General features: G+C 35.1%; 2 protein-coding genes across 6 annotated transcripts; one reads left to right on the top strand and one right to left on the bottom strand.

Annotated features, from left to right (window-relative positions):
- Positions 1-16,653: 16,653 nt before the first annotated feature.
- Positions 16,654-19,703, bottom strand: LOC110817270 (aspartyl/glutamyl-tRNA (Asn/Gln) amidotransferase subunit B). Of its 3 annotated transcripts, XM_088213494.1 has the most exons (3): positions 19,136-19,702; positions 18,006-18,100; positions 16,654-17,102 (listed from the first exon to the last, which is right to left on the bottom strand). In XM_088213494.1, the coding sequence occupies exon 3, from the start codon at positions 17,088-17,090 to the stop codon at positions 16,857-16,859; it is 234 nt and encodes a 77-aa protein (XP_088069620.1). In that variant the 5' UTR covers positions 17,091-17,102; positions 18,006-18,100; positions 19,136-19,702; the 3' UTR covers positions 16,654-16,856. The 3 variants fall into 3 exon arrangements, with proteins under 3 accessions (XP_088069620.1, XP_088069618.1, XP_088069619.1); XM_088213492.1 differs by lacking the exon at positions 18,006-18,100 and having other exon boundaries at positions 16,654-17,110; positions 19,136-19,703; XM_088213493.1 differs by lacking the exon at positions 18,006-18,100 and having other exon boundaries at positions 19,136-19,700.
- Positions 19,704-40,495: 20,792 nt separating this feature from the next.
- Positions 40,496-70,211, top strand: HIRA (histone chaperone HIRA-like protein). 3 transcript variants are annotated; one of them, XM_088213489.1, is made up of 12 exons: positions 40,496-40,807; positions 40,894-40,987; positions 43,389-43,622; positions 52,048-52,323; positions 52,611-52,862; positions 52,947-53,344; positions 53,508-54,513; positions 60,550-60,760; positions 60,908-61,148; positions 61,568-61,690; positions 61,804-61,921; positions 69,513-70,211. In XM_088213489.1, the coding sequence occupies exons 3-12, from the start codon at positions 43,515-43,517 to the stop codon at positions 69,903-69,905; spliced, it is 3,126 nt and encodes a 1,041-aa protein (XP_088069615.1). In that variant the 5' UTR covers positions 40,496-40,807; positions 40,894-40,987; positions 43,389-43,514; the 3' UTR covers positions 69,906-70,211. The 3 variants fall into 3 exon arrangements, with proteins under 3 accessions (XP_088069615.1, XP_088069616.1, XP_088069617.1); XM_088213490.1 differs by adding an exon at positions 47,202-47,233 and having other exon boundaries at positions 40,497-40,987; XM_088213491.1 differs by lacking the exons at positions 40,496-40,807; positions 40,894-40,987; positions 43,389-43,622 and having other exon boundaries at positions 52,182-52,323; positions 52,608-52,862.
- Positions 70,212-72,089: the final 1,878 nt, after the last annotated feature.

Raw genomic sequence — 72,089 nt, 5'->3', positions numbered from 1 at the left:
GATAAATCGTTACTCAACTCTTCTGTGTGAAATATAGGTGCAAAGAAATGAGGAGAGGAAGACCCCCACTAAACCGAGCAGCCAGGGATGATTCGCTTCAGGAAGATGTGGACAGAATATTTGAGATGCTGGGAAGGATCATGGCCGCCTAGCAAGGTCGAGAGGAGAGAAGGGAGTTACCTGAACCTCCCCCATTACCACGGGTTGAGCCACCGCTACAGCAAGCGGATCCCGAGCCACCCCAGTACGAGCCTGCTCCACCATAGTACCACCCGGCACCACCGCCGCAGTATGAACTGGTGCTCTAGCCACTGTACTGCCCGGCACCGCCACAGTACAATCCGGTGCCCCCACCATTTCAGCAGGTGCCACCACAAGGCCCCCCAGTCTATCCCCAGCCGGGCCCAGTCCCTCTTCCACGGGACTCAGCTCCTTCTTTGATCGACCCAAGCTACATAGAGAGGTATAGGAGGCTGAACCCTTCCACTTTTGCAGGGGGATCCTCTTTCGAAGATGCCCAGTACTGGTTGGCGGAGACTGAGAGAGCCTTCAAGACCTTGGGAGTGGTTCCTGAGCAGAGAGCTGTCATTGCTTCCTACATGCTGATAGGGGAAGCAGGTCGTTGGTGGGAGCTCAAGCAGGCCACCCTGCTTACACCAGCCACTTGGGAGAAGTTCTTAACGGCTTTCCATACGGAGTATCTCAATGAGCACATCCGATACCTGAAGGAGATGGAGTTTGTTCAGCTGGTCCAGGGAAACATGACGGTATCGAAATATGCTCATAAGTTCCTAGAGCTGGGTTGATACTCCCCGGAGACATTGATGGATGAGGGCAGGAAGGCTAGGAGATTCCAGTAGGGCATTCGCCCAAAGATCAAGCAACACTTATTGGTACTGGAGCTCAAGACATACTCAGTCATTCTAGCAAAGGCACAGATTGTGGAGAGGAGTTTCAACACCCGTCCTCAGTCAGCAAGGAGTCACCGACCCTCGGCTCCATCCCGCAGAGCAGCACCTACTGCGCCGGTTCAACCAAATAAGAGGCTCATACCAGTGATCCAGGCCCTTCCTCAGGCTCTAGGGGCAGCACATGGAAAGATCTGCCAGCACTGTGGCAGGGATCAGGGGGACCGACTATGCTACCGCCTCAACAACACCTGTCGCATATGTGGTAGTGCCTAGCATTATGCGAGAGAGTGCCCAAGGAACCAGAACCAAGGAAGACCTCCTTTTCAGGGCAGGGTTTACAACCTCACCCAGCAGGATGCCGATGTCGACTCGGATGTTGTACAGGGTATGTACACTATCTGTGACCATATTACTCATGTTTTATTTGACATTGGTGCATCGCATTCATTTGTTTCACATGTTTTTGCTTCCAAACTTAATGTATCACCTGATAAACTTGATTCATTGTTGTTTGTGTCTACCGCTGGGGGTGAAACACTATTAGAAGAAGTTATCTACAGGGCTTGTGCTGTGGAGATAGCAAGTAGAAAACTGAGTGTAGACTTGATAGGGTTAGACACGGGGGATTTTGATGTAATCTTAGGAATGGATTGGTTAGCAGCGCATCACGCTACCATAGATTGCTTTAACAAGAAGGTTGTATTTAATCCTCCTAATGAGGAGCCATTTGTAAATTAATAAAATCATTTAGTACTTATTCCTTGATGGTAAGTTTTCTTAATTTTTTAGTACCTTAATCTTACTATTTTCTCTAACTAGGTAAGCCCAAGAAGGAAATTTGTATCCAAGAGATTCCGGTAGTCCGAGACTTTTCAGATGTGTTTCCGGATGAACTACTGGGACTGCCAGTGGACAGGGAAGTCGAGTTCACTATAGACTTACAGCCAGACACCCAGCCCATTTCGGTTGCTCCTTACCGCATGAGCCGCATTGAGATGGAAGAGCTGAGGAAACAGATCACTGAATTGCAAGACAGTGGTTTTATTAGACACAGTATGTCCCCTTAGGGTGCCGGAGTCACTTTTGCAAGGAATGGAGATGGAACATTGAGACTGTGTATTGATTACAGATGATTGAACATGGTTACGATCAAGAACAAATATCCCCTTCCCAGAATTGATGACATCTTCGATCAGCTGCAGGGTGCACAGGTCTTCTCTAAAATAGACCTGCGATCAGGTTACCATCAGGTAAAGATAAGAACAGAAGACATCCCCAAGACGGCCTTTTGAACCAAGTACAGACACTATGAGTTCCTAGTCATGCCATTTGGGCTAACCAACGCCCCGGCAATCTTTATGGATCTGATGAACAGGGTCTTCAGAGAGTTCTTGGATCAATTTGTTATCGTGTTCATCGATGACATCTTAGTCTACTCAAAAAGCAGAGAAGAACATGTTCACTATCTTGCCCAAGTTTTGCAGGTCCTCAGAAATAAGAAGTTATATGTAAAGTTGAGTAAGTGTGGATTCTGGCTTTAGCAAATCGCCTTTCTAGGACACATCATATCGAAGGAAGGAGTATCAGTGAATCCCAAAAAGGTTAAAGCGATACTTGGCTGGGAGAAGTTAACATCAGTTAAGGAAATCCAGAGTTTCCTGGGGATGGCAGATTATTACCGCAGGTTTGTTGAAGAATTCTCCAGCCTAGCATCTCCTCTTACCCGACTCATAAAGAAGAATGCCAAATTTGAGTGGAATGAGGACTACGAAAGAAGTTTTTTAAAATTGAAGAAGTAGCTGACTACTACACCCGTACTGGCTTTACCGAGTGGATCAGGAGGATATACAGTTTATAGTGATGCCCCCTATCTAGGCCTGGTTGTGTCCTGATGCAACATGGAAAGGTCATAGCATATGGGTCCAAGCAGTTAAAGAATCATGAGAAGAATTATCCCACCCATGACTTGGAGCTTGCCGCAATCATACACACCTTGAAAACCTAGCGCCACTACTTATACGGAGAGACTTTTCAGATCTATACCGATCATAAGAGTTTGAAACACATATTCACTCAGAATGATCTCAACATGCGTCAGAGAAGGTAGATGGAACTCCTTAAAGACTATGATTGTGATATCTTATACCATCCGGGTAAGGGCAACGTGGTAGCAGATGCTCTCAGCAGGAAAAGTGCAGGTATCTTAGCCCATTTGATGGTTTTAAAATGCAGGCAAATTAGGGCCACGCAACAAATTCGACTTCAGGACTTGAGGAGAGTCACATGTTTGGGTCGTCTGATAGTCCAGCCCGAGTTAATCCAGAGAATAAGGGAAGCCCAGTCAGTCGACCCCGCCCTGGTAGCCCGCAAGAAGGATGCAGAACAGGGAGTGAGCTCAGAATTCCGAATCTCTGTCGATGGATTACTCCGTTTCCAAGACAGGGTGTGTGTCCCATATGACAGTGAGTTAAAGAGAGACATCATGACAGAGTCCCATAGCTTAAAGTTTGCCATGCATCTAGGAATCACCAAAATGTACCAAGCCATGCGACCCCAGTTTTGGTGGAATGGGATGAAGAGAGACATAGCCGACTTTGTATCCAAGTGCTTGGTATGTCACCAGGTCAAGGCAGAGCATCAACATCCAGGTGGGCTACTTCAGCCGTTACCGATTCCGGAGTGGAAGTGGGAACACATCACCATGGACTTCGTAACGGGATTACCCAAGGCACGTTTAGGACATGACTCCATCTGGGTAATCATTGACCGGCTTACCAAATCTTTCCACTTCTTGGCCATCAAAATGACCGACCCCTTGGACAAGTTGGCAAGAATGTATATCCGGAAAATAGTCAGATTGCACGGAGTTCCAGTGACAGTGGTATCCGACAGGGACTCTAGGTTCACTTCTCGGTTTCGGAGTAGCTTTCAGCAAGCCATAGGAACAAAGCTGTCTCTCAGTATTGCTTTCCATCCTCAGACTGATGGACAATCAGAAAGGACAATTCGTACACTTGAGGATATGCTTCGAGCATGTGTCCTTGACTCCGGGGGTCATTGGAACGACCATCTACCCCTGATAGAGTTTGCCTACAACAACAGCTACCGAGCAAGCATCGGCATGGCTCCATATGATGCGTTATATGGGCACCCGTGCAGATCACCAATTTTTTGGGAAGAAGTGAGCGATAGAAGATTTTTCGGCCCGGAGTTGGTAGAGGAGACCACATCTAAAATAGTTAAAATCAGAAAGAACATTCAGACGGCTCAGAGCAGGCAAAAGAGTTATGCGGACACCCGAATGAGAGATCTAGCATTTGAGAAAGGCGACCGGGTGTTCCTTAAGGTCACTCCTTTCAAAGGAATTAGTAGGTTCGGCAGGAGGAGAAAATTGAACCCCCGATTTATTGGACTTTTTAAAATCTTAGACAGGATTGGTACTGCTGCCTACAGACTAGCACTGCCTCCAGAGCTCTCTAAGGTACACAATGTGTTCACGTATCCACGCTACGTAAGTACAACCCGAACCCCTCTCATGTCTTGGCTCATGAACCGCTTCCACTCCAACAGGACTTATCTTATGAAGAAGTACCAATCGGTATCACGGACCGAAAGAGCAGGATACTCCGCAACTGAGAAATATCATTTGTAAAGGTCGTGTGGCAGAACCACACGTCAAGGGAGGCTACCGGGAGCTAGAATCAGATTTTAGAGCCCAGTATCCCCATTTGTTCGACCAAGAGTAAGAGGTAAATTTGGGGAACTAAATTTCTTTAAGGGATGAGAGTTGTAACACCCAAATTTTTATTATTTTTATTTTTTAATTTATTTTAATTTATATTAGAATTTTAGTTTAATTTTCTAATATTTAATTTATAAGGTTTTAATTTAATTTAATAAAACTAAAAATAATAATAATAATAAAATAAGGTAAAATTATTTTTGAAATTTAATTGAAATTGATTTTACGAAAAATGGGTGAAAATTTGAATTCTGGGGTTGTTTTTTAAAAGAAAATCGGAAACCGATGGTCAAAATGCAATTTAAGAAAGTTGTGCCACGTTGGCAGCCCAGTCAGCAGTCCCGACCAACCAGAACACGCCGTGTGGCAAGGAAGCTAATATGGGAGGCCACGCGGGATGGAGCCACATGGGCGATCCGCATGCACGCGATCGAACGGTCCAGATCTCACGCGTGCGGACGGCCCAGATCGCATCGCGATGGACGGTCCAGATTTATTCCTATTTTAATCGCGATCGGACGGCCCAGATTAAATCGTAATGGATGCCTGAGATTAAAAGGGGAAGGTTATAAATAACCTCACCCACACCCGACCCCAAACCTAGCCGCCAGTACCCTCGCCGGAGAAGAAGAACCAGTCACTGGAGGAGCCGGCCGCCGCCGCCCGCCGCCACACCGGAGGGTTTTTCGACTGCCAAACGAGGTAAATTTTCTCTCCTTGGCTCGTTTTTCGATGCTGAATCCGCCTATGGCTAAATCGGAGCCAAACCACCGGCCAATCAGCCGAAAAATACCGCCGAAGTCCAGCGGCACTGCCGCGGCTTCCCTCAGTTTTTGCCTCAAATGAGGTCCTTTTCGGTTCCCGTTCGATGCAATTTTTACACCACTGTGATCACCGTCCTTTTCTCTACAGGTTGACTAGAGTAAAACATCAAATTGCGACTCGCGCCGGAGAAGCCGCCGCACCCGAGAGCTCCGCCGCTGGTAAGTCTCAGTTTTTCATGATTTTTTGGCCCACCGAGGGCCTTAGGGTTGTTTTATCGCAAGAACCAATGCAAATTTGGCCGAATTCGGCCAAAAACGGCCAACTCGAAGTGGATCGCTGCCGCGGGTGGCGGTGCTATCGCTGGAGCATGGCGGAGCCACCATACCGGAATTCTGATATAAGCCGAAAAGGGGCCTTGGGTCTGATTTGAGATTTTTTGGGACACGCACAGGTACTGGTAGTGCGTTTCAGTTTCTCAGAGAAAATTCAGGGAATTTAGGGACAGCCCGTAGGCGCATTGTAGAGCCGATTTCAAATCCCAAAACAAGTAAGGATTTCTCACCCTATTTCCTATCACGGTATTAAAGCTCAATAAATAATAAAACGGCATTTAGTAAATTAATAGATATGTATAATTAATTAAGGTTGCTAATGGAGCCCGAGTCTGATATATTTTCGGTCAGTTGTTGTTTCAGTTATTTTATAGTTTTAAATGCATTATGGTATCTGATCTATTTATTTTATGATTTTGAATGCATAAATCACTGTTTACTTCATTATGGCTTGATTTTGTGAATCCGATGATATGTCTGCCATGTTGGATGCTCGTTACTGGTTTAAATATTCATGATTATGTGAGAAACAGAAAACTAAAAAAAAAATAGAAAATGTGTGTAAATTGATAAATGGATAACGTGGACAGCCTGACTAGATATCTTGGGAGATGGTGGACGGATTAGATCCGTAGGGAATCCTACCGGAAACGTGGTCTCTTATATCGGACGGGGTATGGAGACCTTATGTATTTTGGCGCCCATACCGGACGGGGTATGGGGATGGTCCGTTTCACCCTCATACCGAACCGGGTATTGAGGTTTGTGGTTTTGGTGCCCATACCGGATGGGGTATGGGGATGGCCCTGGAATCAGATTATTAATGTTAATGGTTCACGTGTAGCGGGGACCCCTTATGGATCCCCATAGATACAGTAGGCTGGTAAAAGAGGAAATTTGTTGTTTGATTATTGAAGCGCAAAAGTATAACATGTGTTATGTTACAAAGTGTATATGATTTTATGATGTTATAATGTTATTGTTTTTATATGTTATTTTCACGAGTCTCACCGAGATAAGTGGACAGTAAAGGTTTTTATCATTAATAAATGAGTTTGTTATAAATTATGCTCTACTGGTCGTTTTTGTTTTCTACCAACCTTTTCTTCTGTGACAGTGAAATAGTGTGATGTCTTTACTGGGCTAGTGTAACTCATTCCTTACTTAACCATTTCATATCAGGAAGACGTGGTTCCCAAGCCCGTTCCGCAGGAAGACGGCGAGTTAGACGCCTAAAGATTTTATAGTTCTATTTATAGTTTTTATTTCGAGTATTTATTTTAATTAGCTTATTCTTTCATACGTTAAATACGTTTATGGTTATTGTGTAAGGGATGTTAATCAACATTTTTATTTCGCTTCCGCATTTAAAATTTTTAATACATACATCTTCATTTAAATTTTTGGGAATGTTACATATATACACATGCATTAGGTGGATATTGTGTACTTCAGCATATGTGTGCGGTGAAGCATGCAGGGTGATTGAGGAGAGGTCGTATACAATGCGTCAAACGCTTGATGGAGGGAGTGTACTGGGCATTGAAGCTTACAAGAAGATGATACATGATCAACCGAATCAACTTCATGTAGACAGAGGTACCCACCAACAAATAACTCTAGCCATGAAAGACTTAGGCATGCGAAGGTACTTACTACTACTTATTAACAAAAATAAACATGTACGTATATATATATATATATATATATATATACACGTGTGTGTGTGTGTGTAAAAAGAATTGGGCCTAGCAGAGATTGTGAAATAAAGATGGAATTTGCTGGCATTTTAATTGAAGTAGTTGAAGGTGTAATGAATTGAAGGGTAATGTGGTCACATTTGAATTAATGGATCCTCTTATATATATAGACCATAACGTAAGTATCTCCCTATGCCACACTTTCCTAATCTTATTAATTAATTTAATACTTGTAAGTGTGTGTTTTAAAACATGAAAGTTTATAAACTACTCGTGGCTTTTTAAAACATGGTATATATAACTTATTGATATTCCTAAAATAGATAACTACTTGTTTAAAGAACTAAACATGCATAATTTGTTCGAAAGATAAACTAATAAAGAAAATGATATAATTATATCGTTCAATTATTTAATATTATGCAAATAATTAGTCTTTAGTTGTACGGTGAATACTTCTCTTTTTATGAAGTTATAGGTTCAAATTATGGGCTTTTAAGTCATCTGTGGCATTATTAGAAAATTATGTTACAAACCGTCTTAGTTATATGATTTTGTTATCATTAATGTGTAAATTTTTAGTTAAAAATAAATAAATATATTTATAGTAATAGTAATAATATTAAAATAATTATAAGGCAAATAAATATGGATAGCCCAATATGTATGCATTTACAAAGACAATAGGGGAGATGATGATAAAGCACACGAAAGAAGACGTGTCACTGGTTATTACATGTCTTAACTATTGTCACTAGTACTCATAAAGGACCATTTCCTAGATGGACCGAAGGAGTAAGGCCAAATTAATCCTTTTGTTAATTAAATTTTTCTTAATTAATTACTTAATTATTTCAATCACACAATTTATTCTAATATAATATATATATATATATACACACACATACATACACATGCAAAACCAATTCATAGTCTAATTTTTGCTTATGGCAAAGGACATTTAACTTGTTTCCTTGGAGATGTCAGAACAATTATTGATGTGGTAAGTTTATCTTTGTTATATTTATATTACTTAAATAAGAATTAGGAAATATTTTTTTCAAATAAGGTATTAACGTAATAAAAAGTACGTATATTTACTGCATAAGTAATATGTATAAGTTAAGATATTTCTTATATATATTCTTTTAATAATATATTTATATAAATAAAAGTTGGCTAAAATAAAATTTAACCAACAATTGCATGCTGATTCCAACTTACATGGTGGCAAATGCAATAATAGTAGGTATGGTAGGTCATGCAAAAAAGATATGTAAAGATAATGAAGATGAAAATAAAGTTATATACCAAGTGGGTTCTTCTTCAACAAATCCAGTGAAATATACAAATCTTCAATAATATGCCTTCTGGTACTTCACTAATAAGCCATGGATTAACAAAGATGGAAAGTCTGTCAAGGTTCGAAAGATGTAAGTCATGAGCACCATGGATACCTTCCCCACTTACATGACTATTTGTTATCTCCTCCTCTTGAAGGTCATTCTTCTTTCATTATTACCTAGTTCATTTTTTGTCTTCTTCCAGAATAAATATTTTTTGTTTACAGTAACTTTTAGTTGTTTGTTGAAAATATTTTATCTGTTAGTGATTTTTATGGTTAATGTTTTAATTGTTCATAGTTTTAGCATTAAAGTTTGTTAGTGGGATTATTGCTTTCTGTTTTATAGGAATTACGGTTTAGTTGGTTACTGATTTTGATGCTTATTTATAGGCTAATTTGCTATCAATTCATATATATTTTTTAAGTTCAGCTTTTATCTTCTTCTGATTGCTCTATCAGTCTCATTTCTACAATTCTTAAAGTTCAATTAATAGTGGTATTAGAGCTACAAGTTTATGGTTCGTACAAGAAAGTAGCTTTTGTTGCTGAATTTATTATTGTCAATGGAATCTGACAACTTTGTTCAACCTGCAATTCCTCACTCTAGTGGTCACTATGATCATTGGAGCATGTTGATAGAAAACTTTCTTATATCAAAGGAGTATTGATATGTTGTTTCGGGAGAGGTACTAGAACCAACATTTACAACAGCTATATCTAATATGAAGAGAGTAGAAATTGAAGGATTGAAGTTGAAGGACCTCAAAACAAAGAATTACTTATTGCATGCTACTGATCGTTCAACCTTGGAGACCATCTTATGTAAAGATACTTCCAAGCAAATTTGGATTCAATAAAAAAAAATCAAAGCTCAGCGAGAGTCAAGTGTGCACAACTTCAAGCTTGCAGACGGAATTTCGAGACTCTATAAATGAAGGATGGAGACTTTATTGCCAGTTATTTTACAAAAATCATGGAGATAAACAATAAAATGTTGTTTCATAGCAAGAAAATGGAAGATTTCACTATTGTAGAGAAGGTCTTGTATTTTTTAACACTAAAGTTCAATTACATTGTTTGCTTAATTAAAGAATCTAAAGATATAGATGCACTCTCTCTTGCTGAATTACAAAGCTCCTTACTAAGGTAATTCATCTACAAAGGAGAAAATTTTAAAGGCTTCCACTTTCAATCATTCCTCAAATTCTAGAGGAATGGGTAAGGGAATAGGAAGAAGGAATGGAGATCGAGGCAACAAAAATTGTAGCAAGAATTCTAAAGCTGATGACGATGATCAACCTCAACGTAAAGGAAGATGGCGAGATCAACACTTTGACAAATCCAAAATTGAGTGCTACAAATATCATAAGTTCGGTCATTATCCTTTCAAATGTCATATCAAGCTTCTGAATGACAAAGAGAAGGGGAGAAATCAAATTTCGCAAAGAACCATGATGTTGAAACTCTATTAATGATTGTTCAAACCAATAGGAATCTACCTCTGAAGTTTAGTATATGGATACGAGTTGCAGTAATCACATGTGTGGTAGTAGGTGTCTTTTCTATCATTTAGATGAAAGTTTCACTCAATTGTGAGTTTTGGTGATTGTTCAAAAGTAGATGTAATAGAAAAAGATGATATTAATATTAGAAGCAAGAATAGTTTTATGGAGACTTTCTAATTTATTTTATGTTTATAACTTGAAAAGTAATTTGCTAAGTGTTGGTTAATTGTATCAAAAGAGCTATATTATAACTATTCAAAAGGAAACTTGTGAAATATATGATCATACAAAGAGAGCTATTGTTATTATTCAAAGTGAGTGCAAATAAGTTGTTCCAGTTGAAAATACATGCTACCCAATTTTGTTTGATGGCTAGAGTGAAGAATTCTTCATGGCTTTGGCATTTTCAATATAGCCACTTGAATTTTTGGTTGATTAGAAACTCTCCAAAAAAAAAATATGGTAACATGTCTTCCTCTACTTGTCATTCCTTCTCAAGTTTTTGAAGAATGTGTTGTTTGAAAAAAACACAGTAATCTATTTCCATAAAGAAAGTGATGGAGAGCAAGGAGTACTTTAGAACTAGTTCACTTTAATATTAGTGGACACCTCAATCCAACATCTAATGGTGATAAACCTTATTTTATAAAGTCATTCATGATTATACTTGAAAATTTGAGTGTATTTTTTGCACACAAAAAAAGTTACAGCTTTTAAAGCTTTTCAAAGCTTTAAAACACTTGTTGAGAAAAATGTTGGCAGCCTTATAAAAGTTCTTTATTTAGATCGTGGGGGAGAATATAACTCACATGAATTTGTAAATTTTTGTGAGCTTCATGGAATAAAGAGACAACTTACAGCACGCTAATTCACCCTAGCAAAATGGAGTTTGTGAGAGGAAAAAATCGCACTATCACGAACATGGTGCAAAGTAATAGACAGGTAATGAAATTTCAAAAAAAAAAATATGTCCTAAAGAAGTCAATTGGAGTATTCACATTTTGAACAAAAATCCACATTCACAGTTTTTACATGACTCCATATGAAGCACGGAGTGGACAATGGCCTATTGTAGATCACTTCAAAATTTTGGGTATGTTGCATATGCCCATCTTCCATATCAAAAAATACTAGATTATGAGGGAGAAAAATTTATTTTTCTTAGTATTAGTGATCAATTAAAGCTTATAAGCTTTATAATCCTAATACTAAGCAAATTTTCATCAGTTAAGACGTTGTTTTTTATGAAAATCAATTTTGATTATGGGACAAAATTGTTTTTGGAGAACAAATCCCAACAAGCTTTGATGGAAAAAATGGTGTAGAAGCAAATCAACCCCAACAGCAGCATGTTCTAATAAATGTTGCCTCTGAAAATGCCCAAAATGAATGAACTATGGATGAGCAAAATGCAATAGTAGCTAGTTCACATCCTCATTGATTTTGAAGAAAGCCAGCATGGATGTCAAATTACAAGGTAACTAAAATTGATCAATCTGAAGATCTACTCAGCCATTTTTCATTATTTGCATATTGTGATCCCTTTATATTTAAAAGTTATTAAAGATTCAAACTGGCAAAATTCTACAGATGAGGAGATCAAATCCATAAAAAAGAAATACATCAAAATCGGTAGATCTTTAGAATGGGCAAAAATATATTGGAGTTAAATGGATTTATAAAACAAAGCTAAACAATGATGGTAAGCATAGACAACTACAAGGCACGACTTGTTATGAAGGGATACAGATAAGAATTTGGAGTTGACTATAAGGAAGTATTTTTTCCAGTTACAAGGTTAGATATAATTCCATTGGTGTTTTCCATAATTGTCCAAAATTCTTGGTCTATCTATCAATATATGTTGACCAGCCCCCTTGTGTAACACCCTGCCACCTTCCTACTAAATTTGTATATGTAAATCTCTATTTATCCGGGTCCTAAGTCTACTTGAACTTATTTAAATTTTATCTTATAAATTTATGCCTTATTTTGTAATTTAATTCGTTATTTTAATTTTATTCTAATTTTTTTATTTTTTTCAAATTTATTTTATTATTTGTTATTTTTATTAAAATAACCTTTTTAGGAGAAAAGAAGGAAAAATGGGCAAAATCCCGCGGAAAAACGCCCGTGGGAAAGACTCGTCCGCGCGAGCATCGCACGTCATGTGCATGTGCGTGAACACGTGGCTAGCACAGGACGTGCACACTGTGCACACGTCCCATCTACGTAGGGCACGAGGTTGGTCTACGTGTACGCAGACAAGACAGTCCACGTGCGTAACATCTCGTGCGGATAGGGCCAGGTATCATGCGTCATGTGCGCACGTCGTCTACAAATGAGGCCTACGCGCATGGGCCTGCGTGCATGGGCCTATTATGCATAATAGGCCTACGCGGTAGGCTTGCGCGCATGGGTCTACGCGCAATAAGCCTACGTGGTAGGCCTGCGCACATGGGCTTGCATGCAATAGGCCTACACGCAACTCCCTGCGCACTGTAGGCCCTGTGCATGGTAGGATAGGTTGGCGTGCCTACAGGCTAGGCTTGCAGCTAGCGACCGACTTAGGGAGGTGTGTTGCTGCCTCGGGCAGTGCGTCATCGTCCCTTGGGTGTTGTGTACCGCCTTTGACGGTGTGCCGTCGCTACCTTGGGTGGTGAGCCGCCGTCGGTTGAGAGGTTCTTCCTCTATTTTTCGCACCGCCATTGCGTCGTGTCGAATCACTTTTTTTTCACTCAACTTTCTCTCTCTTCACTAGATTTTGCCACTTAATACAAATCTAATAATCCCCATTTTCTATAAATAGGGACCCATTGCTTCCATTTTTCCCCATCACTTTTATTTCATTCTTCCATCCTCCAAGAGCTTAGAGAGAGAGGACGTGATCTGGAAAGAGAATGAGAGAAGAAGAAGAAAAAAGGTGTAAGAAAACTTCAAGATTTCGGTAAGAAACTTAGTATTTCTTCTACATCTTAAGGAGCATTTCTAGAAGCTTGAAATATCATATCCATAATATCATAATCATAACAATTAAATCAATCATACTGATAATAGAGAAAATCAAATAAACCATGAAATGCTCAAATTTTCGTATTATACTTCGCAAAGTCGTTCCAACTTCTATCTACTGAGAGTAGATACGGATTTTTGACTATTCAAGTAGATCAGATATATAACGACAATTTGCTCACGACACATTTTTGACTTACCAAATTATAACACAATCTATGACTACGGTCATGCCAACCACAGTGGTCCTATTAGATATTCTATAGCCACGATAGTATTTAGCCAAATATGACCCCTAACAGATATTTGTGTCACCACTCTCGTCAGAAAGTATGCCGTCATCCATAAAGGGGTCCTCTCATGTCTTTACAGACCAAATGAGGAAGGAAGAAATAAAAATTCCTCAGAGATAAAAATCATACTGAGACACTTGATGCATTATGCATGTAAATATATATACATGTTTTTTGTACCATTTCATGCTTATTCTCCTTTTTCGTACTTCAAAAAATTGTTACCAAGATCTTGTTATTTAGATCACATGCAAATCACCAAGTGCCTATAAAATCTAACATGCTTTATCAAATAAACTTCACTTCATTTGAACAAATTAATAAATAAATTATTTTAATAAAGTAAAAAATGACATTTACGTGACCCTTGATGGTAAGTGTTGATAACATAATTATTTACTTTTAAAATCTTATGATGTTATTTAAATATTATTTTTGTTACTGAGTATATGGAACTCACTCATTTCCACGTTCTTCCCCCCATATGAGGAAGATAGTGAGGAACCGATTACTGACCTACTCCTTAAAGTATGAAGATTCCATTGATCTATAAACGTTGAGTGCATGACTTGTCTCGCACTCTAATGAGTCCATTCACAGTAAGAAGTGGTCATTTTTGTATTTGGATATTTTATATTTTATATTTTATTGTTACTTTTGTCCTCAGTTATATATGTATAATTGGAATTCATATATTTTGGTAAAAGATTTGTAATAATTTACTCCGCTGCATATAATTATATATCACGCACTCGTAATTTATTTATGTATCTGGCACCCTTATGCCTTAATTATTATTTGGAATGTTACACCTTGGATATATGAAGAAAGATAGTGAGAAAAAGGTCTACAAATTAAGAAAGATTTTTTAAAGACTAAAGCAAGCTCCAAGAGCATAGTGGGATAGATGCCTAGTTTGCTAAAAAAGGTCTTTAAAATGTCCTCATAAATATATTCTTTATACAAAACTTGGTAATAATGGTTGAATGTTTGTTATATATTTATATGTTGATGACTTGATATATATTAGAAATGCTAAAGTCATGATTGACGCATTTAAAAAGAATATGATGAATGAATTTAATATGAGTCTTTTGGGAGTGATGGATTATTTTCTCAGTCTTAAAGTTATGCAATCACTAGCTGGTATTTTTGTTTCATAAAAGAATTATATTTTTGAGATTTTGGACAGGTTCAGAATGAATGATAATAATGCAATTTGTACTCCAACTAATGAAAGATAAAGGAGGGAAGAAGATAAATGCCACCTTATACAAAATTGTTGGAAGTTTGGTGTATCTAACTTCAAAACCGACATCATATATGGTCTTAATTTAATTAGTCGATACATGAAGAATTCAACTGAGAATCATCTCTTTGCTGCAAAAAGAATTTTTCATTACTTCAAAAGACATTATTAATTTTAAAATTCTTTGTGCAGCTAAAACCTCCACAAAAAAAAAAATTGATTTGATGCTCCTATAGTGATTTTACAGGTGACTTGAATAGTACATCTAAATTTTTTTTTTCTGATTGGTTTTAGAGCTATATCATTATCATCGAGAAACAACTTACTATTACTTTATCCAATATGGAGCCAAAGTTCATTGCAACAACAATATATTCATGTCCAGCTATTTGGTTAAGAAGATTGCTTGAAACACTCTATATCCAGCAGCAAGGTTAAACAACAATCTTTTATGGGAATGTTTCAATAATCAAACTTTCCAAAAATCCAACTTAACATGAAAGAAACAAGCATATTGATGTTAGGTTCCATTTTCTTTGTGATCTTTGCAACAATAAAACAATTGATTTGAAGTTTTGTAGAAGTTAAGATCAAGTAGCAAATATTGTGACTAAACCGCTCAAGCAAGCCATGTTTATTAAGTTTCGAAGAATGCTTAGAGTATACTCATCAACGGAAGTTGCTCAAGACCTAGTTTAGCTTAACTGAAGTTATTATAAGTTAACTTTTAAACTAATTTCTGTAGATATCAGTTTAAGGGAGAGTGTTAATAGTAACTTTTAGTAATTTGTTGAAGATATTTTATTTATTAGAAATTTTTATGATTAATGCATTAATTGTTCCTAAGTTTTAGTATTTTAGTTTATGTTAGTGGAATTATTGTTTCATGTTTTATAAGAAATATGGTTTAGTTGGTTACTTATTCTAATACCTATTTATAGTCTAATTTGTTATCAAATTCATATATGCTTTTCAAGTTGAGTTTTAGTTCTTTTTTTTTTTTTAATTTGCTGTATCAGTCCCATTTCTGTAATTTTTAAGGTTTAGTGAACATGTTTTTATGATATTACATGTTCATAATAGTCGGCAGAAAAAAACACTAAATTAGTTTAAATTATATTACTACATCTGAAGGTTCTTTTAATAATTATTTCATATATTACTAATTTGAATGGATTGACTAATTAAGGTAGAGTATTTTTATATATTTGCAGGGACTACAAGTGGCAAATACGGCATTTTGCAAGTACTTTCAAACCACATATACTGATCTTAACCGGAAGATTACTGTCATAATGCGGTTGGTAGAAATCTATAGACCATATTTGTTCTTCAACGGAGTGTAAGCATATATATATATATAAGCTTTTAATTTTATGTTTTGGAATTTCATATTTGCAGGTTTGATGACAAGAACACAGAATTTGGGAATGGCGGCTAAGGAGAGTTGTGTGGAGACAGACGGTTTCTTCTTTGATCCTAAGTGCATCAACTGGGATGATTACTTCATGAACACTCATTCCTGGCATCGTCAAATACATTTTCAAATAATTTCAAATGAATGCTGAATAAACAGACCAAACTTTTATTATTATAATGTAGTTATGTTTGTCTAATTTACCTTCAAAGGCTCTAGATCCATCCAATTGTCTCCATTATGTACAAAACCCAATGCTAAAATTCCATTATGTTGTTCCTGGTGTGATATTCATCATTTTTCTTTTATTAAATATTCACCATTTCTAAATTTAAAATAACTACAGTACTTAAATATTCTCCAACAAATATTAAAAGGATAATAAAATCAAATTTGTGCATCTATATGTTTATATCAAGAGATATATTAATCAACATCAGTAGCATCCTATATTGCTCTGGATATTTATATAAAGGCCATATGTTCTCATCATTCAAAATATCGAATATGGTCATGGTCAACTTATATAATCTCATAACTGAGGCCAGGAAAGATCAGTCCTACCTCCATCTTTTAGAAGCTTGTCTACTTCAACAAATGGGCTAGATCTGGATCATTTAAGTTCACATCCAACCATCCATTCAAGCGCATGAACTCTATGTAGTGATCTGGTGGCTTCACTGCTCGAGGATTTTTTGGAGTGAACCCGTGAATCCTCTCAAGATCCCGTGCCAGCCATCTAACATATGCAGGGTCGAGGTTGGGCACAATTTTCACCAGAGTTTCTTCTTTCTCCTGCTTTATGGGTTTGTTTCCCATGTGAAAGAGTACCTGCATAGCTTCAGCAGAAGAAATTAGAAGCAGAACTTGAAAAAATAGTGCATAAATAAAGATAAGTATCATATTATTATCAGAACGTATAAATATTGGGAAATTTCTATGGTGGCCCGAATGCATCTTGCCTAAGAGGCACTGAGCAAAAAAAAATTCTAAAAATAGTTTATTTAACTTTTTTCAATGATTGAGATTTTTTCTATCTAATCCAAAGATCCAGTTCATAGAGGCGTCAAGAATCTCAGGCACGGCGGCACCACCCATAAATATCATAGTTCAATCAATGTTCGATAGCTTTTGCCATATCTGGACATCTGCTCTAACAGCATGAACAATGGTGTACCAGACAAGATCCATTTGATGCTACTGAAATATTTGGTCTAGAAATAAACACTTCAAGGAATAGGAATGAATGAATCCAGGTCAAGGATAAAGATTGCAAGAAAAAAGAAGTAAACCAAGAAGTATCTCCCATGTGCTCAAGACACAAGAGAGCTCCCCATTCAACTTTGACTGAAACTGTTTGTCTATTTCTGCATTGGCAAACATCAACTGTGCAAAAAGGAAGCATAACTAAATGAAATGTCTTCAAAAACTTTTGATGTCCCACTCAGATCTATCTATTAACCTAAAATCCCAATCATCAGAATTCAAATTTATTAAGAATGTGTTCAGAGCAAATGAGCTCTTTTCACATTATTCACTGAAATATGCATAATTAGCCTGAGTATCCATCTCGAGATGAATTTCACGTGAAATTAAAACAAAAATTCTATCAATTTTAAATGAAGTCCACAAAAGCATTATATATTTCTGAAACAAACTAGAAGCCCATGATAGAGATAAACACGATGGGGACAAACTGAGAATAAACAATATAGAAAATGAGGGTTGACTGACCTTTTCTCAAAGATACAATAAACTTTTAGCTCCAGACACCTAACAGCTTTGCATTGAGAAAAATTTGAAACGACAATACAGTTTTCAGAATAGTCCTGAACGCATATATGTGGAAAGAATAAATATTATCATATTGCCCTTATTATTTTGTTGAAGGAACGAATAGTGCATAACATTTATTGGGATACCTACGAACAAAAATAGGAAAATTAAGGATGAAATCTATAGGAAAACTTTTTGTTTTACTACTTTCAGCATATATGCGTTCAGGGCTTAAATTAAGCCAAAATTTACCGTCCTCCATTTTAAGATTCTAAGTTCGGAGATGATACCGGTTAGAAAGGTGTGAAGAACCTAGACTGTGACGCATGCTAATTGTAGGTTTAGTATACATGTCAAAATTAATTTAAAATCTTAATTATGGTGCATAATTGTTCCTGATGTTAATTGAAAATCTAATATACCAGCTGGGGTTAGTGCTTAAATTAAGCCAAAACACCTAGGTTGAAAATTAAACATAAAAGCAAAAATTAACAACATTTCATAGACTTCTCTTTTCAGGCTTCGCGCGTACTTTTTTCTCTAAGCTCTTCGCCATTCCATTGACAATAGAACAAATGCAATAGCAAGGAACTAATGATGCAAGAACATTCAGGACGAGTAAAAATCACTTTCCTTTTAATAAATTCTTTCACTTTTTTCTTTAATTCCTGTTAAAAATAACTAACCCTTCTCAAACCAAGGTGCAAAGTGATATTCAAACCAAATCTCAAATAGGGTCCAAACTCTATTAATCTAAATGTCTGGATCTATATAAGTTTAGCTATTCCCTTATCCTATTTTATTAGTCAACAATTATTATTTTCCATATCCAGAATTACCATGAGGCATTTTATCAAGCAGTGGAGACAAAAAATTAAACATTAACAACCTTTAAAGCATATTTGCATCATATGCAGCAGCAAAATAAAATCAAGAGCAATTATAAAGAACATGTTTACAACTTAATCACCCAAAAGAAAACTTCAAGACATTCAATTTAATCCTCAATTTCCAAATTGCCCAACTTCAAACTCATCCATATTTGCACGTTTAAATCAAGAGTAGACGAGACAAGAAACAAGGCTTACCTTCCTGAACCCTTTCAGTACCAAAACTCTACCCTTAGAACCAATAGAAACCAGAGGGAAGAAGTAGTTAACTTGTCGCCAAAACCAGAGCCCCCACCAGACTGATGCCTTCTCCTCTGCCTCTTTCGCTCTGTTTTGCTCTCCCTTCTCCTCTCTTTTCCCTCCTCTCCCTGGGCTGACTCTCTATCCTTCCCTTCCTCAGACCTGATTCATCCCTCTCTTTTTTTTTTTTTTTTTTTTCCCTCCCTCTCCGTTTCTCTTCGTTTTTCACTCAATCTCCCTCTGTTTTCCTTCTCACACAAACTGCTACTCCTCGAGGCCCTTTTCTGCCCTTTCCTCGCCCAAATGCTCTCCTTTTATAGCCGAAATCTCCACCAAACCGCAAATTCTTCTTCCCTTTCCCTTCAGATCATCATCTTACTTTTTTTCTATTGCTCTCTGTGCTTCAGCGTTACGTCTGCTCCCTTCTTTGCCTGCTAGAAAATCCTTTGATTTTCGGCCTCTCACTTGTCAGATGTGTTTCCTGTTCACCTGCCCAACTGTTTCTCCTTTTTCAAAATCACTGACCCCTCTGAATCAAGAAGAAATTCGGGAGCCACCCAAACGACGCCGTCTCAAGGAGGTTATTAACAGGGCCCATTGGGCTGGGCGGAAAGGGCATGAAGGAATAGAAGATGGTACTGGGCTGAGTTCTATTTTCCAATATTCAAAAAGATAAAAATTAATCTTGAAAATATTAAGTTATTGCAAGTGTTCGGGTTGACACTCTTTCTAGTCCTTTAATTTTTATCCTTCTGCAATAGAATAATAACTCGATTAACTCACGATAAAGTTGTGAAGTGTGTATCATGTATCAAAAGAAGTCGAAATAAAAATTATATTTTTATCTGGTTCTCAAATATTAATTCCCATGAATTATTGGGCACCTTCTTAGGCTTATAATTTTTTTTTTAATCCTAAATTTAAACCTATTTCTATTTCTCGTAAGTTGTAGATTAGACTTATGTAAGTTTCTCATTTGGGCACATTTCTCTTAGATAGAGAAAGCAATACTTTTTTAAAAAAAAGAAAGCAATTAAGCAATTTTCTATTAGAAAAGACATAAATCTTCTTTTTACATGATTATGCACTAGATATGACAAGATCGACTTTCATTACCACTTTAACTTTCTCATCTGGTTTCCGTAATTAGTTGCAAATGTTGGTTCTTATTTTGTTCCTCATTCAACAGTATAGATTTTATAACTATTTTGCTAATCCCTCCATGAAATTTAATATCTAAACTTCCCCAAAAACTATTAAAAAAAAAAAATCTCCACAATCTATTAACCAGTTTCAATCACTTCTAGAACCAAACCCTCTTAACACCACCTTGTTCTCCTCCTTTAATCTCAAAAAACCACCACAATCATTCCTCTTTAAACACAAAGAAAGAATATGATCTCAACTCTTTCAAAATCTCACCCTCTTTTTTTCTCTTATAGGTAGGTATAAAGGGAACATACATTACAATTGAAAAACAACTATAGTATATAGGGTTAGATGAAAAGAATTTGTCTTTATCATCTGAACATGTTAGAATGTTTAAAGAAAATGTAATATATACCATTGTGATTTTCTCTTCACAAAGTAAAGAACTAGATACAATCGAGGAGATGAAGAAAAAGGCATGATTCCAGCAAGCAAAACGATTCAGAAAAAAACATAGAACAATGAACCTAATTTTTTTATTTAAGAAAAAGTTTTTTTTTTTCATCATAATCATTATGAACAACTAGGATGAGCGGTGATGTGTAAAATACTAAAACTTGTTACGCCTACAACCAAATTCATTATACCATCTTGAAAGGATAAACTAATGTATTATGGTATTGAAGGAATGATACTTGATATTTATAAGGATACCTATGAATAAGAATAAGAAAACTAAGAATAACACCTAATTATACAGGACATTTACTATATAGGAAAAAATTATGAACAAAAATGTTTTATTGTCTAATAAACTATATAGATAATATTCTTATTATATTATGCAACTTTCTCTAATCTATAACTCTCTATAATATGCAGCTCTCTCTATTACATAACCCCAAAACTAACTATTTATCATCTCTATGCTCGTTAATTTTCTTTTCTTTTTGGTTTTGGTAATAAGAATGTTCATAAACTAGTTTAGGCATATTGAAACTAGGCCCTTCCTTGGCGATCTTAAAAGCATACTCATTTATATTGGTTTGGTGTATTTAAGGAAAAATAAAGACAATTAACATTAATTTTCTTTTATTTAAGGAAAAGTTTTTTCCTTTTTTATCATAATGACTAGGAATGACTAGGATGAGTGATGGTGCACAAAATATTTAAACTCTCTAAACCCTACAACCAAATGCTAGTACCATCTTAAAAAATAAAGTATTACGGTATTGAAGGAAAAATACCTAATATGTATAGCGTCTGTGAATAAGAATTAGGAAACCAAGAACAACATCTAATTGTATAGGAAGTTACCTACAAATTGAGAATTAGAAAATTGCAAATAACATCTAATTATATAAGATATTGACTATATAGTAAAAATCATTATTAAAAAAATGCAATAGTATATAAACAATGTGTCCTATTATCTAAAATATATATGAGGATTTGGTAAGGTACTACCACAATTTCTTGTACAACTATTTATGTCTAATCTTTAACTCTATCTCTCTAACCTGTAACTCTATCTCTCAAATAACCCAAACACCCCACTTTTTCATCTCTCTACTCTTGTCAATTTTTTTTTATTTTTTTATTTTAATTAAATGAACATTCATAAACAAGTGTTTGTATATTGAAACTAGGTCTTTCCTAAAAAATCTTAAAAGCATATTCCCTTATGTTGTCTTTTTTTATCCAAGATTCTATTTTATGAGGACTAGCTATAAAATCAAACCTAGATTGGTAAAGTAGAAAACATTCATCATCACCAATTAAAATAAATTTTGTGTATCTTATCCTCAACAATTTCAACCCAACACCCAAATCCACGTTATTTTCTTCTTCAATCAAGTAGCGTGATATAGTTTTAAATTCCATCATCACTTTACTTCATGTGCTTGCAAGTACTTCCAAGTTACTTATCAACTTTGTAAAAAAAAAATACAATTCATTCAAATAAATGTGTATGGAAATCGTAAAAAAAATAATGTAATTAATGTAAGGAAGTACCATTAAAACTAAGTTAACTAAGTTAACTAAGATAATCTAAAAAGTTAGATAATATTTAGGTGAGACATAAAAGAAAAGATGTAGAGTAGAAGCAGCTATAAATTAATGAAGAAGTATAAGGAGAAATAAACTAAAAAAAAAGTTTGATGTAACAATAGCAAGAAGAATGAATATAAAATGATGATCGAGAGTAAAAACTAACAAAGAAACTCGTAACTACCATCTTTTATTCTATCTAATAGTTTAATGGTCTTTGTATATACAGTAATTAGAACTAATAAGGTCTATCTAATAGTTTAATGGTCGTTGTATAGGCACTAATTAGAACTAATAAGGAAAAATATTGAAGTAAGAAAATAAAATTAAAAGTTTACAATTCCTAATAAAATAAAATCTATCTTAATAAGCTAAATAAGCTAAAGATACTAATTAATAAGAATAATGATAATGTTAAATAATATAATTGTGTAAATCTTTGTCAAAGCTGAAGTATTCCAATTTAGATATTAGTCCATAAAATTACACACTTTGTGAAAACTCGATCTTCACTTTTGAGGTTAAGCACCAACACTGGTAAAGCAGGATGGTGCAGAATAGATTAACTTTAAAGTACATAAATTGATCAGAAATCATAATTTTATCAAATATAAAATTATTATACTGTTAAGAGTATTGTGAAAATTAATCTCGAACATGCATATATCACACAAAGTAACGAATAAAAGAAGAAAAAGACATAAGATTTACGTGGTTAAGCATATATGCATACGTCCACGGGCAAAACTAAGAAGCAATTTTACAACTATAATGAATAATTAGAGTTTATCAAATCAGTTAAGTAATAAATCCATATAAAAATAAAATATTAAAGTTTGCCCTAAAATATTTACAAAATATACAAGAATATTCCAAAATATACCAAAAATATTCCCAAATATATGAAATATTCTCAACATATACCCAAAATTAAGCCACGTCAAAATATTTTTCCTTTGACTTGAATTCCCTTTATCAATATCAACAAAGAAAAGTAAAAATCTCATCACACTGTCTTGGTGAAATACCAACATAAGGGTATTATTGAGTATTGTATACTCCAACTAAGTCAAGGTAGTGCCTAAACTTATTAACCAGAATCGCTTTGGTCATTATATTTTAGGATTCTCATATGTGTCTTTTGCATAACTACGATATCCTATGATACAATGTCCTTAATAAAGTGAGATCTAACATCATTATGTTTGGTCCACTGATGATACATCTAGCTCTTTATGAGATATAAGACACTTTGACTATCACAAAAAATTAAAGGTTTTTTTATGTCACCCAAGATCACACACTAAACCCTGTAGTCAAATAGCCTCTTTTACTGCTTCTATTAGAGGCATGTATTTAGTCTATGTGGTAAATAAAACAACTATTGCTTGTAAAATCACCTTCCAACTGGTAACACTACCAAAGAGAGTAAACAAGTAACTTGTCAAAGATATTCTCTAATCCAAATCCCTGTATAGTCTAAATTTACATAGCTACAACTGAGTCACCCATCTTGCCTTTTTCGAATGTCAAACCCATATCTTTAGTACCCTTTAAGTATCTTAAAGTATATTTTACTGTCTCCAGTGTTATTTCCTAGGATACTCCATGTATCTACTCACCATATTAATTGCATGTGAAATATTATGACGAGTGCAAACCATGACATATATGATGTTAGCTAAAGCACTCGAATATGGAATACTAGATATATGTTTCATGTCCTCATATGTCTTTGATGACCGATTTGCATCTAAATTAAAAATACCTTCTTTGGAACTTCTAAGTTCCTATAAATCAATTGTTTTAGCAACTAATAAGGCATATGCAACTATAATTTCTTACCTTTGTGGTGGTCTCGCTTCCAACAAAGCTACTTGCTCCTTAACTTCTTCATTCTTCATGTCACTCTTTTCTCCATTCATGATATCTTGTTCCAATGCATCTTTAAAGTAATTTTCCTGAAAAACACCTTGCACGACCAGATCAAGTGCATCAATCATGAAACAAGTATCATACGTGCATTTCTCATGGATTCAAATATATAAAAAGTAATTTTCTCATTATATACCCTAAGAGTCAATTTACCATCATGAACATCAATTAAAGTTCTAGTAGTTGCAAGAAATGGTCTTCCTAGGATAATTGGTATCTCGAAGTTCTCTTCCATATCTAAGATCACAAAGTCTACTTGAAATATAAACTTATCAACCTTAACTAGCACATCTTCTATTATTCCAATTAGAATTTTGATAGATCTATCTGTTAATTATAAAGTAATCCTAGTAGCCTTAGGTTCCTCCAATCCTAGTTTATTGTAAATATCATATGACATTAAATTAATGCTAGCTCCTAAATCATATAATGTTTTTTCAATTGAAAGATCACCTAAGTCATATGAAATAGTAAACTTACCTGGATCTTTCAACTCTTATGGCATCTTACTTTGTAGATTAGCTGAGCATTCTTCGTTAAGCATCACCATGGCCATGTCTCTCAACTTCTTCTTGTTGGAGAGAATCTCCTTTAAGAACTTTGCATAGCTAGGCAACTGATTTATACTATTTAGCTAATGATTAAGGGGATGAATATAAACTAATGATTAACTAAGAAAGTAATTAATTAAACTTATTAACAATTGAGATATGATAACTTTTAAGATCCAAGAATCCACCCTAAGTTCGACCGTAAATTTTCTTAATTCAATCGCCAGCGTGGCTTCTCGCGTGGCATCGAGTCAGCATGCCTTGCCATGCGGTGAGCTTCGGTTCGTCGAGACTGCTGACTGAGCGATCCTACGTGGTGCAATTTTTTTTAATTGCGTTCTGATCCCTAATTTCTTATTTTTCTTTTAAAAATACAATTTGAATCTAAATTTTCACACTTTTTTTAAAAAATTATTTTCAATTTCATTCTCAACTTATTACATCAAAAACATATAATTTAAATTTGCATTTTATTAAAAAAAATTGAAACAAATGAAATTTGTATGGTAATTGCATATTACTTTAATATATTTAAATGTATTATATCATGATATATGGGGTTAAAATGGGGAGTGGGCAGGACATGCATTTGCAGTGTGATGGCATTATTGAGAATAACCAAGTAAAATAATAAATAATAAATAATAAAAGAGAAAATTGGATTGGCTTTGGGTACAAGGAAAGAAAGGGAAGGGTTCAATGCATCTTGATGAATTATAAAAAAAAAAAAAAAAAATTAATTATAAAGATTTTCTCCGCAGCTGTGGGGATTATTACACGTGGGACACGCATTGTGTAAGAAAGAAAGAAAGAAAATATATATATATATATTAATTAATTAATTACAAAATTATAATAAATTTAATAATTTATTCTCTTAATTCAAAGTTCAATTTGGGCATGAAGAGAAATGTGTGTATGTATATGTATATGTATATGTATATGTAATTTATGGCGTTGGAGTGAATCCGATTCCACCCACCCACCCACCCATAATAACTTAATGAACATTCAAAGTCAAGATTTATTACTCCTTGATCACCAAGATAAAAAGTAAACAAATCTCGAATTTTATTATTTCTTTCTCAAGAAATCAACCACCCGATTTCTCGAACAAACTCCAAAATTTCACTTTTATAAAGTTAATTAATTAATTAATTAATGCAAAACCAAGAAAAAGTCCACTAATTGTACTTAATTAAAACCTTAATATGCTCAAACAAATTGTTTATATATATATAACTAATTAATTAGATCGTGGAAACAACATTGTTGTTGTTCGTACTTAATCTACCTATCATCCATATATGTTTTTACACATAATTATATCACCAAACATTGATTTATTAACAGACCCAGACCGACTCCTGAGGTTTCCTCCCTTCAAATAAATCTGTGGGTTTTGGGTGGAATTTAAAAATTAATTAATTAATTACTTAATATTTGACTAAATGGATCATCGTATAATTGGAGATTTGATCCATAAGTAGGATTTTAATCTTTATTAAAACATCAAAAAATGTTAATCTAACATGATTATGTTTTTAAATATTTAAAAACAGGTAGGTTACTTAACCTTGTCTTGTAAAGAATCTTAGGAAGACATTTTTCTTTCTCTCCTTTGTTTTTCTTCCTCGTAGATTCCCATTTCTACAGCAAAACTCCAATTCTTACTCTAATTTTTTTTAAAAAAAGTACTTTTATTTTCTTGTCTCGAGAACAAAAATTTTAAATTCATCGTATTGTAAAATAATTATCCGTTAATTATCTCATTCTAAATTCAAATTAACTAATTACACACTTTAACCGATTATTTTTTTTAATCTAATTACTTATCTCTTGATTAGACTTTTTAATCACATTTCTGTCTTAAATTTAACTAGCCTCATTAATCAAACTTAATATTTATACAATACACATTAAACAAAACATTTAATCATTCACTCAAAACAAATATACCGAGTAAAACTTCTGTTACTCATTAGGTTTAATTGTCTAACTATCAATCAATCTAACAATTAATATCATTGATTAACAACATAATTGAATAAACTTTATCTATTACTTATATTGAATCCGCGTATCATAATTGACATTACTAACCGGTAGAAAACATCAAGATAATTTACGAAGAACAAAAAAAAAAAGAACATTTCTATTAAAAGTTTTTACGTGTACTTGTTGTAGTGTTATATGTTTGTTATTGATCAAGTGCACCATCATCACATTCTTGATTAAGATCTTGCTTCTCATTCTTTATATTATTGGACTGAACTACTAGAGTATCAATCTTTAGCTCTACTTGTTCTCTGATAGCGTGATCTGATTATACTATTGTTTTCTCTTTTTTACTATCTAATGAAGTAAAGTCATTAAATGTAACATCTTTCTTGATAATTAACCTTAGAGACTTTGGATCACTACATCGTAACCTACAATCTTTCATTATATATATGCATACTTTAGATGTATACATTTATTTGCCCTTGGCTTAAGCTTCTATCTCTTACATGAGCATGGGTAGGATAACAAAATATTATTAACTAATAATAATTAGCAGGTAAATTAGACCATACTTTAAAATGATTTTTGCATACAATAGTTATAGATGAAGATTTATTAACCAAGTGACAAACAGTATTAACAACTTCAACTCAAAATTCCTGTCATAAACATGAATATGACGTGCCCTATCACAAATCATCATATTCATATGTTCTGTAATATTATTATATTGTAGTGTTCTCATACAAGTGCAGTACCTCACCAAGTCTTCTTTATTAAATAAATCATTAAATGCATGATTATGAAATTTTAACCAATTTTCAATTGTAAGACACTTGATATTCCTTTGTTTATTTTTATAAAGGTTGAAAATGTCTCATCGTTCGATTTTAAAATATACTCCTAAACCATTTAAAAGTAATCATCAATTAGAGTCATAAAATATATGACACCATTCTTGGAGGAAATTCTATTTGGATCCTATAAACCAAAATGAATATAATTCAACTTATATATAGTCTTATACATTGTCTTTTTGTTGAACTTTGCCCTAGTCTATTTACCAAACACATAGCATTCACAACAATCCATGGTTTCTTCTTTATACTCATTAAAAAAATTCTATTTGTTCAAAATAGATAACCTCTTATGATGTGATCCTAGATGGCTCAAGTTTATTTCCAAGGATACAATCCTTCATCAAGAAGGAATTCTATGACAATTAAGATTTTTGCGGGATACTACCCGCGAGTCTCGAACCAAACAGACAAGTAGTTATATAATCTTTTTATTTCATAAACGCAATCATATCAAACGAGAAAGTGAGTCCAAATTTTTTAAATTGGAAAACCCCAAAGAGAAAAGTAACTACATCCCTAACTACTTTCCTAAATGATATTGTTTTAAAGAATGGACAAAGTTTGTTCAAAGAAAACTTAAAGCCCAATGCTTTATGGGTTTGAAGAGTGACCAAAGAGGACCATTGTTAGATCAACTCGAAAGAAGACCAAGCCTTGGTCTAAACCAATAGCACACGAAGGCCTCACGCCAAGGAGATCGCACCAAGGGGAAAAAGTGAGCCATAATGTGGACTTGGAGGCCCATCAAGCATATACGAGAAAGGGCACATATTCAGGGTGAGTAGCTCATATCCAAGCTACACTTGCACACATGAAAGCATGTTGAGTACACGAAAAAGGTAGTGTCGCACACTACAGCCATGAATTTATATAGGAAAGGGGCAGTTGGCAGTCGTGTGCATGAGAAGCGGCACACACACAAGCCACGTGCATACGAGAAAACTTGCCCACATGGGTGAAACAAACAGGCAAGGGGAGTTAGACTCTAAAAATGAATCCTTTTGCTTTTCTTTATGTGATTCCTCTGCTGAAAATCAACATGAATTCTACTCAAATTTGGAGTCTAAAAAAGGATAAGAACACATGGAGAATTTGTCAAGAGAGAAGAGTCATTTTTCAAGTATTTATTTTAATTATTTTGATTATTTTATTAAGTTTATATTAGGATTAGAATATTTTAATATTTCAACTTAATTTTTTCAGTCTAATTAAGTCTAGGTATTCGAGTAAGGATATGTAATTCTATTTCTAGTATTATTAGAAAATTGAAGTCTATAACAATATATTAGGCTTGTAATAACAACTTTGTGAATTCAATAAATCAATTAATAAACTTCAAGTTTATTTTTCTCATTAACTTTTGCTAATTTCGAAATATTTTTCTTCAAATGTCTTCAAGATAAAGAGCTTTAAACCACTTTGTCGAGGTAAGGAGTCAGAATCGACTTACCGAGTAAATTGTGACATCTTTTTTATTCATTTTTTTTTATTTTTCCAGTTACCTTAGTTTGGAATCAATTTGATTAGTTGTGGTTCAAGTAGGGAGGGTTAATTAGGTGATTAAATTTTATAATTGTAATATTGTGTAAGGTTACAGAAGTCAAAACAATCTTTTCAACTCCCTTTTGCATCATCTTGTCATTCATATGACCTAGACATAAATGTCACAACTTAGTTTGATTCTGATCATTGTTCCCTAATGATACAACAACTTTACCTGAATTTTACTACCCTGAAGAATATATAGTGTAGCTTCAAACTGTCTTTTATGAATAATATAAAGCCTTTGCGCACATTAAAGACATTATTTTCTGCATGATATCTATGATATTGAGAGTCTAATGTAGAAAGAGAAATCAAAATCTCTTTATACATGGAACATATCAACATTCAATAGTTCTAATGACTTCACAAAATATTCTCAATCTGATGTTACTAATGTCATATATAGATAAAAAAAATTATCACTACCCATATACACAGTACCACTCATTTGTTTATAAGCAATAAATTAATACTTGTGCAGACACATATATAATGTAGTATCAAAATCAATAACCTAAGAATTTTTTCCATGATCTGAACTCACAAGTGAAACTTCCACCGCAATACCACTAGCACTATCATTAAAATTATTAATGTCAACAATATTTGTAAAATTTTCTTGTTTCTTTCCCTTTTTCTCTCTCAACTTAAGGCAATATCTTTTAAAATAACCATACTCCCTACCTTTAAAATAGTTTATTTTTTTATATCTAGATTTTAATCTTGTTTTTGAATTTTTTTTACTAGAAGAATTCTTCTTTGTTTGTGTTCTTCCCCTACTCACTGAACTCTCTTATGTTGTTCTATTTTCTAAAAAGCTATTTTTTTTAACTCTTTTGATTTTAATGAATTACTAATATCATGTAGTGAAATATTATCTTTTTCATATAACAGAGTATCAATAAAAATATTATAAAAGAATGACAACGAGTGATACAGAACCCATAATCAATTAACGTGATCAAAAACTCAGCATATAACATCAGTATTCAGAATCATAAAACCTTTGACAAACCCTCTCTACTTGACCTACATTCAACATATGAATGTCAACAAGGTAATTGGGATAGTTTGAATTGATTAAAAACACCACAAGTATGAATTTGATAAGTTAGAAATCAATTCGAAAAAAAATTAATAAAACATTATAAGGACTTACTTTGATAAGTTACATCAATTTCTACTCAAAAGGAAGGTTGACAAAACCTAATTAGTTAAAAATTAAAACTTCATTGTTTTATTATTCTCAAACTTGAATGATTATAATTGTGAATTAAAAATCTATTTATAGAGTATGTCATGTGCATTACAAGGAAATAAATCTCCTAAATTAATAGTAGAAAATTATAAAAAAATTAAATCTTATCTTGAATGAGAAAATAATAAAAATTAAAAAAACTTTGACTAGAATAGGCTAGATAGAATATTCTCTTTTTAAATGAGAATATTTTGATTAATTGTGGAGGAATTAGAGGAAGTAAATATAGTTAATTAAGGCTGACCATTAAAGGAGCAAAGATGTTACCCATATCTTTCATAAACCGTGAGATTTAGTTATTTAAGGAATGAGATTTGATTTTTTCTTCCTTTAAGATATCACATGGTTTAAGAAGAAGTCTTCCCTCTTGGCTTATTTTCCCTTTAAAGAAATTCTTTTCCCTCACCTTGATCATATCATCCCCTCCCTCCTAAAAAAATGATTCATCCTAAAATCAGACATTTCTTATGTCGGGGTTTCATCAATTTGTTTTTTTTTTTGAGAAAATGTCATCGGCTGGGATGTTGTATAAGATCATTATGAAAATCTGCAAAGAATGATTAGTAAAGAAAATAACATTCTCTCATGTGTTTCACTCATTATGTTTTACTCAATCTCCTTCCTTCAAGTTGAATGTAAGAACTGAATTTTCTTGAATCAAGATAATTAATTTTTGTTTATGACACTTCAAAAAATCATAAGGGTAACAGGTGTTAAAATAATTGTAAAAATAACAGTTCAAACATACGAGTGAAGATAATACGTATTTTATGTATAATGCTAAGTAACTATGCTGTAATTAGCTACTTAGAGATGTAATGAAATAAAAACACAATGAAAGAAGGAAATTTAGAATACAAAAGAAGACAATATCGGTATGGTTTTTTTTTGTTATTTTTTGTTTGTGTATGAAAGGATGCAAAATATATACTTTTTTACTATGAAAAAAATAAATATGTAAGGATAAAAATACAGGATACTAAAATTTATCTCGAGGCTAAGCTCTCACTTCAAATGATGTGGAACCCAGGATCAACTAACATGATCAAAAACTCCGTATATAATATCAATACTCAGAATCATAAACCCCTCAATAAACCCTCCCTACTTGACCTACATTCAACATGTGAATGTCAATAAGGTAATTGAGATAGTTTGAATTGATTAAAAACACTACAAGCATGAACTTGATAAGTTAAAAATCAATTTAAAAGAAAATTGATAAAATGCCACAAGGACTTACTTTGATAAATTAAATCAATTCTCACTCAACAAGAAGGTTGACAAAATCTAACTAGTTAAAAACTAAAACTTCATAGTTTTATTATTCTCAAACTTGAATAATTATAATTATGAATTGAAGACCTATTTATAGAGTATGTCAAGTGCATTATAAGGAAATAAATATCCTAAACTAACGGTAAAAAATTACAAGAAAATTAAATCTTATATTGAATGAGAAAATAATAAAAATTAAGAAAACTTTGACTAGAATAGGCTAGATATGATATTTTTTTTTTAAATAAGAATAATTTGATTAATTGTGGATGAATTAGGGAAAGTAAATATGGTTAATTAAGACTGACTATTAAAGGAGTAAAGAGACTACCTATATCTTTTCTAAACCGTGGGATTTAGTTATTTAAGGAATGAGATTTGATTTTTTCTTCCTTTAAGATATCACATGGATTAGGAAAAAGTCTTTTCTCTTGGCTGATTCTCCCTTTAAAGAAATTTTTTTCCCTCTCCTTGCTTATATCGACGAGCACAATATAATTAAAACCCAATTCTCATTATCAATATTAATCTCTATATTATTCAGATCCATAATAATTGAATTAAATTAATCAAGATGTTGTTTAATGAGCATATCTTTATTGATCATCTTATTATATAGTATTTTTTTTTCAAGTAAATGTGATTTATTTGTTGATTTTTTAGAATACAACTCGTCTAATTTCTTTAACACTATAGACGTTAAAAATTCTCCAGCAATTTCTACAGAATATTATTAGTCGCACTCATTAAGTCGCACTCAAGACTCTTTTTTTCACATTTCCTTATTAGTCTCTTTCACCCCTTCTGAAAGTTTATGGTCAATTACTTTCCATAAACCTTGTAAATTCAGGAACAATGTCATTCTAATCTTCCATAGATTAAAACTCATTCCACCATCAAAATTTTCTATCTCATACTTTGTAGAAGAAGATATCATTCAAAAACTTAGATTGTGTGCAAAATTAGAACATAAAAAAAAAACATTGCAATGCACATGAAATAAATTATTGCAAGCAAAATATCACCGTTATCACGAGCAAACACTATCACGTACCAGAGCATAAACCACTGCTGGTATCGCCTCACACAAATACCATCGTGCATGGACGCCACTGCCACATGCACTACCGCCGCATATAGGGAGTCATTGTTGCACGTAAGATCACCACGCACATAAGAAAAACTACTATTTATTTGTTTTTGCCTACACACTAAATATTCGTGCATCAGACATCTAGCCTTTTAGTTGTACTCATAATTGGACAAAATCTCAGCACCAATTGATGGTGGCCGGATTCCTTGGTCAATTAGTCAGTTACTACCTTCGGGTTGCCATCACTTTATCTTTCTCTTAGTCGGTCATGCTGCTTCAAAAGAAATATAAGAAAAATTGTAAGTGGCCTAATTATAGCAGTTTTTTTCCTTTTTTTCCTTTCTCTTTCTTTCTCATTCCTTGCTCTAATATCAATTGTTGTGGAATTAATCCCAAACACAAACAATAATGCAAAATAATAAGTACAAGAAAAAAATGTGTGATATCTCAAGTGTTAATTAACATAAATGAGACTCAGATACAGATTTAGAATAACGAGGGCATGATAAAATTTATGCAGCAGAATTAAACTATAAAAAATTCCTTACAAATATATATAATGTTCCAAATACATATATAAACTGAGGCCAGAAGTGGCTAAAAAATACAAAACATAAGGGCCACTTCTTTCACTATGCTACTAGATTCATCTGAGTGTAGGAACAGTCATGCACTCAGATTTGTGGATCCACGGGATCCTCATAAACTTTCAAGGGTAGGCGTGCCTATGGTTCCTCATTTTCTTCCTCATCTGAGGGAGACATGGAAAGAGAGAGTTTCATATACTTAGTAAGGAAGATAATATTAAGTTAACATCATAAGATTTCAAAAGTTTATTATTTTATCTTATTATTTAGCTTCATCGTTTACCTATCTTACCATTATAAAAATCAGTTGTTTGAATATAAAAATGGTATGTTAGCACAAAAGATCAAATATACATCATGCTAGATAATAGAAAAAAATAAATAAATCATGAAATGCACAGATTTTTCATGTCATGCTTCACGAAGTCATTACAAACTTCCATCTCTGAGGGTAGATACAGATTTTCAACTACCCTAGTAAAATGATCATATCAGATACAGATACGAAAATTTGCTCAGGCTCACTTCCACCTGGGCAAATCATGGTACGATCTATGACCACGGTCGTACCAACTATAATGGCCCTAACAGATATCTTAGACATGGGTGACCCCTACAGATAGTGCGATACCACTCTTGTCAGAGGGCACGCCGTCATCCACTACAAGCGATTCTCTTATGTCTTTCCATACTAGATAGGGGAGGGAGAAACAGATACCTCGAAGAATGAGATAAATAGATACCCTTCAGAGATAAAAAGTCTAACGAAACACTTGATGCAATATGCATGTTAATACAGATACACTTCGGACCATACAAGCTTCATTCCATTTTTCTCTTTTTCTTTTCTTTTTTTTTTTATTTTTACTATTACGGGTTACATATTACATTTATTACATGTAAATTCATTAAGTGTCTATAATTCACTTAGTATGCTTGAAAACCAAAATAATTTGACTCATTTGAATACAGAGATATATAAAACAGGCAAAATAATAATCATATTAAATTTATTTATCTAAAAATATTCCTTAAAACGTCGAAAGTAATACTAGATTCCTTACCAAAATTTCGATGATTTCTTCTTCACCATTTTCCTTTTTTTCTCTTCTTTTCTCACGAATCTACTATCTCTCTCTCTCTAAACCTTTTAAAAATGGAAGAAATGAAAGTGTGGAGAGGAAGGGAAGGGGGTAATTTATAGAATTTAAAAATTGTTGGATTCACAACAAGTGGCAAAATTCGGTGAAGAAAAAGAAAAAAAATGTTCGACACAAAAAACGAGGGAGGAGGACCTCCTCCACCGGCAGCGGTGGCGCATCGCTCAAGACAACGGCAGTGCACTGCCCAAGCTGGCAATGCTTCGATTAGTGCTTGTAGGCTAGTCTGTAGGTGCACAAGCCTACTGTTGCGCGCGCGGGGGCTAGCCTGCGCGGTAGATGCCGCGCGCGCAGGCCTACTACGCACAAGCCTACTTCGCGCAAGCCCTAGGCACACAGGGCCTATCCGCGCAAGGCTACTGCACGGATGGTGCATGCACAATGTGCAACACCAGTCCGTGTGCGAGGTGATGCGCGGATGGCCCGCTTGTGCACAACAGGACACGTGCGTAAGTCCTGAACCTGTGCCGTATGTGCAAACAGGACGTGCGTGTTGTGCGCACGTTCTGTGCGAACATACGTGCAGAGGGGACGTGCGTACTGTCGCACCCCCCACGACCACTATGCGCGCATGCACATGCGCACAATGCCCAGCACCCGCGCGGGCAAACTGTCCTTTCGCGAGAATTTTTCCGCGAGCAGTTTTTTCCCGTTTCGCTGTTTTTTGATTATTTTTCTAATTTTTCTTTTTATTTAAAAATAAACTAAAATAATTTAAAATATGTAAAATAGTTTAAAATAAAATAAATTAAAAATTAATAAAAATAAAATAAATCAAAATCACGAATCATAGATAATGTTAGATAGCATAAATTAATTAAGTTTAAGGTAGCTAAAGACCTGAATAAATAGAGTTTTCAAATCATTTTAGCACAGTGATGGGCGGAGTGTTACAAAATGACACAAGATTTACGTGGTTCAACAAAGATACTTACGTCCCTGTGCAAGATCGAGACAAAATTTTTTAATTATGATGAATAATCAAAATATATCAAAGTAATTAAATTGTAAACTCCTATATACACAAAATATTAGGATTTCCTCAAGAATAATCCTAGAATATACCCATAATATTCCTATAATATACTAAAATATTCCCAATATATACCCAGAATCAAGCCATAGAATCTATTATTATAATTCTAATAACTTTAGGATTTTATTCTTATTAGTATTTACTCCTCTTTATATGAGAAGTGTCATCCCTAATTTATTAGTATTAGTATTTTATATCTTATTCAAAGTAATATTCTTAATCTTATCAGTTTTACTATTTCATCTTCAGTAAAGACTTACTTGAAATTTTATAAAAAATATATATAATCACTTTATTATCATTGTTCAATTATTCAATTCAATTAAATATTTTGAGAGTTTTTCAATTTTCTTATTGTATGATGCAATCAAACTCTTAAGTATGATATTTAAAACTTCTTCAATGTAATATTAAGAAAATCTACATGTGATTTCTAGATTTAGTTTATAAATCCATAGGTAGAAACAATTACCCTAATTTATCCTGCATCAAGGAACTCATACTCCAAATACTTTAAAAACTTGCAACTTCAAGTACTTGAATCTCAACTAAGAAATTAGAACTTTAGGCAATAAGATTATAAATTTTAGAAAAATAAAGTCATATTGAGGAAGAAGTTGGTCAACATAATTATAAATGAAAAAACTTTAACATGAATTGATGTTTCTTTTGTTATTAATGGGTGTTGTTTGGGAAACACTTTAAGGTACGACTCTAAGTTAAAACCAGTGTTAGGTCTTACTTTATATCTAGGTAATCAATATTCATTAAATGATAGTTAGCATAAATGTTGCATTATCATTCTAAAAACTTTTTTCGTAGACAATATTTTTAAGGCATTGATACTAGATCTAATTTAATTATGAAGAAGTGTTTCAATATTATTTATTCATCCATAAGGGCTAATGACTTGGTACAATACATCAAATGTATTAAGATAGATACTAGATTACATAATAAATTATAAGCAAAAGTTGATTGAATTTCATATCAAATATATTTATCACACCTAAGATCTTGGTAATTTATCTTAAAATTTAATAGAATATGATAAAAAACTTAAAAACCAATTTGTATCAATGAAAAATTGGCTTGAAAGAGATTGAATCATATTGATCAAAGTAAATTTGAGCAGATGAACCAAATAAAATATTTATACCAAAAAATTTTGACATATGGTCTATGTGCGTCAATATTTAGTATAGACTTCCGACAAAAAGCTTCTATAGAAATGGTGTTTGCAAACTAGTTTTGCTTCGTGGCGGATGGTAAAGTAGAGATATCACAAGGACATTAACATTTTAGCTTCTACATCAATTAACATGGTTTTTTGCAGATTTTGTAGCCTATTGATGTGGACCAATTAAATCTTTCAAAATTCAATATGGACGATGTGTGAGGAAGTGCGAACTATTTGCATACTAGATTTTGCTAAAGCTTTCCTAATTTTGGATCCTAATTCTATTCAATGCCACTTTGAGAAAAACTCAATCTTGAGTTTTGAAGTGATGAAGCATCAATAAGGACACGATAGGAGCATCCACTTTAAGTATTCAAAATTTGTAACTTTAAAGTTTATCATTGTAAGAGAATAAGAATTAATTGTTCAAATTGTGGATTTAGAGGAATAAGAGGTAAAATAAAGTCAAATAAAGGTAGAAGCTTCTCAATATGACTAATAAGAACAATTTTAATAAGGCTATAACAGTTTTCCCATTGTTGTTGGAGGTGGCAAAAGATAAACTTCAAGGTTATACTCTTGATAAGTTAGGAGAAGCTTTGAAAGTTTCGTCTTATTTTTGTATTATTACATAGTGTTCAGTAACACATTATGTAACACCCCGCCTATCATTGTACTTAAATGATTTGAAAATCTTATTTATTCGGGTATTTGGTCACGTTAAATTTAATTAATTTACTCTGCTTAATATTTATCACGATTCGTAAATCTGGCTAATTTTTATTTTAAATTTTGTTATTTAATTTTGTGTTTAACTTATTTAAATTAATTATAAAATTTTGAAAAATAAAAAAAATGGCAAATCGGAAAGAAAATCCTGTGGGAAAAATCCCACAAGGAGATAAGTTGCTCGCGCAGGTGCTAGGCACTGTGGGCACGCGCATAGTAGCCACGAGACGTGTGCACAACGCCACGTCCCATGCGCAAGCACGCACACACGCGGATAGGCCATGTGCGCACGGTAGGAGGCCTGTGCATCTGCAAGCTAGCCTGCAGCGCGCTGGCCGAGCCACTGCCACCTCGAGCAATGCGCCGCCGCCGATGAAGGAGGCCCTCCTCCCTTATTTTCGTGCCGAACATCTTTTCTCCTAATTCTTCACTGGATTTTGCCACTTGGCGCGAATCTGACTGTTCCAAAACTCTATAAATTGCTCTTCCACTCCACACTTCGATTCTTCCATTTTTCAAGATTTAGAGAGAGATATATATATAATAGTTTAGTGAGAGAAGAAGAGAAAAAAAGAATAACGGTGACGGAGAAAACATCGAAGTTTCGGTAAGAAATCTAGTATTTCTTTCGACATCATAATAAGTATTTTTAGATAAGTTAAATTAATATAATAGTGATTTTGCCTATTTTTGTATGCATCTGTGTTCATATGAGTCAAATTGTTCTTATTTTCAAGCATGTTATGTGAATTACAGACACTTGATGAATTTACATATAATAAATAGAATACGTAATCATAAAAAATAAAAAATATAAAAGAATAAAAAAGTGGAATGAAGCATGTATGGTCCGAAATGAATCTGTATTGATATACATATTGCATCAAGTGTCTCGTTAGCCTTTTTATTTCTGATGGGTATCTGTTTTTTTCTCCCCTATCTAGTTTGGAAAGACGTACGAGGACCACTCTTAGTAGATGACGGCGTACCTTATGATGATAGTGACATCACAACATCTGTAAGGGTCACCTGTGGCTAAGTAATATCATGACTATAGATATTTGTTATGGTCACTATGGCTGGTACGATCGTGGTCATAGATTGTACCATGATTTGACCAGCCGAAAATGAGTCTTGGTAAATTATCGTATCTATATCTGATATGGTAATTCCACTTGGGTAGTTGAAAATCTGTATCTGCCCTCAAATATGGAAGTTGTAATGATTTCATGAAGTATGACATGAAAATCTGAGCATGTCATGATTTATTTGATTTTCTCTATTATCTAACATGATGTATATTTGGTTGTCTGTATTAACTTACCGTTTTCTTAACAAATAAATGGTTTTTCATAATGTGAGATAGGTAAACGAGGAGGGTAAATGGTAAGCTCTTAAGCTAAAATAATTAACTTTTGAAATCTCATGATGTTAATTTAATATTGTTTTTCTTACTGAGCATATAGAACTCACTTTTTTCATGTCCCCCCCCCCCTCCCCAGATAAGAATAAAAGTGAGGAACCGCAAGCTGATCTACCCTTGAAAGTTTATGAGGATCCTATGGTCCACAAGTCTGAGTGTATGACTGTTCCCGCACTCTGATGAGTCCAATAACATAGTGAAATTAGTGACCTTTATGTTTTATTTTGTATTTTACAGCCACTTCTGGTTGAGTATATGTATATATTAGAACTCATATGTATTTATAGAGGATTTGTAATAATTTTGTTCCGTTGCATAAATTTTATCATGCACTCGTTATTTTGTATCTGTATCTAACACCCATTTGCCTTAATTAATATTTGAGATGTCACATATTAATTTTTGCATATAAGTGAAGCACATACTCAATATTCATCCAAAAACAATCAGTATTAGTGCAATGCTCATTTAAAAACTTTAAGCATGGACAACATTTACAAGACATTAATATTGGATCGGAGTAAATCATGGAAATATCTCAAATTTTTTTACGCATCTATAAGATTTAAAATGCAATGGAATACATGTTTTATGATTGCATAAATCACATAGTGAACTATAACCAAAAGTTGGTTGGAATCCACATTGAAGTTGAAATGCTAAATTGAAGTGGCTAATGCTGTGTGAGCTCGTGAAATAAAATTGTCCAACTCGTAAGTCACACATACATGAAGTGGCAAGAGTTTAGGCTCCATGACTAATATGAACTCAAAGTTTCCTTTGTAACTCATGGAATTTGTCATTAACGGCTTCCTTCCATGCCTTATTTCATAAGAAACCTCCTAGTGACTATATTTCGTTATAATTATATTCTACCCATGCCCTACTTTCATTCATTTAATATTATTTTGGTCTTGTTGACATAAAATATATCGTTAATAGCCTATTTCTTTCTATTTTTATATATAAAAAGTTAAAAGGTCATCATATAATAATCATAAAATTGAAATAGAAAACAAAAAAGGGATCTACATATTTTTTTTTAAAAAATCTTTTGTATTAAGTAATCTAGTATTCTGGTACAAAAAGATAATCAATTTTACCGTTCGATTATCAATGAGGTTAGACTATTGACAACTTCTTTGTCTAGCAACAGTGATTGTATATCGGTGGTACGTCAGAAATTAGACATTCAATACAAAATTATTATATTTATCAACATAATTAGTGCTTGAAAATTGGCGAAAAGGCTACTCCGAGGCCCTGAATTCTAGTTATAGAGACCTAGAAGTTATGATTATTTCATTATTGATTTTTTTCTCAACATTTTTTTGAAGGGTTTCTTTTTTTTTTTCTTTGGCAATGAACCAATATAAAAGTGTGTTCTTTTGAGGTTAATAGACCTTTTTTTTTTTCAAAGAAAAAAAGAAATACGAAAAGGCTATATTAAATAAAAAGGTTAATTGCATCTTCAAAATTTGGCCAAGCAACCCATCTGGCTTCGTTGCGAGCAACCCTATTAAGCTCTATTGGGATCGAGCCACGTTACAAATAACAAAATTTTTAACCTAGGCTCGTGCATCCAAAATTTCTTTTTCGATGCTCAGGTTGGGTAGAAGCATGCTGAAGAAATGGAACTAACAACTAATTGGGCGTTACAGTGAAGGCCTATTTTTGTAACTCTTGAGCGACCTGCATGCAGAGAAGCGCAGCTTCACTTTCGGCTGCCAGGAGATCTGTGTTTGGATATCTGTTCGACAAGAGCACGCTGCTTTCCGTTCTGTTTGTTGGTACACGCAATAAACGCTTTTTCTCTTTCTATTGTGCATGAGAAGCTTGCTTCAGAGTTTCAATCCCTGTGCTCATATCCTTGTAGCCGTGAGAGGCTTTGCTAAGAAGAGAAGCTTCAGTGAATAGATATTCTCTATTTATTTCTTTCACATATTGGAATTGCGTGCCTTATTTTCCAGGTAAGGTCTCCGTTCCTTGTTTGATTTCTCCATCGCCAAACTTGATCTGTTAAACTGGAGGCAAATAGAAAGATGTTTTACCATATTTCTACTTATCTGTTGTTTTGCTGCTTCTGCGTTTTGAGGGGATAGATGATAAAATCTTTTATGGAAACAAAGTTGAGTAGATCGGGTTTAAAACCCGAGTTTGATGCAATCCATAGAATGCTAGCTTGATGGCATGTTTGGAAGAGATGAATATATGATTTTTTCTCTTGTTCACATAGAACACAATTAGAGCTCTCTGAGTCTGGATTTTCATAGATGCCTGGAAGACTCTGGTGGATAATTCTCCGCCAAAAAACTTAGTGCTTTTCCTGGATTCTAGAATTTCATAGGAGATTCTAATCAATCTGATTGCTCCTAGGATGAGACCTAGCAAGAGCTCCAATTAGCACTTTATAGGCTGTTTTTGTACTGAATTTCCCACTTGGAGCATAGGTCCAGGGTCATCTTTCTTGCAGTCCTGCCCTGGAAATTATTTAAATTAAAAAGTATTTTTTATGGAGTTATTTTTTGCATTTCGTCTTACTCACATTGTGACATAGTGATGGAGATGGAGAATTGATTCAAGTGGATGATGAGAATGGTACTGGTATGAGTGAGGAAGGAAGATGAGCAGGGCACATAGTGATGATAGAGGAGGGATGTCAGTTGGTACTAAGAAAAATGTCGTGAAGATCCACCATGTGTTTTGGATGAGTTTTGACAATCTTGGGCACTGAGCTTTAGCTTTTAATTGCCATTGAAGTTTGTAGATTGCAGGTTTTCTGTAATTGGTACTTGCAACAATAAAAATTCAAAGGGAAAGGGGGGGCCTTGTTGGATATTTAAAGAGATTATAGTGGACAGTTGATTATCAGAAAAGGCGAGTTGAATGAGATAAAGATAATGTGAAATGAGAAGGCTTTTTCTCTAGCTGAAGTGATGGTTAACGGGATCACCTCTTGGAATGTGAGGGCATTAATTTTAGAGGCAAAAGAGATATAATTAAGTGCTTCTTGAAAAGAGTTGGGAGGGGGGAAATTGTTCGTTTAGAGTAACCAAAGATTGAAAATATGAATGAGGAATTGGTGAGAATTGTTCGGGATGGACATAAAGTGTGTTTGGAGGAGTTGTGGGACAATAGCAATTTAGGGTTGGTGTAAGGCTGAAGGCTCATCCCGTTTACCTATGAGTTCAAAGTAAGATGCTCATGCTATTTAGTAGTTTGTGTTTATCTTAAAAAAAAATTGTTACTAGTTTGTATGGCAAGGGAGAGAGCACCGGAAGATATTTGTTGCTGGATTTATTTCAAAAAAAAAATATTTGTTGCGGGGTGACCTTGAGGTTTGTACAGCAATGGGAGGAAACATCACGGGTCACTGGAGTGAATTTCAATAGGGTGATGCATTCACATGAAAGGTAAAAAAGGGGGCAATCTGGGATCAAGTTAATGTGAGTTTAGGATATAGTGAACGAGCTAAGGATCATAAGTTTACCCCTTCAAATAGCTAATGGTGCAAGGCTCTGAAAGTAAGAATTATCTTCTTATGGTTATGTGTATGATAACAAGAGGGATAAGAATTATCTTCTTATGGTTACGGTTATGATGACAAGAGACTTTGAAAGTAAACAAAATACTAGTTCTTATATATTCACTAGTTTTCTTCATGCTAAAAATTAGCGCAGTAGGGATGACCTCTTGTTTCTCTTAGAGCCTACTTGTTTAGCTTCCTTACTTTATTACCTTTTGATGGTTCAGATTTATGGTTCTCCAGCTCCAACAGTATTTTTCAGCCATTAGCATCAATATTTGACTTAAAACCATAGACATTATCCTTGTGGTGTTAATAATTCTGTTTTTTGTGAACGCAGACATGAATCTCATATTTTAACAGAAATATAGGATGTTGAGAATTTGATTCTAGTATCCATATATAATATGCTTTATTTCTTTCTTTATCGCATAATCCAAAACTTTGAGATTGAGTGTTGCAGAGGGCTAATAATTGTTGGCAAGAATATAAACCACTTAATTTGCATGCTCTTTTACTTATTTATGTAAATATTTTTAATTTTTCTTTCCAAGTAGCAAAACTGAAAACCATTTCTTGGTTTCTCTCTATTTTCTTTGACCAGCGGCTCTTCTTGTAGCTTTTCTTCTGTTTCACTATTTCAGGGGTTTTTTTCCTTCTCCAAGACACTGAATTTTCTTAATTTTCTGGTGGGTTTTTTTTTTTTAAACAAAGGGAAAGATCAGGTGCTTTTTTGGGTGGGTCATTATGGATAATGTTAAGACCCAGTATTTTTTGTTAGAAAATCCTAATTTGCAAACCCTTTTATGGTGACACGAATTGCTAACTTAGTTTTGTATATATAGCACGATTGATGTTTTCGCACTGATGGACTGAGGGAGGTTGCCATGAAAATTTATACCCTTTTGGTGGACTTACAAGAAATCCAGTGACAGTTGCTGTATTCACATTTCTGAGAAACGAGAAAAAGGATGATCGCAGAGAAGCCCAATTGGGTGAGGCATGAGGGAATGCAGATATTCTCCATTGATGTGCAGCCTGGTGGACTTAGGTTTGCAACTGGCGGAGGTGATCATAAGGTAATAATCCATCTGAATTCTCTGTATTCTGTTGTTGGCAGATAAAACAAGAGAAATGGAGAGGAAGTTGAAGTTTTTAAATGAACCCACCAGCCAATGGTGTAAAGTTCCACTAATCTGTTTAGTTAGTAAAAATTATCCATGGGCCTTTTTAACAAAGAACCTTGTTGTCTGGGATTCATTTTAGCACGGACATAAATGAGACTTCTAAGTTTGAAATAGGTTGTTTTGATCCTTTGAACTTCGTTTTCTTGAACCCATTCGTGTTACATTTGTTTTATGATTCTCATATTTTGGTAGTAGCATACTTGTCATTAATGTGATGCATTTAAGTTTTGTTATTTGAATGATATTGCTTTCTTTTGATTTTGCTTCTTGATATTTTCCTTGGAAATTGTTTTCTCATATACTTTTTGCACTTGTTTAGAACTTTTAGGTGTATTTTACTAAGGTCTCTAATGTGGCACTTAATTTTCTCAAACTTCATGTAATTTGTTCATCAGTTAAACTTAGCCAATTTGTTATAGTTTTTACCCAATCTTGAGGTAAGATTTATACTCATTGAGTGCTGTTCTGGAATTTAACTCTTGCATATGAAGGAGCTTATATATTGGTAGATATAGCTGTTACAAAGAGGAAAAAATAAGAAACTAATTTCAAAAGATAAAATCAAATCTGTAGGTAAATTGGATGCCCTCAACAATATTTCATTTTTTTTGAAATAAAAGGAAAATATTATTGTGCACAAGATATCAAGGGGGTACCACTCGAATACAAACTAGTTACATGTCAATTAAATGATCTATGATAACACCAAAGTCCCACATATCTTTGATGTCATAGCCTAACAAAATAGAGGTAAAAATAAGAATCCATCTATTTCTAATTTTTGTAAAGTTAGTCTCTATACTCTCAAAAGCTATTCCACTCATTTCCTTCCACACTATCCAAAATATTGTAAGTGGAATAAGAAACAAATGATATTTCTTTTTACAAATGCCCACCCACGCCCACAACTCATTACTCACACTCCTAGGCATAACCCAATTTAACCCTAACAGCCCAAAATAGATGTCCATATGCTATATGTCACTGGGCAGAATAATAATAAGTGGTTGCACGATTCCTCAGCAGCATGACATAAGTATCATCTATCAACAAGCACATTTTCCTTCCTTTTTAGCATATCCAGGGTCAAAATACATTCATTGGCCGCCTCCCACGCAAAAAAAAGTCATTTTAGGAGGGACTTTAGATTTCCAAATTTGCTTATAAGGAGCTGACATGCTGCGGCTGTTATCCTTCTTAGTTAGACAGCTGTATAAAGATTTTACTGAGAAACCTTTCTTCTCATCAAGCTTTCAGATTCTTTTATCATTTTCTGTATTCAAATTTACTTCTGTTAGGGACAAAAGCAGGCAGCTGTACTCATCGATTTCCCAGTCTTCCAATCTTCTCTTCACCTTCACATCCCACATGCTACCCTCCCCCACAAACTCATACATCTCCTCCACCTTAACATCTTTATTGCAAGCAATGTAAAAAATTCTTTTGAATCTGATTTTTAAACTGAAATTCCCATCCATTCATCATGCCAAAACGTAGCCCAATCACCCCTTCCAACCTTCCACCCCACATAGGCCTTGATGCATTGGCTGTCGTCCTCAATCTTCCTCCATAGGCTCAACCCGTGAGGTTTAAATTTACCCCTTCTCCCATTCTCCCTCTCCCAATCTCCCCATCTAGCACGTACCGCCTTCCACCACATTTTTCCGTTCTCCCCAAGAGATCTCCACAGCCTTTTCCCATGGAAAGCCCGGTTTAACTCCACAATAGACTTGAAGCCGAGACCTCCCTCCCAAACCAGTTTTTTAACCTTCTCCCACCTAATCAAATGATACTTTATGTTACCTTCCTTATCATCCCAAAGGAATCTACATTGAATGTTTTCAAGTTTTTTTGCAATGCTGTTCGGAATTGTTAAGATGGAGAGATAGTAGATTGGTAAGTTAACAAGTGTACTCTTAATCAAAGTGAGTCTCCCCACTTTAGAAAGGAAATTCCTCTTCCAACTCGCCAACCTCCTACCAAACATCTCAATAATGGGCTCCTACGTACTGATGTCTTTATATTTTGCCCCAAGTGGAAGACCAAGGTACTTAATAGGCAAATTAATTACTTTGCAACCCAATACTATGGCCAAACTAGTTTCATCACTTCTGTCACCAATCCGAATCATTTCTGTCTTATTCAAGTTGATTTGTAGGTTGAATACCATTTGGAAACAAAGTAATAAGCATCTCAAGTGAAGAATGGTATTAACATTAGGTTCACAAAAGATTAAAGCATCATTCGCAAAAAATAGGTGAGAAACACTCATATTCTTCCTTCCCTTCCCAATTTCCACGCCCTTCAACAAATTCAACTCCCCCGCTCTTTCCATCAATCTACTAAACACCTCCATAATGGTAAGAAAGATAAGAGGAGACAAAAGATCTCCTTGATGAAGGTCTGTAGAAGTCTTGAAAAAAGTTGATGGTCCCCTATTTACAATGACTGCAAAGAATGTAGACGAAATGCATTTTCTAATCCACTTTCTCCATTTACTTTCAAAGTGCATCCTACTAAGCATATAGTCCACAAAGTCCCAACACATATGATCATAGGCCTTCTCCATATCAATTTTACAAATATGCCTTTGTTTTTTCTGCCTTAGTAACTCATCAACCATTTCATTGGCAATCATCACCGCGTTGAGGATTTGTTTCCCTTTGACAAAAGCATTTTGATTTCCACCAATCACTTCCCTAAGAACTCTAGATAATCTTTGTGCAAGCACTTTAGAAATTAATTTGTAAATACTTCCCACCAAACTAATAGGTCTAAAGTCTTTTATCTCCTTAGCACCTACCACCTTAGGAATAAGCACTAAGAAAGTTGCGTTGATGAAGTTCACAAAAGTTCTCGTCCTATGAAAATCGTGGAAAATAGCCAACACATCTCTCTTTATCACATCCCAAAATACCTGGTAGAACTTCATATTGAAACTGTCTGGCCCCGGTGTCTTTTCCCCATTACATTCATCCAAACAAGATTTAATCTCCTCTTCCATGAAAGGCATCTCCAAACCATCCCTACTGCCATCTCATAACCTCTTGAAATTCAGATTATTAAGATTGGGCCTTTGAGTCATGTCTTCTGTGTACAGTTTCTGAAAAAACAGTTTCACCTTCTATCTCATCTCCTCATTACCACTAACGGTTTCCCCATTCCAACATAGCATATCAATATAATTATTTTTCCTTCTAAAGTTAGCTGGACAATGGAAGTATTCCATAGTTTTATGAAGATTAGTTTCTTAATATTGACATAGAAGATTGAGGGATTTTGGACACTCCCTCTTAAGTTGGTGAATATGCATATCTTGTTTTCAGCTTAGGGATTAATCCTTAGGATGAAGTACTACTAAGTCTTTTTGTTAGCACATATACAAGTTGACCATTACTTGAGACGAGTAGAGTACAAATCACAACTATTCAACATTGCAGAAACTCACCATCTTCTTGCTTTTGTATGCAGAAATATATGGTTGGTGGATTCTTCCTATGCTGGTACCTAATTTTCTGCTCTTTCTCCCATTGCCTGTAGTTAGGATTTCCAAGCAGCTTGGGATCTTCTTGGTACTTTTTGGTACTTCCTGCTGCAATCTGGTGATTGCTAATGAGTTTTCTTTTTAGTTGTTTTTAATTGAATTAGATTAAGTTATGGTGTATCTCGCAGCAACCTAACTCTTTGTGGCATAAAGTAATCAGAAGTGTTTGCAGTAGTCAGTGGAATGGTTGGGATGCAGTGGCGACAAGATTGATGTAGGACAATCTAGGATTTTTAGACATAATTTTTAAGAAGTCTTGAGTATCACCCTTACGAGTTTAATTTTATCACACAATCAAAAATTCAGGAACTATTAAAATATTTTATTGAATAACTTGAATGTTCCTATCAATAAAATTACAGGTTATTTATAATAGCTTTTAAGCAATATTTCCTAAATAGAAGTATGTGATTGAGACGTCGATAGAGACAATTCTTTTTTTCTCATCGAAGGATCAACATTTCCTAAATAGAGGTATCTTTTTTCTTTAAGTAGACACCTATTGACCTGAATATAGGACAAAGTGAAATATGATCTTTTCTTTCTCATCAAAAGTGACGTTGATAAAGACAACTCTTTTTTCTTGTGGTAAATGGATGTTAATACTTGTATTCCTTTCAGATTGGTGAATAATTGATTAATATACACTTAATAGCTATTGGATCTAACTTCACTCTATTCTATCTATGGAAATGGACAAAGGTCTAAAGATTGGGATGCGTTTTTTGTTGATTTTAGATCAAGATAAGATTTAGAAAGTTTCTCCATTGGTGTTTTAAACTCCATAACTTATGAAGCTTGGCGGTTGATTACATAAGCTGTTATAAGTAGAACTTCCCTTAATAGGTTTTCGGACATTTTGGTGAACCAAAAAGGCTTAGGTTGTGTCTAGCAAATGGTTGTTCTTTCTTTCTGCTACTACATTTTGTTATGGAGTACTTGGGCGTGATAGATTCATAGATAATTTATTCTTTTTGAGAGAATGGAGGTAAATTTTGGTTGAAATAGTCTCAGGCATTCAGAGTAGGTTTATGTGGGGTGCCATGGAGAGTAAATGGAGGTACAATTTGGTGGCATGGAATGAGCTCAAAAAACCACTATCTCTAGGTGCTTTGTGACTGCCGTCTCTGGTGGAGATGAATGAGGCTTTATAGGACAGGTGGTTATAGAGGTTTTTGAAGGAGGAAGATGTGTTATGCTGAAGAACTATATTAACTAAAAATTGCATGGACGACAGAGGGTGGTTCACCAAAGTAGGATCTAGACCGCATGGGAAAGGCTTGTTGAAAAAGATTGGCTTATGTCAGAAAACTTTCAGACGCATATTGGATGGAAAGTTGGTAAGCGGGACAGGATCAGACTGTGGGAGGACCAGCGGATGGAAGGCAGTATCTTTAGAGAACAATATCCTTAGATTTATGCCATAACCCAGCAGAGAGATATCAAGATACGTGACTATTTTGTGGAGATTCATGGTGGGGAGAAGGAATGACAAGTTCTTGTATTGAGAAGTCTCAATGATTGGGAGATTGGTGAAGATGAGGAATTTTTGAGTATTCACTCCCTTCTGAATCTGGATGGAAGTAGTGACAATCCACAGTGGCATCTTACAACAAATTGGTCATTCACAATTAAGTCCTTCTAAAAGAAGTTGTTTAAGCGTGAAGAGAATGAGTGTATATTCATGTTTAAACAGACTTGGAAGGCTAGAGTTCGCTCTCTTGTTTCATTCTTCGCTTGGGAGGCAAACAGAGAATGTATTTTGATTATTAACAACTTGAGAAGATAGGGCATGACATTGGTCAACACTTATTATCTTTGTAAGAGGGCAGAGAAGACTTGTAACCATGTACTGCTTTGGTGTCCTGTGGATTTTAAGCTCTGACTATGGTTTATGGTTTGTTAGGTGTTAATTGGGTGATGACAAGATTGGTGAAAGATGAAATCTTGGCATGGAAGGGAATTAGTGATTGGAGGGACCAAGTGGAGTTAATACCGCTTACTATTTGGAAGGAGAGGAGCAGAAGAGCTTTTGTTCGGGTGAAAATATGGATGGTTTTGATTTACTTAAGAATAGATAGTTTCAGACCCTTAGTTTTTTTTCACGGGGTCATTTTAGTGGATCTTGTGGATATGTTGATTGACTTGTAAGTTTTTGTAAATCAGTGACATCCCTTTAATGCTGATGTCAATATATTTTTATATGTTATATTTTTTTTAAAAAAAGTCTCATGCATTATCATATTGGAATCTTTTGGTTTTAGCACTGAGCTGATTTCAATTCATGGCATAAAAATTTGGGGAGCCCACAGATTATATCTAATTTGGTTTTAAGAAGGAAGATTCCTTAGGACTCTCATATAATCATCAATGAAGAAGAAACCGTTGTGAACCTGGGATATATTGAAACAGTAGAGGGTTTCCAGATATCAGTATGGATCAAATAAAATAGGATTAATCTTCTTTAATTTCTAATTGGGAATAGTACACATTTGTGTTTGCAAATTCACTCACGTCACAATGAAGAAGATCAAAAAGTTTATTCTTTAACTACAGAAGGAAACATTTTTTAAAATTCTGAAAGATGGTTGCCAAATCTGAAATGGCGAGGCCAAATAATATCTTTATTTGAGGATGAGAAAAATGACAAAAATAATACATTCTTGACTAAATTTAATTTGCCTGATTCTTCAAGATAGTAGAGCCCTTTCTATTCCCTAGCAAGTTAAATTCTCTTTCTCGAATTTTGGTCCTGGAATATACAATAAAAGAGAAAGAAAAGTATGTTACAATTTATATATTGATTAAGTGTTTGAATGGATACAACTTCCAAAAAAAATGTTTGTATGGGTACGAGGTTAGCAGATAATTTGTGCATGTGGAGAACATTTTTCTATGTAAGTGATGGACTGATATGAAAATAGAGTAGCCATGGTAATGAGAGAATCACATGCAACGGTCATCTTTCAAATGCTTGGGCATTGGGTTTAAGTATTAACATTTAGTGAAGAATGGGTCAAATGATATGTGGTTTGTGAGTAATAATCCATGGGTTTCTAATAGGTTCATCTAAGATAATTAATTCTTGAACAATAGAAAGCTTAATTGAGAGCGCAAGAGAGGATACACCACTAGGCTTCTCAGATGATCCTGGAAACCTGTATCTTCTCAATGTCCTTATTGCAATCAGTCTGTTTTTCTTTTCTTGATTTGGTTTATTCACTGTGAAGGTTGACTTAGCCTTGATTTTTCTGCTGCCTCCTCGGTGGCCTTACTCTTTGCTTGGTGGCTTACCATTCAGTTTCCAACTCTTCTTTAGTATGCTTTGGTTTCTTGCACTGGGTACACTAGAGAGAATCCTTTGCTGTCCCTTGCTGAGGATCTTGAGAAATTTGTCCTCACATTTTCCAGTATTATCAGTTTTTCTGTTACCATTTTTGGACTTCTAGGAGTTGGGGTTCAAGCATAACCCCCTCGTGACTCATATAGAGATGCTGCCCCTTCCTTGTGAAGAATCTGGGCCTTCACTTGATCCAATGCATTGAGACCTGCAAGAACTTGATCTCTTTCAATAAACTTCTTCATAATTGCAACATCTTCTGGGCACTTAGTTTCGATGCACGGGTAATAGTCAAGTTCTTGCCATAGGCTTTGTAATAGATTTGCATATTCAATAACAGTTTTACTATCTTGACAGAAGATTGAGGGATTCTCTGACACTAGTTACACACTTATCAAGTAATGCCTCCTGGTCATGTAGTAGAATCATGGTTACTGAATGATGGGATTATGCGTCAGGAAGGACATAGTTCCCATATGCGTCTTGAAGTGTGGGTTAAATTTGGTTGCTGCAAACCTCTCTTATTTTTCACTGCAAATCTCAAACTTTGTTGTGCTTCATAGAGGTGGACCTAGAATACTTAAGGATTGGGTGCAATAAAAAAATAGAAAGTATCTTAAACACAAATAAATATCTCCAGTTTTTTCTTCTTTGATAGAAAATTCTGTGAGAGAGGGAGTACTCTTATCTTATAGGAGTTCGTGTATTAAAAGTGATACAAATAGTCAAATTAGTAAAAGTGATTTTGATGTATAAACTTCCTTAAAAAGAAATTTCGTAGCTTATATGTATGGTCAATAAAAAGTTTATTTTTATTATATACAGTTTTTGCAATTGACTGGAGACAATTTCGCCCACTCAATAGGCATTACAGTAGAGGCCTCCGCAAGTGCTTTTTCCTCCATTCCTGAGTTCTTGGCATCCTTGAACGGATAGTATTTGTTCTATAGAATTTACTCTATTGAAATTGCAAGACAATTAAATTGTCCATAACTTCCAAAATGCATATTCATTCTTAAACAAAGTCAAAATATAAGAAATGAATGAGAACACTTGTCTAAATCATGACATGTTTTCTTTAGGAGTTATGCATTGGAAATCATTTGGGTGTGAAAGTTATTGATCTGATTGCTTAGAACACTATGCAACTTTTGTTGCATTTATTGGCCTATGATTTTCTTCCTCTTTTTTACCAAAATGATTAATCTTTGTCAATGTGCATGGCATGTAGCATTAGTAAAGTTATAACCAGTGTCATGATTAATCGGGGAGGATCTCCAAGTTATCTATCTGTTCATGATTACACACTCAAAGATACATATATATTTATTTATTTATATATAAATGTATAGTTTCATGTACATCTATTTAGATGAAAGTTATGTGTCTTTTTTTGAGTATGATATCCCTTTTTAAGAATTAAATGGATACAGGTTAGGATATGGAACATGAAGTCTGTTGGCAGGGATTTGGGAAATGATGAATCAAATCAAAGACTCCTTGCAACCCTCCGTGATCATTTTGGATCAGTCAACTGTGTTAGGTGGGCTAAGCACGGTCGATATGTTGCATCAGGGTCTGATGATCAGGTGATTTTTGTTCATGAGAGGAAACCCGGTTCAGGAACCACAGAGTTTGGCAGCGGAGAGCCTCCCGATGTTGAGAACTGGAAAGTTGCAATGACTTTGAGGGGACACACTGCAGATGTGGTAATGGAATTGCTTTTCCCGATATGCAGTTGAAAACAAACCAGATGATTAATTTTTCTGATTTTAGAAATCTATGAAATCTTACTTGGTGGTTGAGTTCCTGCCCTGAATTTTCTTTTATTGACATGTGAATAGCACCATATGTAGATGTGACTTATTCTTCCATGTGATAAAGAGAAAAAAGAAATACAACACAACATAGAGTATAAAAATTTAGTATCTCACTTAGCTGATCGTGTCTGTGGAATATTCTTTAACTGGATTGTTGTATTCCATGCTTGAAGTAGGTGGATCTTAACTGGTCTCCAGATGATTCAATTCTGGCTAGTGGTAGCTTGGACAACACGATCCACATCTGGAATATGAGCAATGGTATTTGCACGGCTGTTCTCAGGGGTCACTCTAGCCTTGTTAAAGGAGTTGCCTGGGATCCCATTGGCTCTTTCATAGCTAGTCAATCTGATGATAAAACTGTCATAATATGGCGGACAAGTGACTGGAGCCTTGCTCATAGAACAGAAGGCCACTGGGCAAAATCAGTATGCTCTTAACTAATAATCTTTTTTAGGGTTTGTTTTCTTCTCTGTTATTTCAAAGTAGTAATGAACGTGTGCTTGTTTCAGCTGGGATCTACATTTTTCAGGCGGCTTGGGTGGTCACCTTGTGGGCATTTCATAACTACCACCCATGGTTTCCAAAAGCCAAGGCATTCTGCTCCTGTTCTTGAAAGGGGGGAATGGGCTGCGACATTTGACTTCTTAGGACACAATGCCCCAGTTATTGTTGTTAAGTTTAATCATTCAATGTTCAGAAGAAATTTTTCCAATACTCAAGAAGTGAAAGCTGCATCCATTGGGTGGACAAATGGGGCTTCCAAGATTGGAGGAAAAGATTCACAACCATATAATGTTATTGCAATTGGGAGTCAGGACCGAACTATAACTGTATGGACAACAGCAAGTCCTCGTCCTCTCTTTGTAGCCAAGCATTTCTTTACTCAAAGTGTAGTGGATTTATCCTGGTAAGTAGTCATATTTTTTTGGAAATGTGCGGCCACTATTTTGGTGAAATTGGTGTTATGTTATTTTTTATTTTTTATTTTTTATTTTTTTTCGGGGACTTATGAACATGTATTATAGTGTTCCTTTAATTTTTTTGAATGTTTATTTTCTTTCCTGCAACAGGAGTCCTGATGGGTATTCACTGTTTGCTTGTTCCTTGGATGGAACTGTGGCAACATTTCACTTTGAGGTGAAGGAACTTGGCCACAGGCTAAGTGATGATGAACTTGATGAGTTAAAGAGAAACCGTTATGGTGATGTTAGGGGTCGACAAGCAAACTTGGTGGAGAGCCCAGCACAGTTATTGCTTGAAGCTGCTTCGGTGAAGCAAACTACAAGCAAAAAAGTGGTTCCAGATGTTCAGGACACCCAGATGCCTGTAAAATCATCTGTAGACTTGGGGCGTACATCAAAAACTTCGGAATCTCAAATTGATGATGCAAGGAAAACTGGGACAGCTGGGAGTGATGGGCTAAATAAAGTTTCTAGTTCTGCTAGGATTTCTAGTCCAGTAAAGCAAAAGGAATACAGGCGCCCTGATGGGAGAAAGAGGATCATCCCAGAAGCTGTTGGAATGCCAATTAATCAGGAGAACATTACCGATGGCGTGCAGTCCCAATCACATGATTTTCCTATTGTCTCATCCGACCAGAGGAAGGATGATAATGGGGTAATTGCTGCAGAGAGTGATGGGAAAGATATCTCTTTGAGAACAACTAGCAAAAGCTCTGATATAAAGGAGTGTTCTGGGGCCACGGCTCGGGCTACTGTTGTTGACAGCCTTGTTATTGAGAAAGTTCTGGGATCCCCTAGCAGAGATGGAATTGTTGAACAACCTGGCAGCACAAAGGCTTCTGGTTCCTTAGCTGCTTCTAGTACCGTACTTTCAATTACAATATTTGATAAGAAAGGGGAAGATGTGGTGCCAGTTTGCTTGGAAGCTCGTCCGAGGGAACAGGCTGTAAATGACATTTTTGGGGTTGGAAACACATGTATGACCAAACGAACAGTAATAACTTGTACAAGAGGGGGTCAAATCCTTTGGTCTGATAGGCTTGCTGGCAAAGTTACTGTTCTGGCTGGGAATGCAAACTTCTGGGCCATTGGATGTGAAGATGGATGCCTTCAGGTTAGTACAGGAGGTTGCAAAGAACTGGATCATTTATTGTACTTAAAAACTGTTGTTGTGAAATTTCCCGTCATAAAGTTAGTCTTCTTTGCTAAAGTTTTACTTTAAGAATTATCCTTTATTTTATTCCTTTTCATTTGCACTGAATTGAATAGAATCTTACCTACCATTGGCAATTTTAGATCTTGGCTGAAGTTCTTAGAAAACGGGTAAATAATTAATAGATCTAAAACCTATTCTACTTAAAAATATAAGTTTCTTTTGCATCACCACTCAAATGTAGGGACACATAAGGTTCTTCTTCATGTAGCTTTCTTGTCAACAATCAGTTGGTGGGGAGGTTTCCATGGAAGCAAATTTTGGAAGAAAAGCAACTTACCATTTTTCTTTCTTTGTCTGGAGGCAGCTATGAGAAAGGTCCTCACCATCAATAACCTAATGAGAAGAGTCCAGGTTAACTGGTGCTTCCTGTGCTGAGCTCTGCTGAGTTTGCTCACCATTTTTGTAGGGTGGCCCGAAGCTAAATGCTTCTGTTATATGGCCTTGAGTTTTCTTTATGCTAGTTGAGTTGTTGAGGTACCGGTGATGTCTGAATTTTATTTAATTTGGGCTGTGGAGGATCATAGAAAGGTAGCGATCAGGAAAATAGAGATTGTTTTCTCACATCCCATTAGCCATAATTTGGATGATGCAAGATGAGTAGCCGGTAAACTAGTTTGTTAGTTTGGAAAGAAAGGAATTTTAGGTGAAAAATGGAAGAATAGAGATAGGTAAGAGGAAATTGGGGATGAAAATGAAGAATTATATAAAGAAGCAGAATGAATGGGATAGGTTAGATAAAATAATAAACAAAATAGCAAATATGGAGAGAGATGACAATGAATATAACCCTAGCTAAGAAGACATAATTCATCATTGTCTATATATTCTTTTTGTTACTGTCCTTTTGTTGCATGGGCTGTCCTCTTGTGCCCGTGTGTGTATATGTTATATTTATGGCTGCGTGTATCTGTGTATACATAAAGGATCCCTGCAAAAGGACCCTTATAGGTCTAATTGTTTTATTTTTATAGCCATAAACATAGAAGGATTTTTTTTTGGGTTTTGCAATTCAAGGGCACAGGATAGGCGCTCATGTCTAATTAGTAAATGGAGCACTGTTAGAAACTATATGCAGAAAAAAATATATATAGATACATATATAAAATAAATAAAACATGGAACGGCAGACCACTCTGAACAGAGCTGACTTTCTCTGCTGAACCGCTCCTTCAGACTTGAACGAACTCACGCCTGTTCATCTTCTTCCTCTGATCAACACGTCCCCAGTCTTGAACGGTGGCTTCCAGCAACGTTTGAAGAACCTAAATGAAGATATTTGTACCGATTAAGTGAATGTAGATTGAACAATGTATGTACTGGATTCAAGTAATAAAATCTCGTATTATTTTGTCTTTCTATTTTCTTTCTCTTTTGGGTTCCATCTCTCCCGATCTATCTCTCTTCTCCTCTCTCTAACAGCCTCTTTCTCTCTCTAACAGCTTCTTTCTCTCTCTACAGTCTATTTCTCTCTCTAAAACCAATCTCTCTCTAACAATACTCTCTCTTTCTCATCTCTGTATTATCTCTCTCTTTCTCTCTCTAAAGACCTCTCTCTCTCTTTCAAACTCTCTTTTTCTCTCTCCCCGACACGCTCTCTTCTCTCTTTCCAAAAGCTCTTTTTCCTTTTTTTGAAATACCAATTCTGTCCCATATTATTTTTCCTAATCTCAAATTCTGCCACAATCTTTTAATTATACCAAATTACCCCAAATCATTTAAATTTAATATTTTTATCAATTTCTGGTTTTTGTGAATCATATGTCCAAGCCGAGTCCTGACAAGCACTTTTTTGTCATCCGATTTTTAGGGATGCAGGCAACTGTTATGTTTGATATCTAATATGTACATATTTGCTTCTGGCCACGGTGTCAAGTTCAATGTTCGGGTGGTCTTAAATTTTATTTTCCTTTTCCTTTTTATGTTGAGGATTCTTGAAACTTTTTTGTTTAGAGTGAGCCTTCTTGAAATTAAAGTTGTATTAGATAGGGGGTACTTGTTAGTGCAAAATTAGACCAGACCAAACCAAGAACTGAAATTGTTGGAAGATATGGACCAAAGACCGAATCTTTTCTATTTCAATCCAACTGCACTGAACCAGTTTAGACGATTCGATTTTTCTGGACTCAAATGGACCAAACACCCTTGTTTCTGAATGAACCTCATCTTCACGCAAAATCTCTCTCATCTTCACTCATCATCGTCCTCTAATGTTGACGAATATCGTCCTTGATTCAAGAAACCCTCATCTTCACGCAAAATCTCACTCATCTTCACTCATCATCATCCTCTAATGTTGACGAATATCGTCCTTGTTTCAAGAAACCCTCATCTTCACACATCATCTCCCTTATCTTCACATATCATCTCGAAGTGCAAACTCATTAAGCCCCTTAATTCCATGCCTTCATCCCATTCTTTTTACTCAAGTGAGTTAGGTCCCCTTTTTTCCCAAAACCAACAAATGCTGTGACAAAATGGCAGTTGTATTGCCTCATCTTATAGGGACAACCAGGAGGATTTTTCTTGTTGTCATAGCATGAGCCAGAGATCTGTATTGGTGTTCTGTGCTCTGTGCTGGCCGCTCTGTACATGAACGAGAGATCTTATTGTCTTGCTTTGTGACCTTTGCTGATTCTATTAATGCTCTGTGTGGCTACTGGTCTTCGGAAGAAGATGAAGGTGTGCAATAGGTGGATGGATCTGTTAGCTGTGGTCGAGGAAAGGAGACCTGATAAAAAGAAGGAAGAAGGTAGGCCAGCTGGATAGTTAGGGTTTTTGTTTTTTCTAATGTAAGTGGGTGGGTAGAGTTCTTTTATAATTAGGTAAGTGAGCTGATTTTTTTTTTTTTGGATTTTAGTTTATCTGTGTACCCGGGATGGGTTTTTAATTTTGAAGGGGGATTGGGCTGCTGGGTAGTTTTTTTTTCCTCCTCGGTCTTAATTGAGTCGAAAAATATCAGTACTTGGTTCAGTCTGATTCGGTTTTCCTTTCCGGACTAAACTTTAACACCCTTAGTACTATGCACCATGGATGGCTTTACAGGAAAACAAATACTAGGTGATGGCGGTACATCTTGTCCTAGAAATTTCTTTGGTTCTTATGACTTGCCTGAAGTTTTATCTTTCTCGAGATCTGTCAATTATCGTCTACATTTTATCTTCTCCATGACTGATATTGTGCTTCATCTATTAAACCAAATTATAGCTTCAAGAGAAATAATTAAGGTTTTGTTTAGTTTTATATAACTATTTTTATTTTTTGTTTTATAAATTCATATACATTTATACATAAAAACATATGTTATTGTTTGAAATTAAAGGATGGTTTGGAATAATAATGTAATTCTAATATGAATAAGAAACTAAATATTTAAAACAATGAAATTCTAAGGTTATTAAAATTATAATAAGAGACTCGTATTTAGGTAGTTCTACCAAATTTTTTCTGCATCATTCTCCCTTGGAGAAAACTGATCTATGAGTTTCGAAGTGAAGAAGAATTTAAAACCTAGATCTATGAGCTGCCCCATAAAATTTTAGGAAACTTAGTGCTTTATGTGACGAAATTTTAGGAAACTTCGTGCTTTATGTGACGAAATTTTAGGAAACTTTGTGCTTTATAAGAGAATTATGGGGGAACACATAATTGTTTAGGAATTTGAAATCCTAATGATAGGACGAAATCAACAGATTACATATTAATATGACAAGTTTCTTCTTGCATGGAACTTCGACTAGACTCTCTCTTAGGGAAAGATCTCGAGCAATAGGAATGTGTGGTGGTTCTTCTTGTTTCTCCTTTTTAAGGGTTACTCTAATTGATCATTAGCTAAATCATCATCCTCGTATGATAGATAACCATCCTCCCGTTCTTTTTTTTTTTTTTTTTAATTCCAACATGCAACTTGTTCTTCTTTGAGATAGGTAGCCACAATTTCTGATTCCGTACACTTGAAACAAATGATTTCCTTAGGTTTGGTGGGATTCTTGGAAATTAATGTCCTTCAACACCTTTTATATCAAAGGTCTCATCCACAGTTGATTCCCTAACTGAAAATGAATGTTCTTTGGAATTGGGTATTCCAAGTATTCTTCGATGTTAAGGGTTGCAAAAGATGTTGAAGGTCGCTTGGTAAGTTTGGGACATGGTTTTTAGGGGTTGCCAAACTAATTCTCTTATATCTCAACCTTGAGGCCTATTTTGGAACGAGATGTCCTTTGATTCTCATCTTTTACCAACTTGTTTTAAACCTTTTGAGTTTTTACTAGATGGGAGAGAGAGATGCCCAATAGGAATATGTTAGAATGCAATTACCTCAGTAATTGTGATACTTATGTAATTACATAATTTTATATATGGATATTTAGCTTATTTGAGAACTATAAAAATAGGTTCATTACTTTCTCTTTTTAGAAAAAGAACTATTACTAGATAAGAGGGAAAAAAGAAAACTATGAGTAAAGAGACTAAGATATCCTTTCTTTTCTTTTGAGATAAAACTATGGAAGATGTATTAATGAAATAGCGCCAAGGTGGCACTGCCCATACAAGGAAAAAAATAATTTATAGATCTATAAAAATATCTACAATAGATCCAAAATCTTCTAAGCTATCAAGGTTGTGATGAAGTACAATAGATCTAACATAATAGGACCATCTATTCTTGATAGTGACAAAATTAGAGGAAGAACAAATCAAAGGAACAACAAAAATCAATACGCCATAACCCCCCATATGCTTCATAACAAAGACAGAGGTTTCTCTAAAACTACTTTGTGCCTTAGTCCAGAAAGAAGCCAAGAAAGTCTCCTTCTTCCCGAAGAAACTAAGCTGAACTTAATATCCTTGAAGATTCTATCATTATGCTCCAGCCACAAAATCCACAAGCCAGGAAAAAAAGTGTTTTTCCAAGATCCTAGCTTCTTTTTCACCCTATGGCCGTTTATAGAAGTTGTCAAGAAACACTCAAGAGGAGGGAATGCCCACATCCTGCCACAAATTCAGATTTTTCTTTTTTTGTTTAGTTAGAAGTCTTATTTTGTTATTATTTTCCTATTTAATAGTTCTTAAAAAATTTAGTTATATTAGGCTATGGAGACACCCTGTAAAATTCATGGGTGGTTCATTGTTATTAGGTCAATTACCTGTGAATTGAGTACCTAACAACCCTGTGTAACTCTGTTGTGATAACCCTGTGATTGTCCTTGTTGCCAATCCCTATGATTGTGCATTGGATTTATTTTTCATTTCTTTAACTTTTTTCTTTCTTTCTAAACCCTCTTCTGTGTTTTTTACATCATTTTAGTTTTCAGATTGTTTGAATTTTAAATCTTTTCAGGTTTTGGGATTTTTCAGTTTAGGTATCATTTGGTTATAAATGGATTCATGCTTCAGGTTTGGAGTTCATGCACATGAACATACACACACAATATTTGGGCTTCAGGCTTTTTGGATGTTAAGTCATTTTAGGTACTAAGTTGTTTTGGTTTCAAGTTATCTAAAAACTTGCAGCTCCAGGTCAGCTCAAGTCAAAGCAGTTTCAGGTGAGCCAAAGTCAGGTTTATCAGATTGGCTCAGAATTGTCATTTCTAGATGCAAGACTGCAGGAGGTTGAGAAAACTGTTAATATTAAACATGGAGGAATTGGTGTTAGAAGTATTTTCTGGCTTACATTGTGCTTGAGCTGCTCTCTCTCTCTCTCTCTCTTCTCGTGTGTAACATTCTGGTGCTCTGCTGTGGCCAATTAAACTTTAGAAACTTGTTTTTCAGAAACTTGTTTACCATTTTTGCAATTTTTATTTACAATCCATAGAGCTCAAAGGAGACAATAGAACATGCAAGCAATTTCTACTTTCTTTAGCATCTTTTTTATGTAGGAACTTATGTGTAATTACGGCATCATCATGGATTAATCATTTTACTCATCTCTTAAAGGTTTACACGAAGTGTGGAAGACGAGCCATGCCAACCATGATGATGGGATCTGCAGCAACATTTATAGATTGTGATGATACGTGGAAGTTGCTCTTGGTCACAAGGAAGGGTTCCCTATATGTCTGGGATCTCTTTAACAGGAATTGTCTTATTCGTGATTCGTTGGCATCTCTGATTACTTCTGACCTAAATTCATCTGCTAAAGGTCCAGGTGTGCTACAAAGCTTAAACTTGTGTGATAGATTAGAGATTGTTCTTTCCTTATATTAGGGCAATTCATGATCTCATTTGGGATGAAAGTATACTTAATGCTAGGAAGCCTTTAACTTGTATGGTTGTTTCTAATCACCTTTTTCAGGCACAATCAAAGTTATATCTGCCAAATTATCAAAATCTGGTTCCCCATTTGTTGTTCTTGCCACTCGTCATGCCTTCCTCTTTGATACAAGTCTCATGTGTTGGTTGAGAGTGGCCGATGACTGCTTCCCTGCCTCAAATTTTACCAGCTCCTGGAACTTGGGCTCATCTCAAAGTGGTGAGCTCGCCGCATTACAGATGGATGTTAGGAAGTATTTAGCCAGGAAACCAGGTTGGAGCAGGTTAGTAATTGGGGCTTCTCATTTAACATCTCTATGTTTATATAATGAATCTAAAGAAGACCCTTCTATCAGTGCACACATGATGTTTTTCGTTCTCCCAATAGACCAAACCTTTCAAGAAAATCTTACTGATTTCATTAAGGCTTGCTGTATCATGCTGGTTAGTAAATTGATGATATCCAATTCGCTAATATTTTTCTTCTTGGCTATTTTGAGGATTTCTTTAACAAGTGCTAGGATAAGAAGTAGTCTTTGTTTCCTCCATTTGGCTTTTTCCTCTCTATTAAAACTTCACTTATTGATTCGCTCTTTCATCTTAATGCAATGATAAAATGTTGTTGTGCGTGTCTTAGAACCTTTGTCTAAGTTTGTGCTGTGGATCTTTTATCATAGAATATTTACTTGTTGCCACTTCGTAGGGTAATTGATGATGGAGTGGAGACACGTGCTCATTTAGAAGCTCAGTTGGCATCTTCTTTAGCTTTGAAGTCCCCTAATGAATATCGCCAATGTCTTCTTTCCTACTTAAGGTTTTTAGCAAGGTAGGTTTTGTTATATTTATTTTTATTCTTCTTATTATTATTATTATGTTTGTGTTTCAAATTCCTTGATGCGGTTTTCTTTTACTTGTCTATAATTTTCTTTTTGGTCATAGAGAGGCTGATGAGTCTCGTTTACGAGAAGTATGTGAATCTTTTCTTGGACCTCCAACCGGGATGAGCGAAGCTGCCTCTTCAGACACAAAGAATTTAGCTTGGGATCCCCATGTACTGGTAAGCCTGTCTGTGTGCTAAGATACTTGTCATTATGTTTATCACACGTATGGACAAGTTATTTGCCTAAAAGGTGTTAAATGTGTGGACGCAACTTATTTGTATTTCGTGTCATGTAAGGTATTGCATACGCATTTGGTTCGATGTTGCTTTATCTAGGGCAGAGAGGAGTTAGGGTTTCCTATGCAGGATAGATGTCAATCAACGAGTGCAGCTGTCGCCGTCGCGACGGAGGCCACCGTGGAGGAGGGTTTTGTTAGGTTTTGTTCTGTGAGAGAAGGGGTTCAATATGCAGAAAATGAAGAGGAGATTTCTGGCGGTGGAAAATAAAACATTTGATGTGGTATATGAAGGAAGAAACGTTGAAGGACTTCGATTGAGTGAAAATGGCTGGGGATTTTTAGTATCAATATCATATGGGGAAGAGGATGTCAAATGGCTGGTGGAGACGTTGAAGGGGTTTTATGGAATGAAGGGGGAGCAATATTGATGCAAAATCAATAAGGAGAAGACCATTCCCTGTGGGTGGTGTTAGGGTACAACAGCGGAGGATGTCTTCTGGTATTTTTGGAGGAAAGGGGAGAAAATGTCTGTTGTATTTTCTTGTCGGAAGGAAGAGAAGTGGAAGGATGGTGGAGGATGTTGGTGGCAATGGCAGTGGTTGCTGGAAGATACTAGGACACGGAGGAGCGGAGGACACATAGGGCACATCTGTTGTGTGGGAAGGAGAGGGAGAATGGGACAACAGAGGAAGTTGTGTATGAACCGATAAGGTTGTGTTGCCCTAGATGCTGAATGGAGCTCCAGATAATGGTGGAAATTCAAGACTGACAAGTTTTGTGGAGGTGTTTCGTGGATCTGCAGAGGAAGATAATCTGGATTGGAGGGAGTTTGAAATTCAAAATTCTGTAGCCCAAGACGATAAGAGGGAGTTACGTTTAGAAGGGAGCAGAGTGGATCGGCTAGGTGAGTCCAAAAAGGAGAAAAGGCCAAATATGGAAGGGCCCATAAGGATATTAATGGTGAACTGGTGGACTAGAGGAGGTTGGATTTTCGAAATGTCAATAGGCCTAGGTTGGATAGACTTGGACAAAAAGGGATTGGATGAACGAATTATAAAAGATTCTAGTAGACCAACAATAGAATTAGGCTCACGAGGTTCAACAGAAACATGAGGCCCATTCGAAATAATATTTTAAGTCAGGTTAGGAGGTCGGGTCAAGGTTTAAAACTTTGGAGACTCATGACTCGGCAACCCATGAAAGGTGCTTCGCACAAGGGAGGAGAAACCAAAGGAGAAGATCAGTGTCCAGGGGAAACCATGCTGATGATGAGTGCAAAAAAAGCCGAATAGACAAAGGGGTGCTTTTGGAGGGGTTAGAAACTACAGAGGAGGAAATGGAGGCATATCAGAGCGGTGAAAAGGAGAAATATAAAGGCAGAGATGAGGATCGGAGAGGAGAGAGCGATCTGGAGAAGGGGGAAGACAACGGGAGCTTGGCCTTGGTGCAAGTGAGTAAAGAGCTGATGGGGAGAGAAGGTAGGCTGGTGGAGAGTGAAGAAAGGCAGGGATGGGAGGTGGAGGAGGAGATAATTCAAGAAATTTTGGAGAAGAAAATTCTGATTGGATAATGAGAAATATCCAAAAATTCAGTCACATGTTGGGTGTGTCTTTTAACAGACTAGAGGATCAAGTCGTGGATTTCTTCATGGAGATTGAGAGGAGAAGAAACGGGAAATTGGAAAGAGAATGGTAGCTCTTAAAACGGAAGACTAAACAGGGTGTGGAGGGGTCTGGGGAACTTAGAAGATTATAGTTAAGCATAAACTATGATAGTGTTAGGAGAGAGGGAAGAAAGGAGGAAGTAATGAAGCTACTATTTAAGTCATGATTGAGTGAGGATTATTTCCTGGAATGTCAAGGGAATCAATGATCATAAAAAGAGACAAGTGATAAAGGGATGAATGAGTAGATGGAGATCGGATATCATATGTATGTAGGAGAAAAATGAAAAACGTGCAAGATAGGGTCATTCATACTCTCTGGGAAGTAAAGAACTAGGATTGAGGAGATTTGCTCGCTGTGGGATCGGCAGCTGGGATTGTGATTATGTGGAATGATGATAAAGTGAGGTGTGGATTGCATTCAGGGAGATTGTTCAATTACTCATCTGTATGAGAATAGGAGGCATGAGAGGCCTGGGTCTCTACAGGTGCTTACAACAAGGGGGAAGGGAGTGAAAGAGCTGCATTGTTTCAGAGATTTAGATGATTGCAAGTGGAGGTGGAATTACCCATTGGTTTTGTGTGGGGACTTTAATATGGTGCTGAATAGAAATGAAAGAACTGAGTCATAGTTCTCCACAATTTGTGTGGTTAAGGAGATTGTGGAGAGACTGAATTAGTTGACTTACCCATAACAGCAGGAAAATTGGCTTGGTCCAACCAGAGGACTAATCCACTGTGCTCTCATATTGATAGATTTTTGGTGTCGACGTCATGTCATCTCCATTTTGCAGGTATTTGCTAGGAGTGGTTGTGGAAGGTAATTTCAGATTATTTTCCTATTAGCCTAGACACTGATGGGATCAAAATGGGTTCAAATTTGAAGACAGATGGTTGAGCACAAAAAACTTCAGTGAAAAGATAGAGTGGTGGGAGAGTAATGCAATCGACGATAAGGCCAGTTTCAAAGTGGTGCATAAGCTTAAGGTGATTAAATTGGCTATCAAGGAGTGGTGTAAAGAGGAAGAACAGAAACAATGCATAATTATACAAGCTTTATTTCAAGATATTGCAGCCCTTGATGGTTTGGAAAATGAAGGGGGTATGTCAGTTGAAGAGATTACCAGAAAGGAACAGCTAAAAATAGAACTGGGGCTCAGACTACAAAGGGAGTGGATTGGAGGCAAAAATCAAGAACTAGGTGGATAAAAAAATGGGATCGCAACACATGATTTTTCCATACCATGGCTAATCATGATAGAGGTGCAATTATGTTGTGTATATGGTGATTGATAGTAGGGAAGTGCAGAGCAATGAGGAGTTGAGAGAAGAGATTAAGGAATATTTTAGAATTTTGTACTGTGAGGAATTTGAATGCAAACCTAAGGTTGATGACATTAATGTCAACATGTTAGATAAGATGAGCAGTGAGTCACTTGAACGAGATTTCTCTGAAGAAGAAGTTTATGAGGGCCTTATGCATTGCAACAAGAATAGAACTCCTGGGTTAAATGGGTTTAACATGGCGTCCTGCATAAATTCTGGTATATAATTAAGAATGATATCATGGATCTCTTCAAAGAATTACATGAAGCGGTGCTTTTGTGAAAACTTCCAATTCTACATTTATGGTCCTAATTGCTAAGGTAGAGAGGACAACAAACATTAAGGACTTTTAGCTTATCAATTTGATGGGATGTGTTTATAAACTTATGGCAAAAGTTCTTGCAAGGAGAATGGTTAAAGCGTTGAACAAAGTGGTCGAGGAGAATCAAAATGCATTTGTGGAAGGGCAATAATTATAGATATGGTGTAAATTCTCTATGAGGTTGTGGATGAACATTTGTACAAGAAGAGAGACAAGACGCTGTGTAAATTGGATATGGAAAAGACATATGATAATATCAATTAGGGATTCATCGATTACATGCTTGCAAGAATGGATTTTGGTTGTAAGTGAAGGCAGTAATCAAAGCTTGTATCACAACAACTTCTTTCGCGACTATGACGAAGGTCCTTTGGAATTTTTGAAAGTATCGAGAAGTATTAGGCCAGGGGATCTGCTTTCTCCATTATTGTTTATAATTGTCATGGAAGCTCTTAACAAGCCGTTGGTGACAGTTAGGGAGGTGGGTATGATTACCGAACTCAACGTGGGTGAAGGAGAGGGGGAGGAAAATATTAAACACTTATTTTTAGCAGATGATACTTTGATCTTCTGCCAACTGGATGAGAGGCAATTGTTAAACCTTAGATGTGTCTTGTTATACTTTCAAGTTGTGTCCGATCGTAATATAGATCTTGCAAAGTCCAAGATGGTTGGATAGAGAAGCGGAGGCAATACCAGTAGACTTGTAGGAACTTTGGGATGCAAAATGGTGAATCTCCCGAAGAAGTATTTGAGGAGTGTTGTTAGGTGCTAAATGTAAGGATGTGAGGATTTGGGATCCGGTTGCTGTTAAATTTGAGAAAAGACTTATAAGGTGGAAGAGAAGTTTACTTTCCATAAAGGGGGCGTCTAACTCTTATCAGAAGCACATTGGCCAATTTTGCTATCTATTATGTGCCCTTTCTATCAATATCGAATAGTGTAACAAAAAAATTGGAACAAATACGAAGCATATTTCTATGTGGTGGTTCGCAAGAGAAGAGGAGATATCAGTTGGCAGCATGGAAGAAAGTTAAAAGACCACTGAATTAGGGAGGGCTAGGAGTGAGATCAATTTATGAGATGAACCAAGCTCTACAGAGGAAGTGGTTGTGGCGTTTTTTGAAGGAATGGACATTTTATGGAGGAGAATTATTGAGAAGAAGTTTGGTACCATGGATATACAGGGAATATACCAGAGTATCGAGGAGACTGTAAGGAACAGGGGTGTGGAAGATGATTTGTTCTGGGAGGGATAAATTTTAGGAGTGTCTTAAATGGAGAGTGAGTGAGGAGGAGAGAGTATGCTTCTGGTATGACATTTGGATTGATGATGAATCTTTGAGAGTGAGGTTCCCACAATTTGCTATAGTACATGACATTTGGATTGGGTTGTTTGGAAGGAGAGGAATATAAGAATTTTTGAGGGAGTGGAAAAGAGCGTTGATAGAATTAGAGAGAGATGGTTCCAATCCCTGGATGTGTTGATAATGAACAATATTTGTATTCCATTGAGAATTTTGGTTACATGATTGATATGCTAATTGATTTGTGAATTCCTTTTGTAAATGGGGTTTTCCCTCTTTTTGGTACTTGTAAGTAATACATACGTTACACTTTTTATTTCAAAAAACTTAAGGTTTGACATGCCTTCCCTTGTCAAAGTTAAAGGGGAGGACCAGCACGATCAGGTGTTACATATGCTAACTAGTTGTGGTTTAGACATGTGGTCCTGAATTGTATCGTCCAAAATATGTGCTGATTTTGTGTATTCCAACTTGTCAGGGAGGATAGTTTTAATTTTAATATAAATAATTCATTATAAATACATTAGTTGACCTAACTAAGATTAATGTTTGCTGAGATATCCTGAATATTATGGTAATCAAAGTTTTTGTCATTGATGAGATTCAAAATTTTACAAATGAAGGAAACACTTTGTGAGAAACAAATAGAAAAGATTTGCATTTTTAACTTTTCAGCGTTCAAGGTTCTTTAAGTCTCAGGATCAGATGTCTTTAAATCTTGAAGTCATGGCACTAATCTTCTAGTGATGAATTAGAATCTCACATTTTCTCTTATTTATCTTCACTATACTTTTTTTGTATCTAACAAGTCTTTAGGTATATTCATGTGTCCACTGCATCAGTCAATCTGCTTCTCTCATCCAGATTTTATGATAAAATTATGCTATAGAAATAGAAGAACATAATAATTTGGTCTCAGTACTTTTATAATTCGTTCAATTAAGTCTATAGTTTTGAGAAAATTTTAATTTAATCTTTTCTTGTTGCCAACCGTTACTACTGTTAACTTAGATGTTATATGTCAACCGTTATTGACACGTAACATTATCTGATTAGTCTGAATGCACATCAGATGCCACATAATATCTAATATGACATTAAAAAGAAAAAATTAGATGTAGATTTGTTCAGACCAGTCCACAAATTAAAAAAAATTTGCCTCATCCATGTCCTAAATCCCCCTTTTCTCAACCTTGTCATTCTCATTGTTGTTTCTGATTTTCGTTTCTTATGCTTTATTCTCTCCCTATCCACCTCTTCATGGACCTCAACTCCATGGCTTGATTCTCTTTTACCTAACAGAGTTGGCCACTCCTCAGTCGTCCATCGTGTGGACCTTTGCCAACTCTGTTTACAGCCTCAACATGGTGAATCCTTTCTCCAAGGTTCACAGAATTGATCAGCCAGTGAGTCTCTATGCCATAACAAAGAAAGTTGGCGAGGAAATCATCCATACTCATAACCACATTTACGGGCTTGCCTTCACTGGATTCATGTTCTTCACCGTCTATGGCTTCTGGAGTCACTCAACACGGTCACAGCCGAGAAGAGTGCCTCGGAGTCCCTACCTCAATTTTTTGTTCATAGCTTTGAGGCACCGGACATGGTTCTTCATTGTCTAGTAGCTTCCTGTACTTTTCTCCAGTCTGATTTTATAGAAGAAAGAATCAATCCATAAAAGCGAATTTGAGAGGCGTTTGACAGTAGCCTCGAGAGCTTCCATGGAGGTGCCCAGCCCTGTGTGTCAGACGTAAGGAAGTCTTTTAGGCCTGGAAGCGAGGATGTGAAAGAGGTCTGGCCATTGAAGGTCTTGCATGATATCTAAGTCAACAATGTGAACCCTATCACCCTCTCAAATGCCTCCTATATTGCCTACTTGGCTGTGAAATGTGAGAACTTGATAAAAGGTTTTAGGCTGGATGGTTAATGGGGCACTTTTTAATTTGTAGATTGGTCTGCACCAGTCTATATTTAATGTATTTTTAATGTCATGTCACTTGTTATCTAACATAGCGTTCAACTAACATTTGGACTAATTAGAATGAGCTACATTTAAAAAAAATTGACACATGGTACCTAAGTTACTGGTGTTATCTTCTATCAATGGGGAGGAATGAAATTGAAAATTTTCCAAAAGTACAGGGATAAATGTGACCGAAAGTTGAAGTATGAACTAATTTGAATAAAAATAAATAGTATATGGACCAAATCTTATTTTAACCTATAGAAATATATTTGGATTTTGTTTCATATGCAAAGAGATTAATGTTCACAAAAGTGTCTGTCAGGTAAACGGATGGGGTTTGGATAAAACTATTTTTGAGCACTTCAAACAAAATTGTCAAATAAAAACTAAAAGTACTGTATTGGAGAGAATGATATCTGCGTAGTTTGTAGTGGTAGGTGGTATCAGGAGGAGGGAGGCTCTGCCCAAACCCCTTATTATGGTTACTGTTTAATGTTGATGTGGGCCACGCTGTGGATAAGCCCATTTGATGTTTCTAATGTGCTTCCTCTAAGCAATTCATGTTATGTGCCTCGTGGCAGGGACCAATTGAAATCTCTAAATTTTCTCATTATTAGAATTCCCTCTCTCCTGATGCAATTCTGATAAATTATTCTAAGTAAACTTCGTTTCCTGTTGGGTGATTTCTCTTATTTTGAAAATCTTATTGGCTGTTATTCAAAGCTTTGAAGGCAGTCTCTGTATTATTTCTCATGTTGCATCAGAAAGATATCATTCATTGTGGGATTCCATTAATCAGTCTTGCATATCTGAATTGCTCCAATCCCATCCTCGATATCTTCATATTGAAATCCCAAGCTGAAGCTTAGGGGTGACGTGTGGTTAAGAAGCTGTCTAAAAAAGTTTGTGGCAATATAGTGCTTATGAAGTTTTGGGTATCTGCAGGGCATGAAAAAGCACAAACTTTTGAGAGAGGATATTCTTCCAGCAATGGCATCAAATAGAAAAGTCCAGCGGTTGCTCAACGAATTCATGGATCTTCTATCTGAATATGAAACTGCTGAACCCAATCCAGACCAAAAGAATCCCTCTGCACCTCCTGTTTCTACACCACTTAACGGTTGTATGGACTCTGCCCCTCCTGCTGGGGATCAAATTGATTCCTCTCTGGGAGTAGCAGCACCAAGGAACTCTGCCATGCCAGTAACAGATATTAAGGAGTCTGCGCCTTCAGAGACAGAAAACGTAAATTCTGCTCCTGTGGAAACAGACCAACTAAATTCTGTTGTAGCAGATGAAGGCAATCGGGCTGCAGCCACAACTGGTACTGGTTCATGAATTTTACTCTGTAACATCTGCGAATAATGTTGGCAATAAAGGGCTGTCATGAAAAGAAGGCAGGTGAACTCTCCATTTTGTCAACATTGGTCCATTTATGCAGAAGAAAAGGGTTGTCCTCCAATGTATGGGCATTGAAAAGGTGTTAAATATCTCTAGATTTTTGCAGTTGCTGCCAACATGAGATGATCTTATATTGTTACACTAGGTAGAATCTATTAGTCGAGGACAAAGCATAATATGCGGATCAATTCTTGTGTAAAATTTTCGGCATAATGTGAATTCAAAAGCTTTTTTCTTGTCAAAGTTGGAAGTTCCTATCTTAGTAGGCAAGCAAGATAATGTCTCATGGCAATGACATAATTGTTGTCTCTCTTATTTATGGTTGAAAATTAATATGATAATAATTAATATTATTAATTGTCATTATTTTAAGGAAAGAAAATTTAGTACTTTTTTTTCATAAAAATTCTCAACATACAATCTAATTTCAGACAAAACTAAACTTAAGGGTTGGACTTTTTGCTCCCCGGAAAAAATTTTACATACCAATTTATATATATATATATATATTTAAAAAAATTTAGCTTATATTACTTGCTTTGGAGGTTTATAAAAATGTTAGTGAAATAAATTTGAGAAAAGTCATATGAGCTCGAATAAATATTAATGACAAGAGCCATAGCTTCAACAACAAAAATATTAATCTTTTTCTTACATAGAAAATTCTATTCTAAAATGAGCTAAGTAGGATAAAATCATAGTAGCATAATGATGAGGCCACTTAATAGACATTATAAATTATTTAGAATTTAATTATTTTATTTATAATTACAAATAAAGTTATAAAATAATTTTATGACTTATAGGTAAACTTATTTAATTTTATATTAATTGTAATGATCTCGGAAATTTTAAAAGAAATAAATTATAAATTTAGTACGGAAGTGAAATAAATAGTTAAGGTTTACATTCCTCACACAATGATTTAAAGTACCAAATAGGGTCACGGATATGACCTTTTTGAGAGAAATACGAGAAATAAAAGAAATAACCAGAAAATAAATAAAATTAGCATCATACTCGCAACTCTCTTGTGGATCGGGTTCTGGATTATGATCTTTTTTATCTGAAATAGTTAATAAAGGAATGAGCTACACTAACCCAACAAAAATATCACGCTACTCATCGATACATAAATGAAAATTGGTAAAAATAATAAAAACAACTAATGAATATCTTAATTTATCAAAATCGTTTATCATAAATAAAATCATTTACCGTCTACTTACCGTAACGAGATTTACGAAACAACTTATAGAGATAATAATATAACACATCTCATGATTTCATATGCAATTAGTTGGAATAACAATTTTCTCATTTATCAAGCTACTGGTATCCATAGGGGTTCATAGGGAGGTAAGTTCCCACAACGCGTGAACATTTTCCTTTAACATTTCCAATTAACGGGTCATCCTCATACCCTATTCGGTATAAGCGCCAAATTACTAAACTTTAATATCTCATCCGGTATGAGGGTGAAACGGGTCGTTTTCATAATCTGTCCGGTTTGAGCGCCAAATTATCAAGTCTTGATACCCCGTCCGGTATGAGGCAATGTTCACAATAGGGTTCCCTATGCACCCGATCTGTCCACTATCTCTTAGGATATCCAATTTCATTCATTCACTTAATCACAAAAATTTTTCGTTTACCTTTACTCTCCAATGTTTCAATTCAACCACAATCACATAAAACAAACAAAACATGCATCAGGAAATATAATCACATCCCAGTTCCCAATTCAACTGTAGTCACATAAGGCAACAATACATGCATTCAAAACTATAAAATCGATTAACAGATATTATCATGCATCCAAACTATAAAATAATTCAACAGAAATCAACAGTGAATAATTTTTTGTTCTGCCTCCATTAATAAACCGTAATTAATTACGGATATTTTTTAAATTGCACAAAATACCGTATTTTTGTTAATTTGACTTCAATTCCATAACAAAAAATAAGGTGAAGGATTCTTACACAAATTGATGTCCGAAATATTAAACTTGTTGATTGCGCTTACTGGCGGTCCCCGAGTTCCCTGAATTTTTCTTCAATGATTAAAAACGCACTACAAGTACCTACAAATATCCCAAAAAATTCAAAATCAGTGTCG

The sequence above is a fragment of the Carica papaya genome, chromosome 2, assembly GCF_054855325.1.
Source record: "Carica papaya isolate Zhongbai chromosome 2, ASM5485532v1, whole genome shotgun sequence".
Taxonomy (NCBI): domain Eukaryota; kingdom Viridiplantae; phylum Streptophyta; class Magnoliopsida; order Brassicales; family Caricaceae; genus Carica; species Carica papaya.
This window is presented reverse-complemented; position numbering and strand designations above follow the sequence as displayed.

Excerpts from the sequence above, each read along its gene's own strand:
- LOC110817270 (XM_088213492.1), bottom strand. The coding sequence starts at position 17,108 with ATGCAGGTACTCTTTCACATGGGAAACAAACCCATAAAGCAGGAGAAA.
- HIRA (XM_088213489.1), top strand. The coding sequence starts at position 43,515 with ATGATCGCAGAGAAGCCCAATTGGGTGAGGCATGAGGGAATGCAGATA. Across the intron at positions 43,623-52,047 it reads CTGGCGGAGGTGATCATAAG|GTTAGGATATGGAACATGAA; the intron begins GTAATAATCCAT and ends AAATGGATACAG. Across the intron at positions 61,922-69,512 it reads CTTGGGATCCCCATGTACTG|GGCATGAAAAAGCACAAACT; the intron begins GTAAGCCTGTCT and ends GGGTATCTGCAG.